This window comes from Sinohyriopsis cumingii, chromosome 4, assembly GCF_028554795.1.
Source record: "Sinohyriopsis cumingii isolate HCF-2022 chromosome 4, ASM2855479v2, whole genome shotgun sequence".
Lineage (NCBI taxonomy): Eukaryota > Metazoa > Mollusca > Bivalvia > Unionida > Unionidae > Sinohyriopsis > Sinohyriopsis cumingii.
The window spans coordinates 76,249,500-76,315,208 of record NC_142964.1 but is presented as its reverse complement, the minus strand read 5'-3'; the positions used below and the strand labels follow the sequence as shown (position 1 = coordinate 76,315,208).

The 65,709-nt window shown below is 37.8% G+C and overlaps 2 protein-coding genes across 3 annotated transcripts; one reads left to right on the top strand and one right to left on the bottom strand.

The window, feature by feature from the left end:
* Positions 1-23,876: 23,876 nt before the first annotated feature.
* LOC149801486 (frataxin, mitochondrial-like) lies at positions 23,877-43,052 on the top strand. The gene is made up of 5 exons (XM_089955646.1): positions 23,877-23,965; positions 27,314-27,444; positions 30,929-31,046; positions 36,568-36,665; positions 37,032-43,052. The coding sequence occupies exons 1-5, from the start codon at positions 23,879-23,881 to the stop codon at positions 37,186-37,188; spliced, it is 591 nt and encodes a 196-aa protein (XP_089811772.1). The 5' UTR covers positions 23,877-23,878; the 3' UTR covers positions 37,189-43,052.
* A 3,326-nt stretch (positions 43,053-46,378) lies between these two features.
* LOC149801485 (nucleotide triphosphate diphosphatase NUDT15-like) lies at positions 46,379-62,802 on the bottom strand. Of its 2 annotated transcripts, none has more exons than XM_089955648.1 (4): positions 62,488-62,794; positions 60,355-60,551; positions 53,581-53,700; positions 46,379-47,337 (listed from the first exon to the last, which is right to left on the bottom strand). In XM_089955648.1, the coding sequence occupies exons 1-3, from the start codon at positions 62,694-62,696 to the stop codon at positions 53,588-53,590; spliced, it is 519 nt and encodes a 172-aa protein (XP_089811774.1). In that variant the 5' UTR covers positions 62,697-62,794; the 3' UTR covers positions 46,379-47,337; positions 53,581-53,587. The 2 variants fall into 2 exon arrangements, with proteins under 2 accessions (XP_089811774.1, XP_089811775.1); XM_089955649.1 differs by lacking the exon at positions 46,379-47,337 and adding an exon at positions 47,385-47,460 and having other exon boundaries at positions 62,488-62,802.
* Between the last annotated feature and the right edge of the window lie 2,907 nt (positions 62,803-65,709).

Below are 65,709 nucleotides of genomic sequence, written 5' to 3'. Positions count from 1 at the left end.
TTATAAATTAATTATCATTCCTTATATATATAATGAAAATGGCAGTATGGGAAGAACAGTAATTTAAATGTATGCCTCAATGATTAAATGTTTCAGTGACAAGCGTAAATGAAAGGTTAAAACTACACCTACTAACCAACACGCCGTTTTACTGACCAACAGCCACTCACCTTGTGACTAACATTTACACACACTTGCAAGCCAATAAAAAGTGTAGGAATATATACACACTTTGTGCGCGCGCGCATACACACACCCAGACTTATATACTATCACACAGGAGTATGGCTGCTCACACAGTACATACACATATACTTTTACGCACAGAGGAAAGTGTGCTCACACACTATATGCATATACCTATATGATGAGTTTTCAGCTTTAGTTGTGAAAGACACATGCTACGAGTCCATGGTCCTAAATTAAGTAATAGAAAATAGCGAAAACTATCAAGTTTTCTAAAACTCAACAAATACTTATTTCCCTAGAAAATGCTCCGGCGTCCTAAGATGCGGAAGGTCGCAGGTTCGAACCTCCGCTGAGTCATACCAAAGACTTATACAAATAGTAATTACAGTTCCCTCGCTAGGCGCTCAGATTTAAGAGGTTAGTGTTAGCATCGGTTGACCTGGTATCAGGATAATGTGTCTGGGTGGACATCATGCTATATGTCTGTGGCATAATATCCCAGTACTAGACATCACAACAGATTGTCACATGGCAGACATCGTAGCGATATGCCTCAAATTGTTAAAATCGAAATTACACACATTTCCATAAAATACGATGTGAAATTTTAAAAGAACATACAGTATTTTTTTCTTTTAAATAGAGTCCTAAAATTTATAACATAAGTTCAAATGTATGAAGCTCTACTTTAATTCCAGAGGTATTCCAAATAAATTCCAATACTGAATGTGTTGATGTGTCTGTAGTCTCCAATGTGCTATTGTACCAATGGTCTGGAATGTAGAGATGTGTTAACAGTTTTTTTGATGTATCACAATAACATAATCCAAAATGTCCTTTTCTGAATTTACAAAATTCCAAATGAATATTTATGTTCAAGAATGTCATTGAGCATTTCGCAATTTCAATCAAATATATTTCCAGTGAATAAATCCATCCAAATTAAAAAAAATTGAACACAACAATAAGAGTTATTCTGATTCCGATGTTAATGCAAGAATGAATAATTTTTCAAGTAAACATTTTACAAACAGCTAATGCACAATAATAGAGGCATTCAAAGTTGTTAACAAGTTTAGGACTTTCCAAGTGATAAAAACCAATACCCTAAGTAGTAAATGGGGATACCCTAGCGACAATGGAAATTAGCATTACAAACACCCCTGGGACAATCTGGCGACAAGGGAAAATTAACATGGAGAAAAATCGTGGGACAATCTGGCGACAAGGGAAATTAACATGGGAATAAATCGTGGGTCACTCTAGCGACAAGGGGAATTTAACATGGAACTATAGTGTGGGTCTGTCTAGCGACAAGGGGAAATTAACATCGGAATAGAGTTTGGGTCTGTCTAGGGACAAGGGGAATTGAATATGGGATTTTTTTTTAAAATTTAAATTTAAATTTAAATTTAAAAAAAGGGTAGGCAATTGAAAGGCTATCTCTTTTCGAGAAATATGGCTGGCCCTGAAAAGGGCCTTTGGGTTTATGTTAATATTAATATTAACATAGATGGCATCTGTCACATCTTCTTCTTCTTCTTCTTAAACTCCTTCTAACTGCCGGTCCATACACAAGTACCCTCTTGAGACATCCTTGTCTTTCTATGTAAACTCTCCTCATCCATTGACTAGTATCTGTCCTATCAACAACAGTCCACTTGGACCTGACATACATGAGCATGTCCGTCCTAAACATCATGGAAGACACAAGGGTGGATGACTCAACTGTGGTCCACATCTTGAAGCGACGAGAATAGGTGAATCAATGCAGTGAACTGCGCTTATTTATAGGTACAGGAAGGATTGAAACGGATTGAATTCATTCACCAATCCGAACACGCGTTACAAAATTCAGTCAGCTCGCATCCAATCCGAAGAGAGCAGTCTGTGACGTCACGTGGTCTCTATAGATTCGTTAGCGCTTGTGTGCAGTCAATCTATGCGACAGTGATTCAACATGACGGAAACTCAGAAAACGATCCATTGGGGTGTACCAGCAGGGGAGACTGCCCAAGGGAACCCGGACTTACTTTCAGAAGAGGTACATTGGGATTTTGTGGATTTTCTTACCTCGCAAGAATTTATTCCCGAACCTTCGTTACCTTCTTCATTACCGCAAGTGGAGAATTTTAGACAGAGACAGAAAGAAGAATTGGAGAAATTTATGCAACGACAAAAGGAATCGGAACAAGCTTTTCTCCTACAGCAACAGCAACAGCAACAAGAAGAGGTAAGAAAAAAACAACAGCAACAACAGCAAGAAGAAGTAGCAGCAAAGAAACAAGAGGGTGAAAATCAGACGGCTACGGTACTGTTGGACATTTTAGCGGAGTTAAGAAGTCTGAAACAAATGTATCAGACTTCTTTATCACGACCGAAGAGAATACGACCTTCCCCAGCTAAACACGCCAACCCTGTGACTAAGCCTGTCGTACCACCCTTAGTGATTTCAACCCAATCATCAGAAGTAGGCCTTGGCCGTGGCAAAGGCTTAAGGCAGTTAAAGTTGATTGGTTAAACTCACCCCTACACCAAAATAAAAAGGCCCTTTTCAGGGCCACCCACATTTCTCGAAAAGAAATACAATTTCAATTTGCCAATAACTCAAAAATAAACCCCACCCATTTTACCCTTATAGTACGTGTCTGTGTATGAGTGCGTGAGTGTAGCTTCTTATTTTAAAATCAAAACTCAAAGACACTTACCTTATATCATTCATGTATTCTTTTATCCATTTTTTACAATCCAATTCACAACACAACACTTTAAATAAAAGTTCATTGACTTCTTCTTTCTCCTTGTTTAGTCTCTCTGTTTTTTGAATTTCTTCACCGTTTTTTCCTCATTTTCTTCCCTTCTTCTTTTTTCTCCTGTTTCTTTGCTTCTTTTAAATAGAATTGTCTTCTTTCTTCCTCTGAAGAATCCCTCTCTTCTTTCGAAGAATCCCTCTCTTCTTCCGAAGAATCCCTCTCTTCTTCTGAAGAATCCTTCTTTTCTTCTGACTCCTCTTGTTTCTTTTTTGGGCAATCTGGAGACCAATGTCCTTTTTCTTTACAATAATAACAGGTATCTTGACTTTTGTCTTTTTTAGCCCCTGTTTTTTTTTCTTTTTTGACGGTCTGGACACTCTGAAGACCAATGCCCTTTCTTCTGACAGATATAGCAAGTATCCTGACTCTTATCTCGAAAGGAAGGAGAGTAGTCTGTCGGCTGGTCTGAAGAGAATTTTCTAATGACCCCTCGCAAAGCTCTGACGAAACGTTCGATTTGGTTAGTCTCTTCCATCGTTCTCCTCGGTTTGAGAGTGAAATGAATAGTGAAAGGACAAGACACACCCTTTTTATATACGCTGGTTTGCCATGACTATAAATTAGTCTATGGTGTTTAAACTTTAGTCATTTGACGTTTTGCACTCAAGATGAAACGATCCTATTCATTCGAGAAGAAAGAAGAAGAAGAAAGTAAGAGGCAGAAACGTGATCTATCGCCTCGTACCAGGGCTGAAATCTTGGCACAAATTCATGCCAGTGATTTTGAAGAGGACATGAGTGAACCAGAATCCGAACCCTCTAAACCAAGTTCACCACCCTTAGTCAACCCTGAAAAGTAATATTCCATTCGAGAGACGGAAAAGCGCTCCTCTAGAAAATTTAGAACCACGGCTTACACCTACACGGTGAAGTTTAAAGATTTCAAGGCCGACGTACCCTTGGAGAAAGCAGAAGGGTTTATCACCGAGATGTGGGATTCTTTGCTCACCGCACTCAAGCGACAATGTCAACCCAAAGAAGACGATCGCTTGACACTATCCATAGATCACGACGGTTTGAAATCCCCTGTTTGGATCGAGTTTAGCAGACCCGCAGAACTAACCCCTTCCAAAATCATGGACAAGATTCAACACGTACAACAATCTAATGACCAGTTTGACATCACCGATGGTAAAGCCACACTGAAAATGGCCCACGTCTCTCTTCCTCAAGGGACAGGACGCAAAAAGATGTTATTGGTGGACAACCTTCGCAATACCAAAACAAGTCTCGTCCGAATTCACAACCCTCAAGACCAGATGTGTTTAGCCCGTGCCATCGTGGTGGGACGAACCTATGCCAACAAGAACGACACGGTAGAATGGAAAAGAACCTGGAAAACTATTCAACGATCCGATCGAGCCAAACAACGAAATGAAGCAGAACTCCTGTTACAACAAGCCGGACTGTCCAAAGACACACCCTGTGGCATTCCTGAGATGCAAAAATTGCAAGATGCCCTAGCTCCACGCTACACCTTGAAAGTGCACCCTCAAGAAATGCGTGGAACTCTGTTGTTTCGAGGCCAAGATTTTAAGGACGGAAAATACATTCATGTCTATTATCACGATGAACATTTCGATACTATTACCAGTATCACTGGATTCCTGGGATACGGTTATTATTGTGAGAAATGTGATTATGGTTATAACAATCGAGAGCAACACAAGTCTTGTGGATGGAAATGCCCAGGATGTTTGGCCTCTCCACCCTGTCTGAGCGAAGAACCAGTGCCTTGTTCAACTTGTCTGCGCACGTTCGTTTGTCAGCCCTGCCTGTTACCAGCAACATTTGAAAACACAAGGTTCACAGAAGAAATGTGCTTGTCAACTCCTGAGATTGTGCCCTACGTGTGGACAAGGCATACGTACCAATAGTACCAAGGCACACGTATGTCGAGGAAAGAAAAAATGTCACATTTGTCACCACATCGTCGACTTGGAACACGAATGTTACGTGCAAAAATACCAACCCCCACCAGAGAAAGAGGACGGTCACAAGAAGAAAGGCAATTTCATCTTTTTCGATTTCGAATGCATGCAAGAGACCGGCATTCACATTCCTAATTTCTGCGTGGCTCATCGAGCGTGCGAGAAGTGCATTCAAGAACCTATCTTCAGTCATTGCCCTCACTGCAGCAAGATTCCTGGAGGGCGTGAAAAAATCTTTCGGGGACCGAACACGTTAGCCGATTTTGCCCGATGGGTCTTAGACCCCATCGACAAGACGTGGAGCCAAGAGGACATCGAACGTTACGGAGATTGTCATCGTCATGCCACAGTGATGGCTCACAATTTCTCCGGATACGATGGACAGTTTCTTTTGAGGTACTATACGGAACAAGGCACCGAGCGTCCTAAAGTCACTTTGAACGGAGCTAAAATCATTTTCATGCAAGTGGGACAAGTACAGTTTAAAGATTCGATGAGCTATTTGGCCATGCCTTTGAGTCGAATGCCTAAAACGTTTGGAATGACAGAAATGGCTAAAGGGTACTTTCCACACTTTTTCAATAGGGAAGCCAATCAACATGCCGTTCTACCCCATTTGCCTGAGGCTCACTATTACGACCCGGACAACATGCGTACCGAACAACGAGAAGCTTTCTACGCTTGGTACCAGGCTCACGCCTCGGACCCTTTCGACTTTCAGGAAGAAATGCTAAAGTATTGTCGTTCCGACGTGGACATTTTACGGCGTTGCTGTGGAAAATTTCGAGAACTGTTCATGGAACACGGAGGGGTCGATCCTTTGAAAGAAGCTTGCACCATTGCCAAAGCGTGTTCCTTAGTGTACCGCCAACGATTCATGCCTGAAAACACCGTGGCTGTCATCAGTCCTCAAACGACCCACTATGTCAAGCGTCAATACTCGGTCAAAGCCCTACGTTGGTTACATTACTTGTGCGACAAAGAAGATAAACGGATTCAGCATGCCCGCAACGGAGGAGGCGAAAAGACCATCGGAACGTATTCGGTCGATGGCTGGGACTTAGAAAACCCCAAGATCGTGTACGAGTTTAACGGTTGCTTATTTCACGGATGTCCCGTCTGCTACCCTGACCGTGACACTAAAAATCAGTTTTTACAACGGACATGGAAGACCTGTACCAGGACACTTGTCAGCGACGCCTAAAGTTAGAACAGGAAGGATACCAAGTGGTGGAAATGTGGGAACACGAGTACGATCACCGTATGAAAACCGATCCCGAGTTTAAACGCCTCGTGGAAAGTTACCAGTTCATGGACCCGCTGAACCCGAGGGATAGTTTGTACGGAGGAAGGACCAATGCCACCTGTTTGCTGTACCAAGCCGACGAAGAGAAAGGAGAAGAAATCAAATACTTGGACTTGTGTTCGCTGTATCCCTACGTGTGCAAATATTGTCGCTTTCCTGTAGGGCACGCGCAAGTGCTGACGGAACACATCGACCTGAAAAACATTCGACAATACGAAGGCTTGATCAAGTGCAAAGTTTTGCCTCCCACGAACCTGTACCATCCCGTCTTACCTCACCATTGTCAAGGCAAACTGATGTTTCCCTTGTGCCGTACTTGTGCCGAAACGTGCAACCAGGACCAACCTTGCCATCACAGCCAGGAAGAACGGGCCTTGACGGGAACCTGGGTCAGCGTGGAATTGTTCAAAGCTCTGGACATGGGATACCAACTGTTAGAAGTGTACGAAATTTGCCACTTTCCCAAGACACAACAGTACCACAAGGGTGACCCCACTCAGAAAGGCATTTTCGCCGACTACGTGGATGCCTTTTTGAAACTGAAACAAGAAGCCAGCGGCTATCCTTCCTGGTGTCAAACTCCCGAAGACCAAATACAATTCAAAGAGAAATACTACGAACAAGAAGGCATCTCTTTAGACCACATCGAGAAAAACGAAGGCAGGCGATCGTTTGCCAAAGTGATGTTTAATTGCTTGTGGGGTAAAATGGCACAACGACCGTGTTTACCCAAGACGGAATATTTGACAGAACCTTCCCGCTACTTCCAGATGATTCACGACAAAACCAAATACATGAAACACGTGGACGTCGTTCGAGAGGATTTGATCTTGGTCAATTACGAAGAAGATCTGGACTTTGTACAAGACGACCCTTTTGGAAATGTCATCATTGCGGCTTACGTGACAGCCCATGCTCGCTTAAAATTGTACGAAGCTTTAGAACTGTTAGGGGAACGCGTCCTGTACTTTGACACGGACAGTTGCATTTACATCCATCACCCGATTCAACATCACCCTGACATCGAAGGAAACCGTTTAGGAGCCTGGACAGACGAGCATCCCGACGACAAGATTCTAAGTTTCGTCAGTGGCGGCCCCAAAAATTACGGCTACGAATACCGGGACAAACAAGGAGAAGTGCACACGACGTGCAAAGTGAAAGGACTGACTCTGAATCATCGTACCAGTCGAGTGGTCAACTTTGGGGTATTGAAAGAAGCCTTGCAATCGGGAGAGGATGGAAACTTTAAAGTGACCACCTATCAACCGAACAAGATTGTACGTTTACCCACTCACCACATCGTCAGTCGACCCTTGGAAAAAGTCTATCAAATCGTGTACCAGAAGCGAGTGAGACTTCCCAATCACTTTACGTTGCCGTACGGTCACGTCGGTATTGGTCTGTATATGAAAGGGAACCCTAGGCAAGATCGATAGTTCATTGTTCATTGAAGTAACTTACCATGTCGAAGAAGAAACCAGATTGGTTAGGAGTCAAATGTTGGACATCACCGAGACCAGGGTTTTGAGGCTTGGACACAAGAGGTGGCCCAGTATGCACGAGAGTTATTCAAGGAAAAAAGTTTCTTTTCAACCTGTGTTAGTGACGGTGCCAGAAGAACCCGTCACCCAGGACAGGACTGTCGTGGACAGGCCTGAAAGACCCTTTCGGGAGGACACTTGTGTGACCTTATCCCCTACTATAGAACTGGTTAGAACTTTACCCAAAACATGTGGCTGTTGTACAGACACTTGTTTTTATTCCACGTTCATGGTTATCATGTGCCTTTTATTCTTGTACTTAAACCTTTGGCTTTTATGTATTTTTGTCTTTCGTATTCATGTTTGAAAAAAACATTCAATAAACGTGTTCTGAAAAAGTATATAAACTCTTGTCTTGTTTGTTTTTCGTGTCACAAGTGACATTCCTCACACTATGGCTACCTCTGCTGTCTCTGCTCCCTCTTCCTCTACTGTCAAAGTCATCGACGAACACTTAGATCGTGCCAGTTGGGAGGCTTTGTATCTTCGCCATCCCTTTAACATGCTCATTGCTTGACCTAGCGGTTCAGGCAAAACCGAATTCGTCAAACGTTTGATCGAACATAAACATCATTTGATCGATCGGCCACCTCAACGGATCGTGTGGTGTTACAAAGAGTAGCAATCGGCGTACAACCTCTTGCGAGAAAGTCAAGGCGATTCCATCGTGTTTGTGGAAGGCATTCCTAAAGAAGACGACGGCATCGTCTCTGACTCCCGTCAAACCCATTTGGTCATTTTCAACGACATGTTAGGGGAAGACGAAGAAGAAATTAAATTGTGGTTCACGCGCAAAGGGCATCACCGTAATGCCAGTGTCGTTTACATCACCCAAAATTTGTTTCAACAAAGTAAAGCCCATCGCACCATCAGTCTCAATGCGCATTACGTGGTCTTGTTTAAAAGCCCTCGAGATAAATCGCAAGTGCAAGTCTTAGCCAAACAGTTAGGAACGCCTTGGCTGACTCAGGCGTACGACGATGCCATTCAAACGCCACACGCCTATTTACTCGTCGATTTGAAACCTACGACTCCCGAGGATTTGCGATTTCGTACCCACTTGTTTCACCACTGGTACCAAGACGGAGGGCCTGTCCTATACACGTCACCGTCCTCCACTTCATTTCACTCCCCATAAAAAAATCTATAAAAACCTCAGACCCTTTTTCGTCTGTCTCACACAGTGTGAACATGACGTCCCTTCAGTCGCATCTTCCCGTCAAATTGATTCGTGCCTTGTATGGCATCAGTCGAGAAAAAATCCACAAACACGAGCTCGTGTCTTAGAAGCTAGTCTCAAAGAAGTCTTACGATGGTTCACGGTGACGGCACGTCAATTACTCCAAGGAATCATTCAGATTCCTCATCAAACCAAACGCTTTTTCGATCGAAACAAAGTCGCTTTGGTCCAACTGGCCGATCCCCTCATCGACACTCAAACCAAAAAACAAATCATTTTGAAACCTGGAGGGAGCGGTACTCTAGGAGGGGTCATCATGCGCTCACTCTTAAGATGGGATCCTAATGCCCCCAAAGTTATCCCCAAGACAAAAGTCCAACGAAGCCCCAAGAAGAAAAAGACCAGGTCCCCAAGGAGAACTTCTCCAGTGGCGGGACCCTCCTCTGACCAGACACCACCCCGGAAAAAGAAAAGAAGCCCCCAGAAAAAGAAACAGAAAAAAAGTCCCCAGAAAAAGAAAAGTCCACAGAAGAAAACTAGTCGCAAGAGAGGCACTTCGGCCAGGACGCAACTTTACACTCGCAAACAACGACCTGCCACGGCAGTGGCTGTGTCTCCGGCATCCTCACGTTTGTCCACTTCTCCGTTGATGACACCAGGAACTGAAGAGTACTTGGAGACGTTGATCACACCAAGAACTTCTCCGTTGATGACCCCCAAAAAGAACTTCCCCAGTGGCAGGACCCTCCAATTTAGTGGCAGTGGCTGCTGCTCACAAAGTACCTTCTCCCAAAATCAAAGTCCAAGAGAGATCGGGCATGTTACAAAGTTTACTGGATTTGTCCAAGCAAGAACTGGCTCGATTTAGTCCGTTACGTACCCCTGCAAGACGTGTCATGCCTGTCCTCAAACGGATACGACGTAAAGACAATCAGCGTTCCAGTATAAAAAAGGCCTGTGACCAAGTAGGGGTATCAGTGAACTTGTAAAAGATGTCACCTCCAAGAAGCCACAAAAGAAAGAGACAAAGGCAGACGCGTCATCCGACAAAGCGCTTAGCCAAGCATCGACATTACCCTAAGAAAAGACACAGTCGTTCCAAGAAAAAGAGGCGTCAACAAAGGGGAGGATTCCTTGGCGATTTTGGGAAAAACATTGTCACCTTTATGACAAAGCGATAGTCCCAAAAAAAGATAAAAGGGTGTGCGTTAAGTCATCGACGTTAGTGTCTGTTTGGTGAATGTCCCGGAACCCACAAGCAAAGATGTCACCTTCCAGAAAACCCCAAGGAAAGAAAAGGAAAGGACTGCCACCACGTTTAGCCAAACATGGGGACATGTTATCTGTCCTGTCCAAAGCTTCTCCACCCCTACGAAAAAAACTCATTCAAACGGCCTCCAAAGAGGTCATCGATACCGTGTGCGAATGTTGTTTGAACGTTTTGAAAGGCACGATCCCTTTGTCCAAACACCAGAAACAATGCTTAGGCAAACATCGTCACGTTCTTCGGAAAATGGTTCAAAAGAAAATTCAAATTCGTCAAAAAAAGAAGATGTTGGTCCAACGTGGAGGCATTTTGCCTCTCTTGTTAGGCCCCATACTGAAAGGAGTCTTGGGAACCATGTTGGGAGGACTGGTGGGAGCAAGATAAAAAGGCCTTCGGAAGTCCCAAGATCTCAGAATTCACCCCTGACAACCCCATGGAAGGACGAAAACTAGCTTTAGTGCCTTACAAACGATGGATGGAATACCATCGGTGGCAAGAACAACGCACCCCGCATTTACCTCCCAATCCCCATTTGAGCGAGATGTCCCAGTTACAACACGAATTGCAGTCCTTGATGGATCGCCAAGATTTGTCCGAAACAGAAAAATCGCAAAAGTACGGTCAACTCTTGCAACGATTGCAACTCTTTCACCAGAAAGCTTTAGACGAAACAGCTCTACCCACTCTGAAAGATTTTAAGACCTTGATGAAAAGTCCAGCACCATCACCAGTACCAGTACCAGTACCACCAGTACCAGTGACCAAGACAGAAAAAGGAAAAGAAGGAGAAGAAGAAGGGTTTCAAACTCCACCAGAAAAAGTACGCAAGTTAACAACACCACCTACCTCCAGAATTGGATGGATTAAAAAGATGATGGCCACCCCTTCTTCATCACAAGAGAAAAAGAAAGTGAAGACAGAAGTGAAGACAGAAGTGAAACAAGAACCGATATCCCCCGCTCAGACATCCTCCTCCTCCTCTTCGACACCTATTGCCGGTCGCACACGCAAAGCATTGCAATCCAAGAAAATACCCCAAGAGAAAAAGAGTAGCCTCTTCCAAGAGTGGGTACCTTATTAACACACCAACCAACACAAAAAAATGGAAAAAGTCTTAGCCAGCATTTACTACGATCCCTCGCATCCTGCAGGTTACGCAGGAGTTCAAAAATTGTATCGTGCTGCCAAAACTCAACTGAAAAGTCTCCGTTTACCTCAAGTGCAACGATGGTTACAAGAACAAGCTACCTACACTTTACACAAACCCATTCGACGCAAGTTTGCCAGAAGTCGCACCCGAGTGGAAGGCATCGATCATCAATGGCAAGCCGATTTAGACGATGTCTCTCATTTGGCTAGCTACAATCGTGGCTACAAATATTTGTTTTGTGTCATCGACGTCTTTTCCAAATTTGCCTGGGTCGTGCCCTTAACTTCCAAATCCAGCAGCGAGTTAGTGCGAGCCCTGCAACGGGTGTTGAAACAAAGCGGTCGTCACCCTCTTCGATGGCAAACGGACAAAGGTACCGAATTTCTGAACCAAGCTTTCCAAAAAGAATTAAAGAAACGTGACATTCATTTTTTTACCACCGAGAATCCCGAAACCAAAGCCAGCATCGTGGGACGTTTTCAACGCACTTTGAAAGAACGCATGTGGAAATATTTTACGCATCACCACACTCTGAAGTACATCGACATCTTACCGCACCTGGTGCAAGCGTACAACCAATCTTACCATCGAAGCATCGGACGTGCCCCGCAAGACGTGACTCCCGACAACGAAGTGCTGGTGTTTGAGCGCCTGTTTTGTACGTCCCCGACGAGGGCTGTCCCCAAGAAAAGTGGAGTGTTGGCCGTAGGAGATTGGGTGCGCATTGGCAAAACCAAACGCACTTTCGACAAAGGTTACTTACCTAACTGGATGACCGAACTGTTTCGCGTCACTGGACGAGTGCATGGCCGTCATCCTGCCGTCTATAAATTGGAAGACATGAACGGAGAAGTGCTCAAAGGAACGTTTTATTTGCCCGAGTTACAACGTGTCACCAAAAAAGAAGACGACGTGTACGACATCGAAAGCATTCTCGAACGCAGAACCCGTAAAGTGGGCAAACGACGTGTCAAAGAAGTCAAAATACGTTGGAAAGGATATCCACCCAGTTTTGATTCTTGGATCGACGCTTCGCAAGTCATCGACTATAAAAAGAAGTGACCATCATGCCCTTTCACACAGACGCAGCTACGTCGACCACTCCTCCTTCACCTAGTTCTTCTGTGCAAGATTTACAAAAACAACCCTTGTGGGTGTGGTGTGGAGAACGTGTGCCTAAAACGCAAATCGTCTTTTTCTGCCAAATCTTCGTGGTGTATTGTGTCATCGGGGCAGCCATCGCCAATTTGAGTTTGCAACAAGGAGACAAACAATTGTGGACCATTTTATTGAGCAGTTGCATCGGTTACCTGCTTCCTAATCCCTCCCTGAAATTCACCTCGAACGGGAACCCCGGGAACCTTGTGTCCAGTGCCAGTGCCAGTCACCACTTCAATCACAACCAGAACCCCATTTTAGACGGAGACACGCCTCTGACGTCCAGTAACCCCTCGGACAGCCACAGAACTCTGGAATTATGAGTCACCAAAACCAATTTTACTTAACTTTACCCAGTGACAGTTCCATGGAGGTGTTTCCCAAGAACACGTTGTGCTGTTACACGGCCAAATTACCTCAAGCCATCCCCTTAGATCACGAAGCCCATTGGGAAGTGGCTTTAGTAGAAATGATTCACCCGACCCAAGTCCTCAATGTCCTTCCCAATCAAAATTTTTTTTGATGTGGAAGTTCATGACGAGCAAATGCAACAGTGGATGGATAGCAATGTCAAATATGACAAGAAAACCCGTACACAAAAGTACACCACCTATCACTTGTTCATTTCCCCAGGCTATTATTTTAGTGGTCAACATTTGGTCAGCACCATAGCCTCCAGGTTTAATGCCGTGTTTCTGAAAGCTTTGGAGCATGTTAACAAAAGTGTCACCATGGAGTACCACAAAACAGCTCGTCGCTTCTTGATGAAATTTGAACGGAGTAAAATCATGTCCATTTTATTTTGTCCTGAATTGTATGACATGTTGGGCGGAGACATGGACATCAGAAAGACCATGCTCAAGAAAAACGAATTACCCATCGTTTACGACAACGAGTCTTTTAGCAAGTTATTTCGTGCCCCGGTAGAACTGAACCAAGGACTGAATTTGATGTTTGTGTACTCCGATGTGGTGGAGTATAACGTGGTGGGACACACCTCCGTACCGTTACTGCGTGTCATTCCTTTCAAAGTGGATTCTGCCACGAACACTGACGAGGAAGGTGGAAACACTTACCACGTCCACCGCGAATTTGTACATCCTCACTATTTGCCTGTCAGTAAGTCGTATTTGGACACGGTCAACATTGCTATAAAAGGAGATCTGGGACAAAATATTCCATTCACCAAAGGAAAAGTCACGGTGAAACTCCATTTTCGAAAACGGTTCTCTCACGACTCGTAAGTCATGTATCCAGTGTACCGAGGGGTTGCTCGACAGCGAGGACACGGTTTAGGAGATATGTTAAAATCGGCCTTTCGTTCGGTGGCCCCAGTGTTGAAACCAATGGCGACACGCGTATTGCACGCCTTGAAAGATGCGGCACTGACGCAAGGCAAAGAATTTCTCCAAAATGTCATCATCGACAAACAAAACCCTAAAGAAGCCTTCATGAGGGTAGGCAAAAATGTCTTGCTGCAAACGGGCAAAGACATTTTAGGCCAACGAGAAACACCTATAAATGCCCTGCACGCTACCGAATCAGGCATTCAGCAAGGACAAGGCAGAAAGAGACGACGAAGAAAACACCCTTTCACCAGATTCAAGCGAGAAAGGCCAAGAAAAGAAGAACCGTTCGAGACTTAGACGTTTTCGATTATTGACAAAAGAGACAAAAAAATGATGCACCGAGAATCTTGCGCTTGTTCCAAGACGGAACTGGATCTGTTTGCCATGCCCCCCACGATGATGACGATGCAAGAATCCCAGTGGGTGGAATTTCACCCCGTCTCCTCACTGACCGATTCCGCTCCCATCGAGTTTGAAATCAAAGGACAGCCCGAAGATTACATCGATCTGAATAGCAGTTACTTGTACCTGAAAGTCAAAATTCTAGATAAGACTGGAGGTGCTATAGACGATGAAGCAGTAGCTCCCGTCAACAATTTCATGCATTCCTTGTTCAGTGGAGTGGACTTGTACTTGAATAACAAACTGGTCAGTAGCAGCATGGATACTTACCCTTATCGTGCCTACCTGGAAAATCTCTTGACGTACGGAATAGATGCCAAGAACACTCATCTCAATGCCTGTGTGGTATGGGAAGCTGACGAACCTACCAAGTTTGAAATATTGGAAACTGATGAAAAGAAAGACAACAATGATGGATTTGTAGAACGAAGTAAGAGAATCACGGGAGCCGACACAAGTTTAGAACTGATGGATCGTTTGCATTTGGACATGTGGTTGCAAGAAAAGTATTTGCTGAACGGGGTGGATGTCCGCCTGAGACTGAATCGTAGCAGTGCCGCTTTCCATTTGATGGCTGATAGTGACGGTTACAAAACCAAAATCCTAGAAGCCAGACTCTACGTACGCCGTGTGGAAGTGTTACCTAAAGTGGGAAACGACATCAGTCAGACGTTGAGCAGAACGACTGCCAAGTATCCCATACGACGCGTGGAAGTGAAAACCTTCACCATTCCCAAGGGACAGCGATCCATGATCGAAGAGCATCTGTTCCAAGGACAGTTACCCAAACGTTTGATCGTTGGTATCGTCGAGAATACAGCCTTCAACGGAGCTGCCGAAAAAAATCCTTTCTACTTTCAACACTTTGGCGTGTCGAAAATCGAAGTCAGTCGCGATGGCAAGACCATGTGTACCCGACCTTTCGAACCTGACTTTAAAAAGAAGAATTACTTGAGATCGTACTTGTCCTTGTACGAAGCCACCGGACAGTTAGGAACCAATACCAGTCACGGTATTACGTACGAGGATTATGCAGGAGGCTACGCTTTGTGGGCTTTCGATTTCACTCCAGACCAAGGCAGCGACGAGGGACATTTCCACCCTATAAAATCCGTCCAGATTCGTGTGGAAATTCAGTTTAAAGACCGAGACCCTGATGAAACGGTGAACGTCATCCTGTATGCAGAATTCGATAATACCATAGAAATCAACAGTTTGAGAGAAGTCATCCTAGATTGCTAGAAACCATGGAAGACTGTTATCCCTCTTTACCTAGTGGAGAAACTTTTAGTGTTGCATTGTTGTTAAAAAATGTTAGAGTTGTTGTTTAGTGTTAAGTGATTTTTGAATAAAAAATGTTGTGTTTTGAAAAAATTGTTTGATGTTATATTGTTGGATTATTGTTAAAAATGTTAGAGTTGTTGTTTAGTGTTAAGTGATTTTTGAATAAAAAATGTTGTGTTTTGAAAAAAATGCCTTTGTCTTTTGTTTAGCTATAAGAATGTTGGATTGATGCTCTTTCATTTCTTACTATCCCTCTCATGACACTCACTAAACGTTGCGACTCAAAAACCGTGTGGGGGATGTTTTCCTTCACGTTCGCGCTTTGACTTTAAGAACCGGGTTGTTTCCAGTCTAACCATCCATTGTCGACTCATCCTCCTAAGAAGATGTGCTCCAAACTAGCTAAACTCAACGAAGCCTACGTGAATTTGCATAGGGTCAGACACAGTCTGATACCGAAGCCAGAAGAAATAGAGAATGTGAGAATGTTAAAAATCACTGAAGACCTGATAGAAGAGCTCTTCAGAGAAGAAATGAACAGGGAAAAAGAAGAATGGACAGAGAAGTACAGACTTCAGAGACAGCAGCAACAACAACAACAAGAGCAGCAGCAGCAACCTGAAGCTGACAGAGGCTTTGTCGATTGTCGTATCGACACCAAAGAGTTCTTCTTCTCTTTCCGAAGAAGCAGACCTATCGCCAGAAAGTCTATCCTCAGAGGACATCGCATTCTTAGAAACTAAAAAGAATGCCATAGCAAACAAAAAAAACAGCCCTTTTCAGGGCTACCCAATACTCTAGAAAAGAAATAACAATCGATTTGCCAATGTGTGTAGGTAGAGTAGTGTGAAAATAAACACTAACTCTTTATTGATAGTGAGAGTGTATGTGTTTGTGTTTTTGTGTTTGTAAGTGGTTAAGTAAGTTGGTATGGATAGTAAATTAAAATGATGTCTTTTTTTTGGTGTTTGAGGTGTAAATTTGGGGTTAGATTGGATTGCTTTGCGTATGTGGATAGTCTATTGAAGTGATTTATAAAAAATTTTAAAATAGTGATGGGTAGCATAAAAAGTGAGTGAGTGTTTCTTTTAGGTCCGCGCGTTGTGGTTGTTTTTTGGTCATGATGTAGGTAAGATCAATTTTATGTTTTTAAGGGATGTTTTCCTTCACGTCCGCGCTTTCACTATAAATTGAAACTCGTTCGACAGTCCAGCTACCCTTGTTGATTGATCAACACCAAAAATGAACACGAGACTGGAGAAACTGTTAGAACTTCATGTGCATCTGGAATATGCCAGGCGCATATTAAATGAACTGGCCGCGGAAGCCATTGTGGAGGAGGGAAGGATAAGAGAGGAGGAGGAAAGAAGAAACAAAGAAGAGGAGGAGAGAAGATATAAAGAAGAAGAGGAAAGAAGATACAAAGAGGAGGAGAGAAGATACAAAGAAGAGGAGGAGGAGGAAAAGGAGAGAAGAAGAAGAAATTTCAAAATCCCAGAGAGCGAAAATTGGGATTCTGAAGCGACATATCCTGCCTCTGCTCTCTCCCAAAAAAAGGTAAAAAGTAACTGAGGGACAAGATGTGTATGTGGCGCCAGGCCTGGAAGGTGCCACCATTATCCAGGTGTCCATGAAGTTCCAAAAAAACAGCCCTTTTCAGGGCTACCCAATACTCTAGAAAAGAAATAACAATCGATTTGCCAATGTGTGTAGGTAGAGTAGTGTGAAAATAAACACTAACTCTTTATTGATAGTGAGAGTGTATGTGTTTGTGTTTTTGTGTTTGTAAGTGGTTAAGTAAGTTGGTATGGATAGTAAATTAAAATGATGTCTTTTTTTTGGTGTTTGAGGTGTAAATTTGGGGTTAGATTGGATTGCTTTGCGTATGTGGATAGTCTATTGAAGTGATTTATAAAAAATTTTAAAATAGTGATGGGTAGCATAAAAAGTGAGTGAGTGTTTCTTTTAGGTCCGCGCGTTGTGGTTGTTTTTTGGTCATGATGTAGGTAAGATCAATTTTATGTTTTTAAGGGATGTTTTCCTTCACGTCCGCGCTTTCACTATAAATTGAAACTCGTTCGACAGTCCAGCTACCCTTGTTGATTGATCAACACCAAAAATGAACACGAGACTGGAGAAACTGTTAGAACTTCATGTGCATCTGGAATATGCCAGGCGCATATTAAATGAACTGGCCGCGGAAGCCATTGTGGAGGAGGGAAGGATAAGAGAGGAGGAGGAAAGAAGAAACAAAGAAGAGGAGGAGAGAAGATATAAAGAAGAAGAGGAAAGAAGATACAAAGAGGAGGAGAGAAGATACAAAGAAGAGGAGGAGGAGGAAAAGGAGAGAAGAAGAAGAAATTTCAAAATCCCAGAGAGCGAAAATTGGGATTCTGAAGCGACATATCCTGCCTCTGCTCTCTCCCAAAAAAAGGTAAAAAGTAACTGAGGGACAAGATGTGTATGTGGCGCCAGGCCTGGAAGGTGCCACCATTATCCAGGTGTCCATGAAGTTCCAAAAAAACAGCCCTTTTCAGGGCTACCCAATACTCTAGAAAAGAAATAACGATCGATTTGCCAATGTGTGTAGGTAGAGTAGTGTGATTATAAACACTAACTCTTTTTTAAGATAGTGTGAGGGTATGTGTTTGTGTGTTGGTGCTTGTAAGAGCTAAGGTATGTTTGTGGGAATAGTAGATTATGGGTTTCTTTATTGTTTCTTAGCGTAGGTGAAGAGTATAGTTAGGGTTCTGTAAGCACTCACGTACGATTGTGTGGATAGTAGATTATGGATTTGTTTATTGTTCTTAGCGTATGTGGAGAGTATAGTTTGGGCTTTGTAACCGCTCACGTACGATTGTGTGGATAGTAGATTATGGATTTGTTTATTGTTTCTTAGCGTATGTGTTTGTGTGTTTGTGTTTGTGTGTTTGTGTTTGTACCCGCTCACGTACGATTGTGTGAATAGTAGATTATGGATTTGTTTATTGTTCTTAGCGTATGTGGAGAGTATAGTTTGGGTTTTGTAACCGCTCACGTACGATTGTGTGGATAGTAGATTATGGATTTGTTTATTGTTTCTTAGCGTATGTGTTTGTGTGTTTGTGTTTGTGTGTTTGTGTTTGTACCCGCTAACGTACGATTGTGTGAATAGTAGATTATGGATTTGTTTATTGTTTCTTAGCGTATGTGGAGAGTATAGTTTGGGTTTTGTAAGCGCTCACGTAAGATTGTGTGGATAGTAGATTATGGATTTTGTTTATTGTTTCTTAGCGTATGTGGAGAGTATAGTTTGGGTTTTGTAAGCGCTCACGTAAGATTGTGTGGATAGTAGATTATGGATTTTGTTTATTGTTTCTTAGCGTATGTGGAGAGTATAGTTTGGGTTTTTATTATATGAAATGAGAAAGTATAGTTTGGGTTTTATTATATGAAATGAAAAAGTAGGGGGATGTTTTCCTTCACGTCCGCGCGTTGTTTGGTCATGATCTAGGTAAGATCAATTTTACGTTTTAGGGGGATGTTTTCCTTCACGTACGCGCTTTAAGTATAAGAACCCACAGTATTGGTCGTTCAAAACATTCTGCAAAGAATAAAAAAAAAAGAAGATGGCTTCTAACCAAATGGACAAAATACAAACATTACAAGACGTTTTAGACAACTTAGGAATGATGGAGCAGATGTTAATAAGACTGGTTGAAGACCATTATTCCTATAGTCCCCATCGTGTAAAGATGGAAATTAATAACTTAAAAAAGGTAAAGGACAAGATTAGTGGTGTCATGAAAGAGATAAAGGAGGAGAAGGAGGATGAAGAGGAAAGAATAAGAATAAGCAAATGGAACGAAAAGATTGAAAAAGAAGAAGAAAATGAGAAGAGGAAGAAAGAAGAGGAGGAAGAGAAGAAGAAGAAAGAAGAGCAGGAGAAAAAGAAAGAGAAGAAGAGAAAGAGTGTTTGAGATAAAATAAGAACTTGGTGGAGAAAAAGAAGAAATTAGAAGCAGAAGAAGAAGAAAACCCAAAGGCCCTTTTCAGGGCCAGCCATATTTCTCGAAAAGAGATAGCCTTTCAATTGCCTACCCTTTTTTTAAATTTAAATTTAAATTTAAATTTAAAAAACAAATCCCATATTCAATTCCCCTTGTCCCTAGACAAACCCAAACTCTATTCCCATGTTAATTTCCCCTTGTCGCTAGACAGACCCACACTATAGTTCCATGTTAAATTCCCCTTGTCGCTAGAGTGACCCACGATTTATTCCCATGTTAATTTCCCTTGTCGCCAGATTGTCCCACGATTTTTCTCCATGTTAATTTTCCCTTGTCGCCAGATTGTCCCAGGGGTGTTTGTAATGCTAATTCCCATTGTCGCTAGGGTATCCCCATTTACTACTACCCTACATTCAGACAGAAGCAAAGTTGATTACTTCCTTTGATAATGATCTAAAAATTTAATCTATACTCAGAGTGAAATATTGGCTATATATTATGTTGTTTACAAAATAAATGTCACTGGTCAGGTATGCAATTAAGTTGATTTTGGACAGATGTCAAGTACAAAATACAAATAAACATAACAAATACTCATGGAGAAAAGTCAACAAATAATTTAAATTAAATATACCTAACACGTCCCCTCATAAAGAAAAAGAAAGATTTATACAATAAAGCTTTCTTTTAAATATTGGTCAAATTTTGATATATGAGTAAAATTACATAAGATGATGTCCTATAAACGACAAAAAATATATTATACATAAAGCAATATGATACTTCTATACACATGAAAGTGAATCTGAAATTTGATGATCTCTTCCCTTTATGTGCCTGAAAATATTGTATTACTGCAACATCGACGTTCACCTTAAAAATCTCTGATATGTTTGGTTTTCATTTTGCTACTAAACGTAAGGGAGTTGTGATCGCTGAGTACAATAATTAGAGAAGGGGCTGAACTATATACACTTAAAAGTTTTTCAGAGTCAATCAAACGATATACATTCCTTTCCAATTGTTGAACAATTTATGTGATACTTGCATAATTGTTCATGGAGAAAAAAGCACACTGGACGGTCTGTAGCATTCTTGTCTTCATAAACGAATACTCCACCAACTCCACTATCACATGCATCAACAAACATTTTAAATGATTGACTGAAATTTAGAGCTGAAAGAACTGGTCCAAATTTTAAGTAAGGCAAATAACTAATCAAAAGCTTCCTGACATTGTCTCATTCCACTGAAACTTTTTTTTCTTACTCAAAAACATTTGTCATTGATTCAACAATTGTGGAAACGTTGGATCAAAATCTCCGATAATATGCCCAGAAAATCGCATCAGCTCTTTATTGCTGATAGGCACAAGGAATTCAGAAGTAGTCTTTACCTTAACTTCCATAGGTTTAACTTGATCGTGTACCACAATATGTCCTAAAAATGTAATACAAGCATGGCAAAACTCTCTATTACTTAAATTAATTGTCATATTTGCATCCTTGAGTCTATTAAGCAAATTCCGAACGGTTTCCAATGATCTTTCCAGGTGACATTCGAGTTAAGCATCACAGTTATCTGGACCAGATGTAATCATGTTTATTAAACGTAGAAAAGTAAAAGGCGAATCTTTCATCCCGAACGGCATCACTTAATATTTTTTTTTAAATCTGGAGTTACGAATGCTGAAATTTTCATTGTCCTTTCCATGAGTGAAATTTGACAGAACCATTTCAGAAGGTCAAACGTTGTGACATATTTTACATTTCAAATTTTGTCAATGCAGTCATCGATTTTTTGCAAGGGAAGCGAATCTGTTTTGATCACACTGTTGTCTTTTCTATAGTCGGTGCACATACTGAATTATTATGTATCTTCGGCACCAAAATACATGTGAACTCCAGTCACTTCTGCTATGTTCTATGAATTCATTCTCCATAAAATACTGAATTTCTTTTCTCAAACAATTCTGTTGAGAGGATTCATCCAATATGGATGCTGCTTCATAGGCGCATAATCTACAATTTCACCATCATGTTAGAGTTTATTTGTTATTGTCGGAACATCTGAAAACAAGTATTTATATTCAATAGCTGCTTTACATCACTCTTTTCTTGTTGTTGTAAACAGGACTATTTATGAATTCCGAAGATTAGCAACACCAAAGTCACTACAGTACAATTTCATTCCATCGCTAACATTCTTAGTGTCGGACTGGTATAACTAAATTGACTGCATGATTATATTGACAGGGATATCTCTATCAACATACTCCATTAACACATGCATATGGCAAAGTTGTTTTTGTTTTCCAGGAGTGTTAATGGTAAAATTTAAGTCACTTACCTACTTTTCAGTTGTATAGGGACTACAATACTTAGCCTTAAGAGGATTGTTGAAGTATGCACAAGAGAGCCAGAATTCTATCACGAGGCTGAAAACTCCTTTCCTTTGTATTTTTGTTATACCTTAATTTCATTTTTGACTAAGTAGAGTGAACATTTGTTCTTGCTACTTCTCAAGCCTTTGACAACTTGTATTTGAAATCCGAAACATAGACAAGAAGATTAATTTGTGAGTCTTCAATTTAAAGAAATGTCTCTTTGAATAACTTCAATTGTCCACGGACAGTATTTCCAAAAGAAATTCAAACAGAATGAAATATGATGATTCTTGAACTGATTCCATAACAGCAAATAATAGTAAATGAAAACCCACAACCCAATGTTTACCGGTATCGAAGCAATATGACCGAATCATAATTTTAAATTTTTTAAAACTCTTTCTAAAGCCTCTTGACTTTTAGGGTGATAGGCAGAAGATTTATATTTATGGGTGCCTGGTTGATGTTGTTGTTGTTGTTCTAGGGTTTAACGCCATTTTTCAGCACAAGATAGGCTATACATAGCGGCCAGTGTAACTGGTGGAGGAAGAACCCTGGAAAACCCAGGGAAGAACCACCGACCCACGAGAAGCTACTGGCAGGCTTTCCCACGTACCCACGCTAGCCGAGCCTTGGACTCGAACGGGTGCCTGGTTGAGGCATAACTTGCATGAAATCCCAGACATCAAATTTGACCCTTGATCAGATTGAACAGATTTTGGAAGGCCAAATTGTGTCACAACAAGAAAAAAAAAAAGCCACCAAAAAGTAATAAAAAACAACAACAAGCAAATACAAAAAAAACAAACAACTTTATCAAAGCTTTTGTTATGGTTTTAGTATTTGTGAACACACGCATTATGATCAACTAGTATTGGTTGCCTGACATGGTCTTAGGTTAGTGACCGACTGAGTCTACCATTATTTTGCTAAATGATTCGTCAAATGCAAGACTCGGTTGCAGATGAGCCTTAGATATTTTCTGATTGGGTTTTCCTACCATTTGACAAGTGTGACAAGTGCCGGATTACCAAATAGGCAGAGTAGGCACCGGCCTAGGGGCCTCGCGACAACGGATCAAAATAATATTGATAAAATGATATTAGGAAATAATTTGCGAGGGGGGTGGGGGTGGGCAAGATTTCGACTGCCTAAGGACCTCCCCAGGGTTTAATCCAGCAATGGTAATTGCAAACAACACTTAATTTTCGGTCAAAATAATGATTCCATGTCATGTGATAGGTCTTATTGACCCCTAAATGACCAGCCAAAGGAGTTTTATGGGCTAGACTAAGAACTTCCTGTCATGCAATTTATGAACAACAATTTGATAGCTCACTGACCACTCGTCATAGAATCAGTCCACAGGAGTCTGACGTTTTATCAACAAAGTACGGGGAAATCTCTGACAACATGAAATCACCTTATCGGTAATATAAAAGTTCGCGGTACTTTATTGATAAACTGTCAGACTCGTGTGATCAGTCTATGGACAAGCTATAAGGAAAAGCTTCAAAGGAGCGGTGCTAATTGTGCTTCCCCTCTCAGGTTATCACACCACAGTGACCGTTTTCAGGGCCACCCAATTTTTTTTTTTTCGAAAAGAGAGATGATGCTCAAAATCATTAGCACTGTGTTTTATGATTTCGTATACTTATATCAATATCTGTTTCGAAACAAGTAAAACTTAAAACCCCATTGTAACCCTCATGTGGTGTGATAATGTGCGTGTGTGTGTGTGTGTGTGGGGGGGTCGAACAATACATTTAGATGAAGTCTGATATCTCCTTTTCAACTTTCTTCCTCATCAATGTACACATTGAACTAACTATAATCCTGGTCGGTTTTGGCTTTGCAATTTTTCGAGAAAGTGTAACTTTCGAGGATTTGAAATTGTTGCATTATACCAAGTTCTCGCCTAACATCAATAATGTTTTCCATAGTACGGAGAAGGTTTTGCAGCAACAGGTTTTATTCAAGAAATTTTTGTAGAATAGGAGCATACAAAATTAAAACAGTATGTGTGTTATTTTAGAAAGCATGATGTACAAAAATGAATCGCGTTTACTGACATTGCAGTCTTGAGCAGGTGTAGATTAGCTTAAGAAATTAACGGTTGAGGGTTCAGTTAGGAAGATATTCTGAAATTATTATTAAGATAAGATCTGATTTATTTAATGTCGGCATGATTTAAAACAATAATTCAACATTCGTATGAACAAGTCTTTTGACAACTAGGACAAACAATTTGCTTGTCACGCGTGAAATTCATGTAGTTAATTTCCTTGCAGTCAGTATTTTAATTTTGTTTTACACGTAGTTAACAATGTTGGTTCTATGAACAACAAATTTGATTTTTACCATCTTGTATAATAGCTTTGACTAATTACGTTTTAAACTGGTCTTGGTAAAAACCGCTAAGAACTGCCAGGAAGCACAAAAATGTAAGAGGCACTAAGATGAACTAAGAGCTAGAAATTGGGCATTAAGAACATTGTCAGGCATTATATTACTCAAAAAGACATAAGTGGTATTAAAATAAATAGATGAATATTGTAAGCACAGTCTGTAACGGATATAAAAATCTCGGGCTTGAATTCTCAAGAGACCTTTTTTTGAAAAGGCATATAGAAGAAAAGGGAACAATAACCTTGGTTTTCTATGCTGCAACCTCCAAATCAACAATGAGAAAGTTAAAAGCGCAGCATATTTATGGCTTTTATGATTGGGCCTTGAGTATTGCTAACCATGTGGAACCCACATAATAAAGACCTAATAAATAAGATAGAGATGGTTCGGAGGAGAGCTGCTAGATTCATGACAAACACATACCATAATACTAGCAGCATCAGTGCAATGTTGAATCATCTCCAGTGGGAATCAATCAAAGTCCAGGTGAACCAAGGCCCAGGTGACCATGTTGTACAAGAGTGTACAATCTTGTTGACATACCTATGGACAAATACTTGACCATGGCATATAGCTGAACTAGGCCAAACGATGGGAAGAAGATGGAATTAAAGTCAGCATCAACAAATTGTTTAAAGTTCAGCTTCCTTCTGTGTACAATAGAGACTTGGAACACATTACCATCAATAATTGCAGAAGTTCCTGACTTGGTATCATAAGCAGGAGCTTACCAAAATCACATTCTAATGAACTGGTCAGCTACAAGTAAGACCTAGTGATTCTCAGGGACATGCTGGTTGAGTTCCATTTATCACAACACTGCTGTGGTAGCTGAATTGGTCTGAGTATGAAGTGATGAAAATATAGACTGACACTCTTTTACTTATTTCTGCCTTTCCTAAAATTACTCTTTTTTTTTCCTGTCCTATCGCTAACTTCCTTCCTGTATTCTTGACTATGCACCACCCATTGCTTAATAGTCAAGTGTGCGTCAATGTATAGATAAATAAATCAATATACAGACAAAGGTAACGTATTTTGAGCATCGGGAAAGACAACTTTACTGGTCAGTGTAGAAGAATTATCAAATGTAAGTTAAACAAAGGATCCATTGTTGGTTCCCCCACCTCCAAAAAAATGGCACTGATCTGACATACAGTATGGTCACCATGGCAGTATTTTTGAAAATCATCTTATTGCCACTTCTTCTGAATGGATGGTCATATTGACGTGGGTTTGTGCCAAAAGACTTCTGATGATGTCTGGTTGGTCTTCAATTAAAAAAGTGCCATTCTTACAGCCAGTATAGCTGCCATGATAACATCTTGAAGCTCTTGTTAATACAAATCTCCCGACAAGATGGTTGTATGAAAATCGGATTTTGGACCACGAGACTTTTTTTGATTTTTTTTTCTTTTATACATGAAAATGTTGATGACTGGACAGCCGTTATGACCACCTTGGCAGCCAAGTTGTAAATTTTATTAATACCACTCCTAAATGGAAGGACAGTGTTTCAACAGAAGCCTTATATTTTAGCAGTTCCTAAATGACAATAGTGCTCTGATATCTAGTATGGCCACCATAGTGGCCCTCTTGTAAAATCTTGTTACCACTATTCCTTGTTAATTGACGAACATATGTCATCATGGGGCTTTCACCACAAGACTGCTAATGCTATGTGGTTCATCCTAAATGGCAGTGTTGCCAGTCTGGCATCCAATACTGTTGCTACAATGGTCATCATTAATTTCATTTGATCTCTACATGTCCTGAAGTGATAGTCATATGAATATGGAGTTTTCACCAGAAGGTTTCATATATTCTTCTAAATGAATATGGTGCTGATCTTACAACTAATATGGATACTGTTATGGCCAGTTTGAAAATCATGCATTGCTCAAGTATATCCGATATGGTTTCCACAAGCAGCAGTTTTACAATAAATGGTGACTTGATATTTTGTAGTTTTGAGTTAGTGTCCTATAATCATAACTTGATATTTTGTAGCTGTTTAGTGCTCATAGTTATGAGTTAGTATCTTGCCAGTAGCATTTAGTTTGCACATTGTCAATAACATTTAGTTTGCACATTGCCAATAACATTTAGTTTGAACATTGCCAATAACATTTAGTTTGAACATTACCAATATCAGTTTGCAGATTGTCAGTAGCATTTAGTTTGCACTTTGCCAAAGGCATTTTGTTTGTGCATAGCATTTAATGTCAACATTGCCAAAGGCATTTTGTTTGTGCATAGCATTTAATTTGCACATTGCCAATGGTATTTTGCACATTTCCAATTGCATTTAGTTTGTACCTTGCCAATATCATTTAGTTTGCACTTTGCCATTAGCATTTTGTTTACACATTGCCAATAGCATTTTGTTTGCACATTACCAATGACATTTAGTTTGTGCATTGCCAATGGCATTTAGTTTGAACATTGCCAATAACATTTAGTTTGCAGATTGCCAATAGCATTTAGTTTGTACCTTGCCAATAGCATTTAGTTTGCACATTGTCAAAAGCATTTAGTTCCACATTGCCAATAGGATCTATTTTGCACATTGCCAATTGCATTTAGTTTGCACATGCCAATAGCATTTTTGTTTGCACATTGCCAGTGGCATTTAGTTTGTACTTTGCCCTCCAGTTTTGAAGCCTTGGCTTCTGGTTTTCTTGAACACAAAACTTTGGACTTGATTGCTCTTTGCCAGAGTGAAACCGTTTTAAGATTTTATGTCATCCTCAAAACTATTTTTTTATTGCTGATTATGGCTGATTTATTCTTCAGGTATGGTCTGTTTACAAATAAACTGCTTCTTTTTTAGTTTGCATGGCATGGATGTTACATGTATTTTTATGCTGCTCCAGCTCAAAAATTTATTGATTCATTTACATTTCAATCAGTCAGTCAATCAGATGATTGACTAATTGATTGATTCTTATTTCAGGAGAGAAATATTTCAAGAGTGTCAAGATTATCCACTTGTCTGGAAGGCTGTCAGCAAAGAGTCCCATGCATCTCCACTTTACAGTACAGTAGCTACAGATTCTATTCATCAGTTTCACAGAACAGTACTGAGTAAGGAATTTTCTGTTTGTCTTGAATGTGAATGGTGAGGTACAGGTATTGTTTTCAGATTTTTTTCTGGCCATTATGGCATAATAGGTGTGATGTACTTTAATTTTGGATGCGCCCTTTGCTTTTAAGCATTCACACACAAAAAGTTCTTAATTCAATCAGCCATAATGTATGTATTGGGGCAATGTTTTTATTAGGTTCCATTATTAGCAATTTTCTTATGAAAATCTAGAATTTACCAATAAAAGTGTTAGGAGACTTTGACTTGAATGAAATGTGTAAAAATGTCAATGGATTAAGTAATATTCCGAGCAAAATCAAAGTTCTAATTTTTGTGCTTAGTGGAAACACACAGGGGGAAATGGCCAGAATGTTCCAAACTTATATAATTTGCTTTGTGAACAAAGCAAAGGAAGAAAGTTCTATTTATTTAAATTGTAACAGTTCCACAGTTCTTAAAAGAAACATACCTATTTACATAACATTCTGTATAAGTGAGTTGCAACTAGCAGATCCATATATTGTAGATGGTCACATTAATAAATGTTGAATATGGCTGATGAACTGTGGTTGCATATGGTCACAGTAATACCTGTTACATAGCTGCAAACCCTCACAATTTTGGCATGAATTTTATGACTTTTTCAGTGAGAACAAATGTTCACTCTACTTGGCGATTCACAGATTCATGCAACATTTAAAAAAATCATGAATTCCCCCAATTCTCAATTATTTTAAATCTTTAAATGGTTTTTCATTTTCAATTCATTATTCCATAAGTACAGATAAATAAATTATATCTTACCAATAAGATCATGTGATAGAGTTTCAAGATTGCTGAAGGATGCCTTGGCTTAACCCTGCTGCCATGAGTTTGTAGGTCATTGCTCTCATATGTCCTGTTGTTTTTAGCTGGACCAGTAAATATCACTTACAAACAATGATCAAATGCTAACATCCACTTTTGGAAGGACTACCTCGAGCAAGATAACAGGTGGAAATAACTGAAAATTTGTTACTTACTTGGAATTAATAGTTTCAAAAGACTGCACAGAAGTCCAGGTTTTAGCTATACAGGTTATAGGACATGAGATTTTGGGATGGTTTGTTGTCTGTCATCTGACATATCTGTTTGTTTATCGCTATTTCTTCTAAATGGACCATTGCCATGAAACTTTACAAACACATTCACTTTGAGTTTAGTTGATCCTCAGAGGCAATATTTATGTTCAGGCATTCATTATGGCTACCACAGTAGCCATCTTGAAATCCTTGTTATCACTTTTCCTCCTGAATGGATGGTTGTATCAGCATGGGATTTTCATTAGCAGACTTCTTATGTCTAGTTGGTGCTGAATGAAAATAATGCTGATCTGACATCCAAGGTGGGTGCCACAGCTGGCATGTTTAAAATCTTGTTACTGCAACTTCTCCTGAATGGATGATCTTATCAGCAATGACTTAAGGACATTTTGTGATGTCTAATTGGTCCTAACTGAAAACAGTGGCAATCTGATTTCCAAATTGGCTGCCATGGCAGACTTATTATGATGTTTGTTGGGTTCTAATTGAAAATGGTGATAATCTGATGTCCAGTATAGCTCTCCCAGCAGTCATCTTGAAATTCTTGTTATCAATACTTACCTTGAAAGGAGAGTCATATTGACATTGGGTTTTCACCAGATGACTTCTTATGGTGCCTACTTGGTCTTTAATGAAAATTTTTTCTGCATGGCCATCCAGTATAAATGCCACATGGGCCATCTTCAGAATCATGTGGATGGTCATTTGAATATGGAGGTTTCACTGAAAGACTTCTTACAGTGACAGTGTGTAGCTCTTTATAAATAAAATGGTGCTAATCTAATGTGCAGTGTGCCTGCAGCAGCAACCATCATGAACATTCTGTTATTGCTACTCCTAAATGGAACCACAGTGTTTTTTGTTTTTTTTACCAGGAGACTTATGATGTCAAGTTGGTCCTAAATGAAAATGGTGCCACCTGGATATTCATTATGACTACCACAATGGCCACCTTAAAAGTCTTGCTATAGCTACTCTTCTCGAAAGGATGGTAATATTAGCATGGGGTTTTCTCTAAAAGGCTACTTATGATGTCCTGTTGATCTTAAATAAAAATATTGCCAATCAGACCTACTATGTAGACACCATGGCAGCCAACTTAAATTTTTTTATTATTACTATTCCTTCTGATTAGAAAACCTCTCCGGTGGCCTAGTGGTTAGAGCATCTGCCTCGGATGCAGGAGGTCGTGGGTTCGATCCCTGGTTGAGTCATACCAAAGACTTACAAAAATGGTACCAACAGCTGCCTCGCTTGGCACTCAGCATTAAGAGGTTAGTGTTAGGACTGGCTGGCCTGGTGTCAGAATAATGTGACAGGGTGGGACATCATGCTACATGTCTGCGGCATGATGTCCCAATGCTAGACAGCACTATAAATTGCCACACTGTAGACATCCTAGCGATATGACCATCCTAGCGATATGACTGAAAAATGGTTAAAGCTACATTAAAAATCTAAGTCAAACACACACACCTTCTGAATGGAAAGTCCTATCAGCATGGGATTTTTAACAGAAGATTTCTTATGTGTTTAGTTGGTCTTAAATAAAAATTGTGCCATTCTAATATCCAATATAGGCACCACAGCAGCCATCTTACAAATATTATTGTTATTCCTCCTAGCTGGAAGGTTGTATCAATATGGTGTTTTCATCAGAAAACTTATTTTCATGTGCAGTTTGTGGTAAATGAAAATGGTGTTGGTCTGACATCCACTGTCACAACCTTATCAAAATGTTGATATTGACACTCTTCCTAAATGGAAGGTCATACTGAAATGGGGTTTTAACAGATGATGAATTGTAAAATCTAGTTGGTCCTGAATGAATGGAGCTTGTCTGATTTCACATAAATATGTCTGCTATAGTGAACATATTGAAAGTCTTGTCTCTGATACTTCGTAATGGGTGGTCATATCAACACTGTGTTTTCACCAGAAGTTTTCTAATGATGTCCAGTTTATCCTCAATGAAAATGGTGCCAGTCTTGCATTCAGTATTGGCTAATTTGAAAATCCTATCACTCAAGAATATCATAGACAGTGAAAAGGAAGAATTGTTTCTATCTATAATTCCTGGAAATGCTTTTCAGTCAGAAGAGCATCTTTGTCTTTGGGTCACTCTTTTTTCACTTGTCCTAAGCTATTGGACAAATACATGTCTTTGAGTCACTCTTTTTCACTTGTCCTAAGCTAGTGGACAAATCCGTGTCTTTGAGTCACTCTTTTTTCACTTGTCCTAAGCTTTGGACAAAAAATTTGCCTCGTATTAATCAGGTGATCCAACATCTAATAAACAAACCCAGTATGTTTGAAAATGGTTTTAGCAAACCATGGTTATTTTTATAAACAAAACAAGGTAACTGGTGGCAGTATCTGATTCTGCTGTTTTAATTTGCAGACTTAGTGAAAATCAATTTGAGGAGTTAGTTGAGGATACTCTAGATTCACTGGCTGTGTTGTTTGAAGACTTACCAGAGAGATTCAAGTGTCCACCAGAATATGATATTTCCCTTGGTGTAAGTAAAGGATTTGCTTTTAAATTATCATCCTGAATTTTGTTTTTATTGCTTTCTATAATTATCACAAACAATCAAAAATAGAGCATGTACTTATATTTGTCCATGCAACATTCAGGTATTGGTATCATACACTATTTTGAAATCTCATTTCATTATTTAACATTGGATATTGGACAATGCACAAAGAACCATGGAAACTAGATTTAGATTTTGTGTGCTCTTTTTTATAGCATATAGATGAGTCCAGATTTTGCTGGGTATAAATAAGAGGTTTTTTGGTTGAAGTGTCCATCAAGAAAATTGCATAATTAACAGTTGGTTTTTAAAAATGTTTTCATCATATTATGTTTTTTGCTTTGTTAGATCTTGTGCCATATTTGAAGTATTTTGATTTTGGTATCTAAGCTTGTGTTGTAATTTAGTGGCTCTATTAGCCACAAGACCAGTGATGCTTATATGATTGGGGTGGGTGGGAGGAGGTTGAGGGAAGATGTTGCCATATAGCTTTTTAATCATATTCAAACAATTTGAAGGGTGGTTATATAAACTGACATGAACTTGCCCTGTGTTTGGTCAATTGTGCCAGTCTGAAATTCAGTTTCTGCTATGGCAGGAATCTTGTCATTGCTATTACTCTTTAGTCACTGGTAGTGTTGCCAAGGACTTGGTATACACTAGAAGAGTTGCCAGTGGCATGGTATACACTGGTAGCATTGCCAAGGACTTAGTATACACTAGAAGAGTTGCCAATGGTGTGGTATACACTGGTAGCATTGCCACGGACTTCGTATACACTAGAAGAGTTGCCAATGGCTTGGTATACACTGGTAGTGTTGCCAAGGACTTGGTATACACTAGAAGAGTTGCCAAGGACTTGGTATACACTAGTAGAGTTGCCAATGGCTTGGTATGCACTGGTAGTGTTGCAAAGGGCTTGGTATACACTTTTAACATGGGCTACTCTTTAACCATGGTAGAGTTGCCAAGGGCTTGGCATACACAGTTGTCCTGTTAGTTTTGTGTAAAAATAGTGCCCTTCCAAAATTCAATGGGCCACCATGATTAAGATTGTTTCATTTGCTTTTGCTTTTGTTTACCCTTGATGGATTTTTATCATACTTTGGATGGCTTGTTATGAAGTTAAGATAATTTGTTCTACACTTTACCAGTATGACCTTGAAGTCAGGCTCACAGCTATGGAAACTATTGTTAAAGTTTTGCTTAAAGTTTTTTATTACCTTATATTTCCTAATCCTATTATTTTCTCCATACTTTAGATGAATCATATGAAGCTAAGATAATTTATTCAGTGACATGCTTACTTACCCTTTTGACATTTGGGTCAAAGACACATCATATAACATGTTTAAAGGTTTTGGTTTAATCCCATTAATGAATTTTGTTCATACTTGGTGTGGTATACACTAGTAGAGTTGCCAATGGCTTGGTATGCACTGGTAGTGTTGCAAAGGGCTCGATATACACTAGTAGAGTTACCAATGGCTTGGTATACACTGGAAGAGTTGCCAAGGGCTTGGTATACACTTTTAATATGGGCTACTCTTTAACCATGGTAGAATTGCCAAGGGCTTGGCATACACAGTTGCCCTGTTAGTTTTACGTAAAAATAGTGCCCTCGAAAAATCAGTGGGCCACCATGATTAAGATTGTTTCATTTGCTTTTGCTTTTTAAACCCCTTGATGGATTTTTGTCATACTTTGGATGGCTTGTTATGAAGTTAAGATAATTTGTTCTACACTTTACCAGTATGACCTTGAAGTCAGGCTCACAGCTATGGAAACTATTGTTAAAGTTTTGCTTAAAGTTTTTTATTACCTTATATTTCCTAATCCTATTGTTTTCTTCATACTTTAGATGAATCATATGAAGCTAAGATAATTTATTCAGTGACATGCTTACTTACCCTTTTGACATTTGGGTCAAGGACACATCACATAACAATGTTTAAAGGTTTTGGTTTAATCCCATTAATGAATTTTGTTCATACTTGGTGTGGTATACACTAGTAGAGTTGCCAATGGCTTGGTATGCACTGGTAGTGTTGCAAAGGGCTCGATATACACTAGTAGAGTTACCAATGGCTTGGTATACACTGGAAGAGTTGCCAAGGGCTTGGTATACACTTTTAACATGGGCTACTCTTTAACCGTGGTAGAATTGCCAAGGGCTTGGCATACACAGTTGTCCTGTTAGTTTTACGTAAAAATAGTGCTCTTCGAAAATTCAGTAGGCCACCATGATTAAGATTGTTTCATTTGCTTTTGCTTTTTAAACCCCATGATGGATTTTTATCATACTTTGGATGGCTTGTTATGAATTAAGATAATTTGTTCTACACTTTACCAGTATGACCTTGAAGTCAGGCTCACAGCTATGGAAACTATTGTTAAAGTTTTGCTTAAAGTTTTTTATTACCTTATATTTCCTAATCCCATTATTTTCTCCATACTTTAGATGAATCATATGAAGCTAAGATAATTTATTCAGTGATATGCTTACTTACCCCTTTGACATTTGGGTCAAGGACACATCACATAACATGTTTAAAGGTTTTGGTTTAATCCCGTTGATGAATTTTGTTCATACTTGGAATAAATCATTATGAAGTTAACTTGGTTCATTCTGTGACCTGTTCACCTAATCTAATGACCTTGTGGTTAATCACACATTTTATAGCAATGCTTTGATTGTGGGTTTGCTATGCAGTGATAAGTTTTACCAAGCTATCACAAATGGTGAATGAAGAAATAAACACATTATTGGATAGTCATTCAACACACTTAATAAAGCTGTTCAACATTGTAAATAAAAAACTTTAAAATAGTTAAATTTAAAAAAATCTAGCAAACAATATTTTGCCAGAAGTGTATACATACCAAAATTATGATTTAGGTATCTTTTTCAATAAATTTAGTAGCAACCATTTCATAACGGTATTAAGAGCATGTCAGTAGATTTGGGTCAGTGCAGTGCAGTGTAGTTAGAAGTACATTAATCAGCATAACAGACAACATAAAGCCTGATCTTGGGGCACATTATACAGTAGCATGTCCAGGTCTGTTACCTGTTCTTTTGACAACTTCCGAGTCAAGATTTAATGTTCATGGTTCCCATGCTACTGGGAAAAAATCAGGAGAAAAATTAATTTTTTTCCTGACCGTGAAAAGTCCTTGAATTTTGCAAATATTGACGAAAGTCGTGGCAAAATCCTGGGAATTTTCCTCCACAACTTAACGCCTGAAACAATTACATAATAGAGTCATAACTGAACTGATCTTGAGTTAAATTTATCAAGTTCTAACCAGAATATTAGGAGGTTGCAGTATGGATCATTTGGGTGCTTGACATAAATATATTTGTTGAGACAATTCAAATGCTCAGTGGATTAGATTCATCTAGTAGACTTTTTGTTTCATGGACAGCTCGATATCCGTATTTTTTTTAATTGGAAGTTATGAAAACCAGTCTAGCAGCACAGGAGGCCAACATGGTGGCGTTAAAGCATAGCCACTTAGCAGATTGGCTAGCAAACTAAAACACTGTTAAATTGAGTTATACATGTACCTGCATGAAACCGATATGAAAATTATTTATTTTCTCAGAAATGGCAATAGTATTAAAATCTTTATGTCTTTAATCTGCTGGAAGACGATGAATCTAATGCGTTAATGAAATTTGAGCTGGTACTAGCAATTTCTATAGCATGTCACTCGAGCACACAGAATCTCACAACCATCATTGTCAAATGTTGTAGAATTTTTAAAAAATTAAAGTCGTAAACTGGTTGTAATAATACAAAAATGAAAGAGCACAATATTCTCTATATTTATTCCGAGACCAACTTCGGAGTTTTGTTGTATTGCGTGACTACCACGTTGACATGTGCTTTCTCACGTAGGGAGCATGCGAAGCACTGACCCAGACTACTCTGCTTGATGGCCAATTTTCGTTTAGTTGTTCTCAAAATAAACATGTTGAGAATTATATGTTCTTTCTGGTTTTTATGAAAGGTATCAGATTTTCATTTAATATAATTGAAATTTTGCACAACAACATTAAAAGGAGTTTGTTGTTGATATCACGTGTCTATTGGACTTCCAATGTCGTTGTTTGAGATTTGTGAAGTAATGTGACTATTAATGCAAATGGCGAGTACCGGGTCAGGTTTCATCTGTGCTGAGTTTCATCTAGCCTGTCAGCAGAATAAAGACATAACATTTATAATACTTGCCATTTTTGAGAAAATAAATAATTTTCCTATTGATTTCATGCAGGTATAAGTCGATATAACCTAGTTTAAATTTGCTAGGCCCACTGGTAAACTATCTTACGGTGGCGGCAGATTCCAATTTTTTTATATGTAATTGCTCTGAACCCACATTCCATCCAAAACGTCCAAATGTGAAAAATGGGGTTGGGATATTCGGCGGAAACCTGGATTGAAAAATTTTGAATCTCTGAGCTGAACTTTGGTGCAAAACTATTACACAGGTACATGTAGCTTGAAGCATTGGTTCAGATCTTAAATGGAACGCAGGAGAAATGGGAAATTGTCATCCCTTTTATTATATATTAAGAAATGATAAGAGCTCATGTATCAGTACATGTTTGGGGACTGGTTTATTGAACTACAAGAAGACAAGTTGATTTTACAGAAAATTCAAATCAACCCTTTTGTAAATGTCTTTAAATGATGGAATTTTTAAACAAATCATCTTAAGGAGTTTAGTTTGGTTGAAAAATCTTGTCTGAGATTTTATTGGCACACATAATTTCAGGGTTAAACCTTTTTCGTAACAAGATATGATTCTAAAACTTTGCATTTATTAGGGTTTTTTCATACTGTAATAGGAAATGTTTACTTTGTATAACATGCACATATATTGCTCTAGAATTCTTTGGAATTAAAGGTTTGAAAGGAAACAAAATAATTTATGCTCATCATGTTGTTTCCATGTAGCAGGTCAGCAAAGTAAAGTTAGAATTTGTATTCTGTACATTTAAATGGCTTTAAATGCCAACTTATGGGAATATACATAGTCAAATTTGTTTCGTGTGACTCATCTTGTGGTTTTGAACATGATCATCTTTTCTGACATACGTTTTGGAGAGTCTTGAAAGAGAAACATCTTCAGATTTGGAAAATGCATGTTTTAGAATCCAAAATGTTCTTGAATTCTTTTCAGTAATGGTCATATGTTAAACTTGAAAAAATTAATTTCATCCTGGGAAAAGACCTGGAAATTTAGATTTAGAAAAGCATGGGAACCATGAATGTTCTGTAATCGGAAAAAAATGTCATGAAATTTATCTCCCTCATTCAAGTATTCTTGATTCAATGCTACATGATGATTTTCATAAAATCGTACTAGGGTTTACAGGACTTGTGGAGTTTAGTCATGTTATATACCAGGTCCAGTAGATTTGTATTGTTAGGAGTTATCTGTAATATGATAATGATAGAGAATCAACAATTACATTGCCGCTGCATTTCAGAATGGGGTCTTGACAGTGAAAATTAGCCAAACATGGGGAACGTATGTCATCAACAAACAGACTCCAAACAAACAAATTTGGCTCTCTTCCCCATTCAGGTGAGTAAGTCATGATCTGTTTAAAAAACATCTGTATTGTAGTTTGTACTGAATTAAATGTATTTTGGAGAGGTTGATTTGTTTTAGTTTTTTTGAAGCGAAATTGTATGTTCTTGCTGAAAGTTATGCATATCATTTTAGATTTAGGAAGAGTGCCAGTTGTCAGATTACCAAAAGAGAGATAATGTATACACCATGTCCTTCTCATAAAAAGTATCAATAAGCTTTAGACCGACGTGTTCTTTTTTTCAACAAGGAAACAAATAGCTGAATGTATATCCAGATTATTATATCACTGATCTTGTACATTTTCAGAATGTCAGTAAAGACAAAAACTTGTGAGGTAAATAATTATTCTATTTTCAGTGGTCCCAAAAGGTACGACTTTATTAGAGGGAAGTGGATTTACAAGCACGATGGAAGAGTGTTACATGACCTTCTTCAGGATGAGATTTCCAAAGCATTAGGACAGCCAGTGGATTTTTCCAAGTGTTCTTATAGTGGTGATGGCAGCAACAGCTGACATGATACAGATGCTTAAATGATTTATTGTTATTATTCCAAGTATTACAGTCTTTGTCATCTAAATTGTAAATTAAGTCAGAGATAAAAAAAAATGTAGATCAAGAGATATATTTAATTCTAATTCTATGCTTATTTGTAAGTTTTCTACATTTTTTCTTTTTAAGTCACTCTTGTAACAAGGTAATTAATCCCCAAAATTTCAATCTCACATAATGTGCATAAAATTTATAATTATTTACAAACTTGCAAAATTTAAACACACTTTTGTTTAAGAAGATTTAATTAGACAAAATTTAGTAAAGCCAAAATTTCCCCAAATAATATGTTTTAAGCATAAGACAGATCCAGTTATGTTAATTTCAATCTATTTGCATATTTCTGTTGTAATTATTTAATTCGGTCCTTGTTTGATGTACTTCACAGAGCCCTGCAGTAAGGCACATTGTCTCTCTGCACATCTCAACAATTTGATTTCAGCAACATATTTTTGTCAGGGATAATGGATGTCCACCATATTTGATATGCAGATTGATGTTAACAAGCTCTTAGTTGTATTGGTTTACAGTGTACAGTGCTCATTTAGAGGAGTTATGGCCCTTGATTACCCACCCTCCAAAGGTTTGGCATTGCTGCTCCAATCTGCAAAGATTGTTGGATTTCAACCAACTTTGGTTTGCAGCTTTATAGTAATGAAATCTTGTTTGAGAGTGATTGTTTCACACTTTCATTTAGTGGAGTTAGGACCCCTTATTGTGTGTCCCAATTTTAGTGTCCACTCCATAACTTTACAAAGTTATTTCAGTTTTAACAACATAGTGATGCCAGATATTGATAATACCTCAGATGGGTTTGATTACAAGTGTTTGCATCATCAGTTAGAGAAGTTATCACCAGTGATTGCCCAGCCTTGGTTTTTTTTTAATTTTTAGGAAGTTTATTTAGTGTAAATTTAGCAAGGATTGTTGGACTTTTTCCTCAGCCAAAGTTGATATGCAGTTTTTAATTTATTTTATGGATTTTGACTCTTCATTTCAAGGAAATGCGTACCCCTGTGATTGTTCATCCTCCTGAACTTTGGTTTCTGCAACAGAGCTTCACCAAGGACTGTTGAATTTCCAGCAACATTTGGTAATTGAGTAGTGCATTCAGAGAGTAATTATTCTGTCTACTAATAATGAGAATTTAAATAAATGTCATAGTTCCACAGAGATTTTAAAATACAGTTCTTACTATTAGATATTCTTGTCATCATTGAGAATACATACTTTCTCATTACTTCATCAAAACTGAATACTTAAAAACATGTTGGAACCACTGTTCCATCTTGGAAGGCTTAATAGAAAAAAAAGGCTATTATTATCACCAATTACTAGTTTTCTTTTCATACAATCGAGTCTTGGATTCAGTCAACATGGGTATGTGAGAAAGCTTGCCAGTAGCTTCTCGTAGGTCGGTGGTTCTTTCCGGAGGTTTTCCCGGGTTCTTCCTGCATCATTAATACTGGCTGCCATTTATAGCCTATCGTGTGCTGAAAAATGGCGTTAAACCCTACAACAACAACAATAATAACAACAACAAAAAATAGATTCACTAAAGTTGGTCCACAGAGGAGCACAGTGCAGTGTGCAGCAGTAAGATTTGAATAATCTAATTTTGATATTCAATGAACAATTCCTAAATTTACATAGAAGCATGTTTGTTCAAGTACACATAAATCTCTAATGTCTCATCACATCTTCATCATCTGACCAATTTTAAATATGACCCAAATATGTAAAACTGTTGACATGTGTAAGACCATGGCCATTAAGGTGTACAGGGGGAGGAGATGGTAATTTAAAAGAAGTTGATTGAAAGACCATGCATACTGATATTTGTGTATTATAGATGATATTCTCAAATGTTTATTGTTCACATATCTTTAATAATTTCCATAAACCTGTGATAACAAAACTAAAATTGTTAAGAAATGACACATTTGATGGCAGATGTAACCCCACATGAAACTGACCCAGCTTACGATTTAACTCTTCTATGTATATATTAAAAAACAAAGGAAGTGGGGACACCTCCCTACCTCACCCCGTTGGTTACATGGAAAGGGTTGGATATTACACTTCAGCACAAGTAGTACAACTGTTTCCCATACCAGTTAACTAAAGTATGTACTGTGTAAATGGGTATTAGACCTTCATGGTCATTTTGAGTCTGTTTTTTTAACTATTTGGCATATTTATTTAACTATTTGGCATATGTAGTCACAAAACAAATTGCATGTTTGGAATTTTGATCTGATATTGCTAGTACAGCACTTATCTCACTTGGTCACCATAGGAACCATCTTGCTTCAACAATAACTATGTGTGAAATATATATTTGGCTTACACTGTACTTACTGTGATAAAATGCTTCATTTGCTCATTGAAATTTATTTTCTGATACTGTTCTTTTAGCCTTCCTAGCAGTGGTTTGGCATAATTTTGCAATTCATATGCAAGTACCGTATTTACCGTATGTTTTCGGACACCGTTTTTTTTGTTGTTGTGGAAATATAATATTTAAATGCCTTGTAAGTTTTTGGACATTGGTCTGCTATAATTTTTTCGCCAATTTATGTTTTCGGACACAATCTAGGAAGATCTACTGCATCGTTTTATTGTAAAATTCACAGCGTGTTTACCATTAATTTAACTGATACAAAAATCGCTTCATTTGGTAGCCAATTATTTATTGTGATCATGAACTTCCATGAAGTAATATAATTTAAATTTTTTAATCGTATGTATATATTTATGTATGTATGTATGCAGATAGATAAACATTGTTATATTAAGCCATACACAATAAGTATTAATGTCAAAGAATGAAAAGAAATATGATTTAATGCTGTAATATATTTAAATATATTATTCAGTATCAAGTAGCTTGTCCATAGCCTTTTGTAGGTCCTCGGGCAAAAAGTCCTCAAATTCTGTATCACTATCATTATCCATATTGTTTAATTGTTTGTCATTTCTGATCAGGGCGTTTTCACTTCCACTCAGATTGACACTGATGCCACACATCTTGAAAGATTTCATTATCATTGTGCGCTTTTCCTTCAATGTGTCCATGGCATTTACAACCCAGTCCAAAACAGTCTGTTTGCTGGCTGTCTTGATCTGTCCGTTGCTGCTTTCATTAGATGATATTAATGCATTCGTAGCATCCCTGATGTATTCTGTCCAGCTGCAGCGGATGTAGCTCTTAACAGGTTTATAGATGCTCACATCAGGAGGTTGCAATTTGGATGTGCAGCCTGTTATTATTGCTGGCACAACATTTCAACGCCGCAACTGTTTCTTCACGTCGTCAGTGATGTGAGCCCAGAACGAGTCCATAACTAATAGTGATCGCTCTCTTCTGGTGAATGGCAAATAAATTTCTTCAATCCATTGCAGCATTAGCGTTTCGTCCATCCATGCTTTCTTTTGAACTGCGATAATCCACCCTTTTGGTGCCTTCAGATCTAGCTGTCTCTTTCCCTTGAAAATAATCATTGGGGGTAATATGTCGCCAGAACCTACAATGGCTAAAACGACAGTAATGTGTCTCTTCTCCGCTCCAGTTGTATGAATCAGAACGCTTTTCGTTCCTTCTTTGTCCACTGTTTTCCCTGGCACAAGATCAAAGGACATCAGTGTCTTGTCCATGTTAATAATAAACTTATTGTCAAACTCGTCCTCCTCACGTCTATCCATCACAAACTTGTGGAACGAAGCAATCTTTTCTTCCAAATCCTTGGGTAAATGTTGGGCGAGAGAGGTCCTGCTTCTGAGCACAAAGCCATGTCTTTTCATGAAACTCTCTCCCCATGAATGACTGGCATGGAATTTGCTCTCTGGAAATTCTGTTGAGACAAGCTCCTTGGCATATATACATATTCCCTCAACACTGACTGGAATTTGTAAGTCACGCTGCGTGAGCACCCACTGAGTTATCTTATCATCCATAGCTTGTCCATATGAAATGGTCGTCCACACTTAGGCAAATATCCATTCAAGTTCAGATCAGCAGAAAAGTAAATTTTCATCCAGGTACTCACCGTGGATTTTGGAATCTTGAATTTTTCTGCTGTAGGTCTAATTCCCAGACATTTTGCATTGTTAACAATATCCTGCTTTTGCTTTAATGTATAATGTTTATAGTGACCACGTACAGAACCGGGTGGAGCACTTTCAGGTTCAAGATAATCAGACTCATCATCTAGAGCAGTTTTCTTCATAGGCGGTTCTTTTTGTGATGTATCCTTAGAATCATTGATTTGAGGTCACTTCTGTGGATGGCCTACTGGCCTCTTTGGAGAAGATTTTGGCAATGGAGAGTCCCTCCATGAACTAGGCAGTGCCTCCTTGCTTGTTGCATAACGTATGATAAACTTATCAATCAAAATTATTACAGTACTAACAATATTATGTTTTACAATGACAGCTATCCAGTATATAAACTTTTGATAGTGGTGGGTATTTTATTTATACTTTATATTTTAATAGCTTGATTGGTTGTCAGTGTAGACATTGTTACACATGAAACCACTTAAAACAGTTGTGACAGTTATGGCTTTGATTAGAAACCATGACCCCTGCTTTATATTTTTAAACAATACATCGGAGAGTCGGTATGGATTAGTAAAATTCATTGGCAAAACAAACCCCCTTATCCCTGAGGCATTATATACCAAGGTTTAAACATAGTTATTGTTCTGTTGGTAGTAAACCTCTTTGAAGATGATAAATATTGATTGTGGGTGCTAAATGTTTGGTACATTGTGTGCACTTTTAATGAAAGCCAGATGGCTGCATTTTATTTCTGAACACACCTGTCAAAGAAATCCCACAAGTTATATTATTAACAATTATCACCTAGACACCTTGAAATCTCCGACATACATCAGAACAATCTGTGAGCAGTCGATTGCTTCGAGTCAGCAAGCTCTACTCATTTTGAAGCTACCCTTGGCTAGGTGGGGGGAAAAAAAGAGAGAACCACAACAAATAGATCACCTTAATTTTTTTTTTTAAATACCAACATATTAATCACGCCGACTCATATATTGCAACTTGTTGTTGTTATTTTTACCCTTCCTAGGCATGCGTACAACACTCACCCCATATGGAGCCTCTCACCCTTGGTGCTCTAAGATTAGCCATCATACATGTACTGGTATTTCTACTCTCAATACTAAAATGTTTCTGTCATAAATATCTTAAAAATTATAATTCCAAAATCTTTTTTTTTAGTTTGCATTAATATCCTAATTACACAGAAATTAATCTTGCACGCATTTGTAATGTAGATTTTAAAGATCACTGATTAGCAGAGGGTTAAATTGGATTGCAAGATTAGTAATAATGTCGGTTCTTTTGGAAAATACCGGTACGCACACAATCGTGGCTCTAATACATGTATGGCTGTGTTGTCTGGTGGATGGACATGTGTCACATAGACAAAATAGGCAAGTAATGCCTATTTTTCATTCATTATCCTTTCCATGGTGCTTGACAAAATACTTGTTTTACTTCATGGCAGCACGTCGTCATGTGAGCTAACGGTAACTTCGTTACAGACGTGGGGGGGGGGAATAAATCTATCTTCATCTGTATGTTTTTGGACACCTAATTAAAGAATTTTATATGTATTATGATGACAAAAAAGTAATTTTTTGTTGCAGTCTGAAAACATACGGTAAATACGGTACATTGAATCATCACATATAAATGAGAACGTTTTATGAGAGATGTGCATCATTAGTGCTTCATAAAATTATTTTGAGATGAATGCATGAATGTTTGAACAAAAACTTTGAATAAAGAATAAATGTATGTCAGTTGTTGGTATTTGTCCTTCTTAAACTTTGCAAAAGACTTAAAAGTAAATTGATCATCTTTTACATAAAGGATATCTACAGTTTTTGAGTAGTCAAGGAAATATTTAATGAATGAAGTGCAAACATTATTTAACGTGAATGATGATTTTCTTTTTATTATATATTTTTGTAAGTTGGAACCTTAATTTGCATGAATTTGTTTCTCCATTCTGTGTAAATGCAATTAACAGCAGTATTAATATACAATCAAATGAAGTTCCAAAGTTGACAAAAATTTTACAACACAACATATTACAATTTTTTTACATTGTATGTATCATAGTTTTCTCAAATTAACGATGGTATTCATGCAACAATGAAGAGACTTATTTTCATTAAAGAAATTTTTTGTATGGATTGATACAGTTAATATTGCTGGGGTCGGGTACTGTATAAACATGATGGAATGGTCCAGCAGACTTCAGAGTGTAACATCGTTAAACAATAGAATTTAGTTTCAGGGATTCTGATTTCTATTATTGTTTACTTCTGCATTCAGATGTGAATTTTTGTGTGTTTGCAAGCTTGCAGTGCCTGATTCCTCCATCATTTTCAAACATGATTATAGTTGTGATGACAGCAACAGCTGCACAGTTGTATTACCAGACGTAATCAAGAGGTTTTTCTTTATAATGTATGAGATTATCGAATAGCAGCAGGTCTTGTAAGCTCCGTCACTGACAATTTGCATGCTATATATGGAAAACTAATTATCAAAGGTAATACTTGAAGCCTACCTTATTTCAGTCGTATTTTGAAATTATATGTAGAAAAGGCAGAGTAACAAGCCAAATTAAAATATAGACAATTTAAAGGAAGAGTACAATTTTTGTTTCTTTTCTCATCACAATTTGTCAATTTGCGATCCAGTTTTTCAAAACCATATAGCCATAGCATAAAAGTTAATATAAATTAAATAAATAAAAATCTAATATTGAAATTCATAAGTCATGACATTTATTTGATTGTAATACCTCAGTCAGAACAAGTAGACTGTGGCATTAATGGACTTAAAATCCTAATGCACCATTATAGAACAGATAGTATATCATATTAATCAGTAAAGCAAGAAAGTGAAACTTTGATGGAACTTGTGTTAGTGAAAAATCTTATTTTGGAGCAGATGTATCCAAGAATCAATACCTACCCTAAAGGCAATACCTGTGAGCTGTGGAATTATGTACATAACAACCATAAAGAACAGTTTTCAAACTTGCTCCAGCTGGCTAAGCTAGCTATTCAGGCTGTAGACTGAAAGGGGGTATCTCAGCGCAGAACTACATTCATACCTGGATAAGGAACAGATAATGCTCAGATACAATCATCAGATTAATGCTGCCAAAGATTTTGAGTTCACAGAGTGGAGCAGGAAGAAAGAGATGGATATTGAAGTGTTGGGTAAATATTGAACAATTGCTGTTTCCTCCTCTGTATTCATTTGGTTCTACTCCCTAATTATATTTTTGATAAGGGGGAGCTCCCCCCTTTAGATAAATTCCTTGCAGCATCTGTAAATATGTACTGGAGGGTCAGCAGTCTTGACACATTGTGACTACTTTTCATTGGCAGATGGAGTAGTCTCTCAAGACAGGTTTTCCTGTATAGGATTCAATATTAACAAGTGAAATATTTTATTATAGGTGGCCGAGTGGTCTAAAGCGCTCTCCGTCACGGATCACTGCCATCTCACCTCTGTCTGTGTAGGTTCGAGTCTCAGGCTCAGCCAATGTGGATATGTGAGAAAGCTTGCCGGTAGCATCTCATGGGTCGGTGGTTCTTTCCGGGGTTTTTCCCGGGTTCTTCCTCCACCATTAATACTGGTTGCCATGTATAGCCTATCTTGTACTGAAAAATGGCGTTAAACCCTAAAACAACAACAACAACTTTATTATAGAATAGACAGATCTTAAATCTAAAGATTTTCTGCAAGAAAAGTTTCAAGACGTATACAGCAGTCATAATAAAAACATGTAAGGTAGACAAGAATACAGTCATTTTGTACAGATGTGTTAAAAATAATAATTATAATAATAAAGGAAAACGGAAAAATAACAAATTACATTGCTTTGAAGTGCCTACTGTGATGCATTTAATGTCTCTGTTTTATACTGTGATGTAATGTCTCCAAGATGCTTGATGTTATGATGCAACTTAAGTTATAATGGAATTAGAGTTTCTAAGATACTTGATGTTATGATGGAATAAGTCTCCATGATGCTTAATATTCTGATAAAATTAAAGTTGATGAGATATACTGATGTTATGATGAAATTAAAGTCATTGAGATGCTTGATATTGTAATACAATTAGTCTTTTGTACTTAATTTTTTTATCTTTTGAGTGTGTGTGTGTGTCATTTGGATTTTTAATGTATGCATGGCCCTGTTAATTACTTTGGCAATATAAGCCATGGACTCCCATGTATAACTGCCCAATTAAGGTGAAAGTTTGCTAGTGAGACTGAATGTCAAGGAAGCTGCTACCTTACTTTTCACTAATGTGGTGGTGTACAACCTTTATAATCCTTGACTGTGCACCAATCGATGACTAATGCCCCAATGGCTTGAGGAAATGTGGACCTGGTATCTCTTCTCATATTCTCTGAATCTGCATCATTCTTGCCTCTCCATTCTACACCCACAAGGATGTAATGAAGCAGGTCACACAAGAACTGCTGCCTGTACTGATTTTCAGGCTGAATCAGACATGCCACAATAGAGACTGAGGCAGTTTTTGGCAAAATGAGAAGAGGTTGAACTCAGCTCAGCTGCAACCATATCAACCTCAGTCAAATTTCAGGTAGCATCAAGTCCCTCTATTCTCTAGTCAGTTTAGTAAAGGGGATAGGAAGCAAAGTTTCTCCTTCCCTAAGGCTCCCATCAGTTGTTGCTGATTTGCCACTTGGATATCCCCAGACAACCTGTGGCATTGACCCTGATCTGCCAGCTGAATATGTGATGTCAGATCTCAACAACAGAATTTGTATTATCAGATCTGTACTGAACTGTCTGCAGTTGAATACACACTATTACTGTGCAACATAACAATAGATAATTGATATACAAGCAACACAGCTTTTCTTGCTGTTATTATTTTATATTTGTGGGAAATATATTTATATTTTGGAAATTTTAATGTATGTTCCCTTGTCTTATTACAAAGTTTAAGCCCCTAGTAGTAACACTTAAATGATATTCCCTGGTCATAGAGATGAGCCTTGGCATCATTTATTAAACTTGGGTTATATTCTCTGGTCATAATATTCAGCGAGTCAAGAAATTTAAAGGTGAAGGCTGAAAGTTATCTTTATTTCTCAGTCACAGAATAAGTGCATAAGAGACATATATATAATGCATGTCCTCACTGGCTTAAATTTCATGCATGTGTATTTCATTGTCATTATTCAGCTTAAATGCCAAGTACAACAAAAATAGAAAATAATAAGAAAGTGTTCACATAAAACAATAATGTTGATCTCTTCAACAAGTAAAAAATGAGGGTAGAATGTGAATAAACAATCAACAATAAGCACCAATGATACCATGTTGGAACCCAAGGTCAGAATAACAAAGCCCACAACTAATGAGAAACATTCACACACAAACTAATAGAAAAACAAGCATAAAAAATACTGACTGCAATATATAGCAAATACATTCATACAGACCTTATAGCTGGATGGGTTGAAATAATAAAGAGATAATTGTACAATGTTTATTGTACCAAGTAAGAAGGGGAGGTAATGGGATTTTATCCCTTTTTTTTAAAAACGGTATATAGATGGGAATGACATCATGTTCAGGCACTAATAATAATGATTTACATGTGGCTGCTGGCTTTAGATGAAGGAGAGTTAGTTGGAAGTGTTATGGTTGATTTTCGAAAAGCATCTTATCTTGTTTATCTTGAAATTCTCCTAGAAAAATTCAAATTCTACCAATGTAGTGGGGACCCCAAAGTGGGTGAGTGGTCTAAAGTGTTCACTTTATGGATCACTGCCTTCTCACCTCTGTCTGCTGAGAAAGCTTGCCAGTAATTTCTTGTGGGTCGGTGGCTCTTCCCATGATTTTCCAGGGTTCTTCCTCCACCAGTTATACTGGCTTCCGTGTATAGCCTATCTTGTACTGAAAACTGGCATTAAACCCTACAACAACAACAACCATTGTAGTGATACAGCTCACAGATGGTTTACTTCATACTTGAATGACATATTTCAGAAAGTTACTTTATATGGACATGTATCTGAAAATAAAAGAAAGATCTACACTCAGACCACTTAAGTTTATTTTCATAATTGATCTTCCCCAAAATTAACTGATTTATATGCTGATGATGCAGCTTTCTCTGATGAATACAGGTGCAAAACTGAAAATAAAGGCTTCATTATTAATAACACAGCAAAAATGAGTAAAATTAAAGACAGATGACTTGAGCTTTTTCTATAATAATGAAAAACTAAAAGTGGTTTCCAAGAGCAATTTCTTGGTATTCTTGTTGACAATAATTTACTTTGGTCAGATCATGTCTCATGACAAAGACGACAAATTCCTATATTTGGCTATTAAGAAAAATAAAGTATTTCATTCCAAAACAGTACTGTGTTACTTTTTACAAGAACTAAATGGCCCCATTCTGACAATTGTAATATTTTGTGGGCAAATAATAATGGTGTTAATAGGAAGAAAATATCTGAGTTGCAAAGATGAGCCTGTAGAATAATACTAGATAGGCAAGCTGGAAGCTTTAGAGAGACAATGGATACTTTAAACATCCTACCATTTCAAGAATGACTTAACGTGGAAAGCCAAAATGATGTGTAAAGTTTCTGTCAAATCTGCCACCATTTACTTGAGAAACAATTTTATATGCAGGTAAACCAACACCGAAACCTAAGATCAATAACAGTCAAAACTTCCTAATTCCAAAACCAAAGAAAGAATTTGTTGAACATGGTTTTCAATATGGAACAGTGTCCAAAAAGAAACTGAAGAATCTTCTAGCCTATCAGCTTTTCACCATGGATATGCTAAATGAATGAAATCTTAGTCTTAACTAACTCTATATGGCCAATCCACCTTTTCCAGCTTTATTTTTGTATACAGGTATTGTTATGACTCTATGGTCTTAAACAGAGTAACTGAAAAGAGTGAAAACCAGCAAGTTTGATAAAATTCAACAAATAATTTATTTCCAAAGAATTGAAAGTGAAAATTTAAAAAGATCTTACAATCATGTGAATTAAATCCCAAAGAGTCCTTAAGTCTGAATGTATAGTTTCAATTGAATTTCAGTGGTATTCCAAATAAGTTCCAATATTGAATTTGTTGATGTGTCTGTAGTCTCAAATGTGCTAATGTGTCAGTGGCCTGGAGTGTGATGATGTGCCAACAGTCTCGTGATGTATACAATTATATAATCAAAAAATGACCTTGTCTGAATTCACTATAATTCCACATTAATGTTCCAGTCCATAAATATTACTGATGAGCACTTTGTATTTCCAATGAATCAATAAATCCAGCAAATGAAAAAAAAAACAACATAACAATAAGACTGATAATGCTACATGATGTTCAGGCAAGAGTGAGTAATATCTAAAGTAAACGTCCTATACAAAGCTGAGATATAATAATAGAACCATGATGAAGGTTAGTCTCCTTTATACAACATTCAAAGTTGTCCACAAGTTTAGGAATATCCAGGTAGAATTCTTATGTCCGAAGACTCAAAACCAAATAAACATTTTTACCTCAATTGATAATGAGCTGAATCTGTAATCCACATTAATAGTGAAAATTTTAGCTATGTATTATGATGATTACAGACTAAAAATATGCATAACATAACATCTAACATAATATAAATAACATACAGTCATTAAAGAAAAGCCAACAAATAATACAAATTCAATATACATAACAGTATATGTTGGTATGGGATATGCAAGAGTTTAACTTTGATTAGTGAACACTGAGAGTAACTTCATCTTCAACTTACATGTATAGTTAACTAGTCTGGGTCTGTCATATCTATGTAAATTACTAAATATACGTGAACAAATATGTGTGAGATGGATAGTCATTGACTGAAATCTGTATATATACGTACATTATCTCTAATGGCCTCAAGGTAGATTAGTATTATTTTGTAGCTAAATGAGTCACCCTCATTAAATAAAGTCTTTATTATTATTATTATTGTCTCTCCAGGATTGCTGGTTTTGAGAAGTTTCCAAATGTTAACGTGATCAGGGAATGTATTTGCAGGAGAAATACATATAACTGTTTAGAAATTAGCTGCAGATTCTTGAACATCATCAAACAGATCTTTTTCATAAAATTTAAAGATTTTCATTTTTGCTCATCACTACTAAGTACAATAGACCAATTTTATAATATACCCATGTATTTTCATTCCACACATTCAGATTCTAACTACTTAGTGCTAAAACCACATTTGTGTTTTGAACTGAGTCAGGGGAAAGAATTATTTTGATATGGTATACAAATAAGCCTTGGCCTGATGGCCTTGATCTATCCCTATGCCATATCAAACTTGTTCTATTCACTAACAAAGAATAAAACATTAGGGTTCATACAGAATTCTGAATGATAAATTCAAAGACTTTCCCCAAACTTTCAAAGACCACAAACATAGATTTCCAAGACCTATTTTCGCTAACATTTCGTATACAAGTTATGTTATATGAGAAAACAATGAATGCGAAATACTACAATATTGTTTAATGATGAAATTCAAACTATAATTAATCAAACGAAAGAAACCAGGAAAACTTTACTACATCCAAATCTAACAACCTTGGACAATTTTATTTGTGATTATGCAAAGAAATGAAAATGTTCGGGTTTATTTCAATTTTCAAAGATCTTTAAAGACTGCAGGGTAATTTACTTGATTTTCCCAAACTTTCAAGGTCTTGAAAATGCTATCTTATTTTTTCCCATTTTGTTGAAGACCTTCAAAGACCGCAAGAACCCTGAACATATCTGCAGTTTTTTGTGTATATGTATGTATGTATGTATGTATGTATGTATGTAAGTATGTATATGTGCATGTATGTATGTATGTATGTATGTATGTATGTATCTATGTGTCTATGTAATTTAACAGGATGTCAACATAATACTTGCTGTACAGCTGTATTGTGCCCAAAAAAATAAAAGTAAACATGTAAAGATAAAAAAGACACAAACTAAGTAAAACTTTAGTTAGGGCCTTCAGTGTGGTGTAGTTAGCCACACATCAAATTTAAAATTTTGTATCAAATGAACTCTTAGAGAAAACCGAGTACCCTGAGATATTTTTTTTAAACTGCCTTCCATGGATACCATGTAATTTTAAATGGAAAAATTTTAGAAAAGGGGCCAACATTTCAACATCAAGATCACTTTAGTCTGAATTTATTTTCTGTATAATAATTATTATTTACAATGGCTACTGGAAGCTTCTAGAGATGAGCTTTATCATAATTTATTAAACTAAGATTATATTCCCTGGTCATACAAATGAACAATTTCATCATTTATTATAGTAAGTGTTATGGTTATCGGTATAATTTATTAATTTATAATATAGTTTTATTTATGTTGTGAAGGTTAATGCCATTTAATTTATTTATTCTTTAATTCTGTGGCTGGCCATTAATAAAAAAATAGTGCATGTACTTTCCCCAAGGTTGATGCTAAAGTCAAGTCAGTAACTATTTCAGTCAAGTAAACCACATTTCAGTTTGAATGGAGGTAAAAAAAAAACATGACATGAAACTAAGAGTGTATTTGTCCTGTAGAGCCATCATGGATGACCTAGTTGTTGATTGGCTCAATAATTTGAGAAGGTCAGAATATGACTGTTAAGTTATTTCACAATCTAGAGAATTAAATGTTTGAAAATCTTTTTAGTAGTTCAGATTGTATTGTCCTGTTGCATATTTAGAGATTATATAAGAGAATTAAAGCACCATGCTTGGGTTCTTGAGTTTATATGCCATTGTTGTAACAGAGAGAGGAAATTGTATTCATTTATGATTGTTTGTTGGACTAGCAGAGTGAAAACACATTTGTTCTGAAAAAGTCAGCACCTTGAGGATTATGGGAAATTATTCAAGGACTTGTGCACTTAAATAACACTGTTGGAGTACGTGAAACTTTCATGTACTTTAGTGATATTCTACTTTCACGGGATTATCTTGAAGTGAAACCTTTCAGACTTATAACTGTGATATTTAAGTGGCGTTAGCATGTTAGCACATAAACACATTATAACCTTCATTCAGAATACCTTTGGATAGTTTCCCATTTGATATGAAACTGATAGTTCAGTTAGGATATCTTTCTAGGAATTCATACACTGTAAGTTATTTTTAACTCTTTTACTTTGTTTGATTTTATTTTATATTTTTGGGAAATATATTTATATTTTAGAAATTTTAATGTATGTTCCCTTGTCTTGTTACAAAGTATAAGCCCCTAATAGAAACACTAAAATGATATTCCCTGGTCATAGAGATGAGCCTTGGCATCATTTATTAAACTTGGGTTATATTCTCTGGTCATAATATTCAGTGGGTCAAGAAATGTAAAGATGAAGGCTGAAAGATATCTTTATTTCTCAGTCACAGAATTACATAATTCTAACTTACAGAAACTTTCACTCACGTTTTGGCAACAAATCTAATTTTACACCTCCATGTCCTGGCTAGTAATTCATGTATCAATCCAATCACTTTCATTGTGAAATGCCAAATGAATGTGATTCATAAGCTGTCAAACTGAGCAAGGAAAAGGAATGTCTGGTACAGCAGGTAAGCACATTGTCAACACTGAATCGCATACAATAAAATCCACACAAATTGGGTATCCGACAAAAAATCTACAGGAACTGATTTTCAGATGTTGACCATTCCAATTTTAGTGGAATCATTCCTACTTTTAACCTCATATTATACAATTACAATTATATACTTCTGTCTGATTCTGATTTTCAGATCAGATGTAATTTGATGTAGGTGAACTTCAAATTGATTACAGGTGTATCTAGATCACATAAATGCCTTTAATGTATAATTGTAATCATCTATAAAATCATACATACGCAATTGTTTCACAAACATAATTCAATATTGTCAGCTTTGTGCCCTGATTCACCTGGGAAGGTTCAAGAACTAAATCAAACCAAAAGCAGCCCATGATAATTATACCTTAAAGAAAAAAATATGTGCCACATACATGCTAAAGGGAAGAGTTAATTTGATTTCTTTTCCACAATGTACTGTATATTGCTATATTCGTAAATTCCTCACTGCTGAAAGTAGTAATTATCCTTATGTACGACACTGTTTAGTCAACTCCATGAAGTAGCAATTACCCATACCTATGACACTGTTTAGACCATTCCATGAAAGTAGTAATTATCCATACCTATGACACTGTTTAGTCGACTCCATGAAGTAGTAATTATCTAGACCTATGACACTGTTTAGACCATTCCATGAAAGTAGTAATTACCCATACCTATGACACTGTTTAGTCAATTCCATGAAGCAGTAATTATCTTAACCTATGACACTGTTTAGACCATTCCATGAAAGTAGTAATTATCCATACCTATGACACTGTTTAGACCATTCAATGAAAGTAGTAATTATCCATGACACTGCTTACTTCATTCTGGTTATGTTACATGTCTGGTTAGTTTGCATTTAATTTTGGATATAATATATTTTCACATGAAAAAGTGCACATTTAGAAGTATCTCTACGTATCATGAATAAAATACTGAATCATTTTAAGCTGTCTTACTGTAGTGAAAAGCGGTAGGTTTTCAGAGTAGGTGGCATCAATCTGACAGCCTTATTTTTTTCTCAACTGACATCAGTATGTCACATGGTGGAAATGATGATTGTAGGAAATATGCGTCAACCAAAACCTACTCTAAATAAGTGAGATTTATTAATTAAAACAAAAATAAATTTTTAAGTACCAGTGTACATAGGTTTTCCCATTTTTAAAAGCTGTCATTCCTATTTTACATAGCATGGGGTTGCATCTTCTGGAATTTTTATATATACAGATTTTACATTCCTAAAAAAAGCTAATATTTGGGTTCACCTTAACGAGACAGGTATAATTTACAGATTGTATGATGTATGCAAACAATGATGACTAAAATCAGCCTTACTGCATCTATATACATAGGTTCTTTTTAAGCCACAGCAATTTACACCTGAGTTGTTATTAGGTTGCCTTTATATCAAAAGTTAGAAAACTGTAAATCTCAAAACAAGAAACATTTTACCATAAAATCCTTTTTTGTGTGAAAAATTAACCTTCTGAGAGTAAGACTGTGAATGACTAAAACTTTAAATTTTCACCTCGATGTAAAATGATATTGTGTTTAGAATTGAAACTTTTGATGTTTTTATCTCTCTCTGTTTATGAAATGCACATTCCAAAACCAAGTACGTACATCAAGATTAGTTGACTTTACTTGATGTAAATGGATTGTACCCTTGCTCTCTAACAACTCTCAATGGACAGAAAAGTTTTTCTGGAGGTGGAAATTCATTCCAGTTGCACCAGATCCAGTCTGAAAAGAAAACACAAGATTTCTTGTTTAAGAACTGAGTGTTTGGAATGAATTCTATTTACTGAAGAAAAATTAGCAAGTAAAGTACCCAATGAAACAGATACAATTGAATACTCCGGACAGGTTTTTTATTCACTGAAATTTTCTCATGGAAATTCTACAAAGATTCCTTCATACGAATGTATTTAATACAAAAGTTAAATGCAAACTGTTTCTGAATGTTGTTATCAACATGCTGTTCAAGTAAGCATGGATAATCAGGGATCGTCCTGGGCTTCGCCAATGTCGCAAATTGCGATTTTTTTTCCTTATTGGCGACAAAAATATCCCATCTGGCGATTTTTTTGGCGACATACTTTTTGGTTATTTAATTTGTACATACAATCATGGATTTGGACTGAATCAATTTAAAGCCAGAACAAAAGGAAGCCATAAACTTGACTAAGCAATGCATTGGAATCAATCTCTTACACAAACGATCCTTTGTTCTTATTGACAACCCTATCTTTACAGTGCATTGTTACATCATAATCTGCTTATGCTGACATCTTTGTAGCGCAGATGTGGTCGTCCAGTTGGTCGTGCACCTTCTGCTAACTCCCCATATAACAGGTCCTTGGGAATGCGACCTGGGTCCATTCTCTTGACATGGCTGAGCCAGCGAAGGCACCTCTCGCCGAGTATGGAGAACATGCTGTTCATGTTGGCACGTTCTAGAACCTCTGTGTTGGGTACTTTGTCCTGCCACTGGATGTGCAGAATGCGCCGCAGACATCTCAGGTGGAAGCTGTTGAGTTTCCTCTCGTGTCTTGCATAGGTGGTCCATGTTTCGCTGCTGTAGAGAAGTGAGCTGAGCACGCACGCTTGGTAGACACGCAGTCTGGTCTTTTCTGTGAGGTTGGGGTTGTTCCAGACCCTCTGGTTAAGTCTGGCCATCACTGCTGCTGCCTTGGCAATCCTGCCGCCCACCTCAGAATCAATGGAGAGTGAGCTGGAGATGTTAGACCCGAGGTATGTGAAGTTCTCGACAACTTCCAAATTGTACCCATCGATGGAGACAGAGGGAGGGGAGCCTGTGTCCTGTGCCATGACATTCGTTTTCTTCAAACTGATGGTCAGTCCAAATTCCTTACATGCATGGGAGAGGCAGCATACCAGCTGCTGGAGTCCATCTTCTGTGTGTGATGTCAAGGCTGCATCATCGGCAAAGAGCAATTCACGGATGAGTACCTCTGTGACTTTAGTCTTAGCACGGAGACCGTCGATGTTGAACAGCTTGCCGTCAGCCCTGGTATGGATGTACACTCCCTCACTGCAGTCCTTGAATGCGTACTGGTGGTGCCGCTGTCAGCCAGTCGGGTCTCCTGGAGGCAGGCAATGTCGATGTTCAGTCGGGAGAGTTCTCTGTCAATGACGGCAGTCTTCCGTGCATCGTCAATCTGCTGTAGGTCAGTGGTCAATCCAGGACACATGGTCCTGATGTTCCAGGTTGCAAAACGAAGAGTTGGAGTCTGTTTATTTCTTCTTTTAGTCTTTCCTGGTGCAGAGTTTTGTGGCCCACTTGTCGAGATGGTTCTCTAAGCTCCATGCACCCAGTGAAGCAGGCAGGCTATGGCGGGCAGCACCTTACTGACTGGGGGCTGCCCAGCTTGAGGCGGGCGGTAGCTGTCCAGTGAGACCTGATGATCTCTCCCACCGTCAGAAGTAACCCCTGGTGCCAAGCTCTACGCCAATCGAGCTTTGACTTAGAACCGGTAAACTGCTACTTCTCGTGTTGTGCCAATGCCGTACGACGATGCTGGAATGTCCTCTCCATTGGAGCTATGAAGCCTGGGCAGGGTGGTATGGAGAATCAGCTGTTGCCCATGCAGCAGATCCCCCCTCTCCACGCAGCTGGTGTGCCCAAGGGAACGACGAATGCCGATACAGCTTGGCACCAATGGCATCGCAGGAGTTGCTGGATGTTTGCAAGAAGGATATGAAGACAGCAAACATCAATGTCAACGACTGGGAGAGCTGTGCAAACAACCGTTCCAGCTGGCATCTAGCTGTCAGGCAGGGAGTTCAAAACGCAGAGGGAAAGAGAAGAATAAAGCAAGCTGAAAAGAGAGCTAAAAAGAAGGATAAGCAAAAGCGTACTTTGGAGCTATGCCATCGTCTCCCGTAGACGGACGGATGCCAAGGCTGACATCTGGGCTGAGTACTGTATGCTGCGATACAGTCAATCTTATATATACGGTCCAATATTGCCAGGTGTTGACTTGTGTAAGTTTCATTCGTGGGAATGGAGATCCTATTTTTCTTGTCGAGAAAATTTATACAGCATTCAGTGATCATTCTTGGGATTTAGGAAGCAATTCGCTACAAGCTTTGTGAAGCTAGCCATAAAAGGGGTGGGGGCTGCTGAGAGACTACTGGTGTCACCTGTCAGCACTGAGGACTGTGAACGTGGATTCAGTAAGATGAACCTCATAAAAACTGACATCAGAAATAAGCTCTGCATCTCATCTCTCGAGAATTTAATGAGAATCAGCATGTACAGATGTGAAAAATTAGACTTTGAAACTGCATTCAACAAGTGGGCAGCCCTAAAATCGCGACGGATCTTCATGTAACACTTTGTAACATTTTGTTAATGCTTGTTGTAATTAAAGTATTAACTAATCCATCTTTTGTAATTTTCATTGCCTGTTACATTAATAGACTAAATTAACACTTGGAAAAATGTACACTACTTTTTTTGGCGACACTTTTTGAAAATTGGCGACAAAATATTGAGGTTGGCGATTATTTTGGCGACAGCTTTTTAAAAGCCAGGACCATCCCTGGATAATGTTGTCTCACCCATCTGGATAATTATGTGCATGAATAATATACCATTTTTCCTACACCATTTTAAGATGGAAACTTCAAAACTTTAGGACAAGATTAATGAGGTCTGTAGGGGTGCATGATAGTTTTGGAATTTGGACTCATCTACAGGCCACAGTGTCTGGAGGATGAATGGTTTTGGAATTTGGACTCATCTACAGGCTACAGTGTCTGGAGGATGAATGGTTTTGGAATTTGGACTCATCTACAGGCTACAGTGTCTGGAGGATGAATGGTTTTGAAATTTGGACTCATCTACAGGCTACAGTGTCTGGAGGATGAATGGTTTTGAAATTTGGACTCATCTACAGGCTACAGTGTCTGGAGGATGAATGGTTTTGAAATTTGGACTCATCAACAGGCTACAGTGTCTGGAGGATGAATGGTTTTGGAATTTGGACTCATCTACAGGCTACAGTGTCTGGAGGATGAATGGTTTTGAAATTTGGACTCATCTACAGGCTACAGTGTCTGGAGGATGAATGGTTTTGAAATTTGGATTCATTTCCAGGCAACAGTGTCCATTATCCACAGAGTAAAAATCCAATTTTTTTTTTATTTATCAGTAAGTAAGAGAAAGAGAGGTACAGTGAAACCATACATATCATGCTTTGTTAAAATTTGAATCCGGATCATAAAAGGTCATCGCATGGCTCCCAATGTTTTACAATAATTTCATTCATTTCCTAAAGTAATGCAGTGTTTTAGTGCCATTAAAATAATTTAATTTGATTTAATAATTTGATAAGGTATGCTGTATGCCTGAAGAAAACAATGTTATATCATTTATGATGTGTCAGCAGTCAATCACTGTACTTTTATCGTAACAAGCAGATAATTGTAAATCTAATTATAACCATGCCATCAACAGAAAAGCCATTAAATCTCTGTGTTTGTTTTCAATGCATCCTGTATAAAATGTTTGCTCAGGCAAACACCATCTTCTGACATATGGTTGGTGGTGGATAACCAAAGTCTGTAAATTATATTTGATTTCAAAATTCAACAGTTTTCTCCTGTGATATGCTTTCTTTCCCTTTGTTGCTCCTATCAGGTGTGTACCCGGAACTTAATTATGCTTCCTATATTATCAGTGAAATGTACTTGTCATTTTCTTCTTCCCTGAAATGTTATTACCTTTCCACTTTATTATGCTTCCTATATTATCAGTGAAATGTACTTGTCATTTTCTTCTTCCCTGAAATGTTATTACCTTTCCACTTTATTATGCTTCCTATATTATCAATGAAATGTACTTGTCATTTTCTTCTTCCCTGAAATGTTATCACCTTTCCACTTTATTATGCTTCCTATATTATCAATGAAATGTACTTGTCATTTTCTTCTTCCCTGAAATGTTATTACCTTTCCACTTTATTATGCTTCCTATATTATCAATGAAATGTACTTGTCATTTTCTTCTTCCCTGAAATGTTATTACCTTTCCACGTGATATGAAAAAGAAATATTAAATGCTACATAAAATGATTTTAATCACAAATTTATGTTATTCTTAAAATAGAAATATAGACTGACATGTTAGTAAATACATAATGGGTCCTTGTCGTGAAATGGGTCCCGTTTTTCTAAAAGGTCCTGTTTTTCCAAAAGGACCCGTTTTTCTAAAAGGACCCATTTTAAACATTGATTATTAAAATGTATATCAAATGCTATGCAGAATGAGTTATTATACAAATTAATTTCATTTGTGAAATAAAAATATTGTTTAATACTTTTAGTAAAAATGCACCGGGTCCTCTTTGCAGATGGTAAGTCCTTTTCATGAAAAGGACCCATTTTGCAAAAAGTACTCAGTTTTAACACTTTATATTAAAAAATATATTCAAATTGCAAATTGAGTTATGACACAAAATAATTTATTTTTTGAAATAGAAATATTGATTGAAACTGTTAGTAAAAACATCATCAGTCCTTGAAACATAAAGTCCTTTTTGCTTATTATTAATCTCATCCTGCAGCTTTTGCCTAAATGTATCTTCACATCTCTGGCTGAACAATCTAAAAAATGTATATTCATCATTTTTGCCCTGAGCACACCAAATATTCCTGAATCCTAATGTAAATTGTAGCATTGTTTAGGATATCTGTCTTCTGGCATTTTTAGAATTCTCAGCCAATACTATCTTCGCTAGCCAAGGTTCCAATATGATAACCCTATCTACATCTTGGTGTACAGAACAGATATACTGGTGCTTTGTCCTAGTGACATCTACTGGATTTCATGAGTAGTTTCCCTTAGTATGTAATGCCAACTAACCAGCAGCATGGTGCGTTGTACATTGGCCACAAATAGTGCTAGCCAAGGTTCCAATATGATAACCCTATCCACATCTTGGCATATAGAACAGATATACTAGTGCTTTGTCCTAGTGACATCTACTGGATTTCATGAGTAGTTTCCCTTAGTATGTAATGCCAACTAACCAACAGCATGGTGTGTTGCACATTGGCCACAAATAATGTGGACAATTAACTTAAAAAGGATCCTTTGGAAGCTTAACATCAAAAGTATGACTATGTACCAGAGGGAAGACATTACAGGTGTATATGAGCGAAAGGTATGTGTGCAAACACGAACAGGCATTTTAAAATTGCTTATTTATCAGTCCATTCAAGCTGTGTGCTCCCCTTTTCTCAGTTATGTAGAAACAGCATTCAAATTTGAGCATTTAATTTTGAATGGATGCAGTGGCTTGCTTCTGCATCCAATGAAATTTGCAGATCCAAAGCACAGAAATATGTGCTTGATACGCCATGGTGTAGATAGGGTTATCATATCGGAACCTTGGCTGGCAAAGATGAGCCAATTACTTCAAAATATGTTTATTTCTTATACTCTTCATACTAATTCTTCCTAATTCATTATATACAAATGCATTTGGAGTAGACCTAGATGTACCAAGAATATATTTACAAAATGACAAACGAGTTTTTTCATTAATAATAATAATAATAATGCTTCAAATCAGATAACCACTGTGTGACGAGTTTATTTTTAATAATGTTAATACTATAGATTCAATTTTAGATATATACAGACATGTGCATATAATTTTCTGTTGACTTGGCATTCAAGTTGATGCATCCATAAGTGCACATCTGTAACAGGGTATTGCTCACCAGAAATTGGGATTGTAAATTCATGCACAGTTTCTAATTTCAACATGCAGAAGACCTCTTCATGGTAGCCTAGTTTCAGTGGCAGTAAAAACAGTTATCAAACAGGCCTATAGCACTCTGTTACTATCATGTAATGTGGCTGAAATTTCTTTGGATATTGTACTGGTGGAAACTGTACATGATCTCAGCACACAGCTGACTAAAATGACTGCTCCCTTGTGCTAAAAAGTCAGCCTGATAAAGTACAAATCTTTTGCAGTTATTAACATATGGAAAATGAATTTAGCCAGACTAGACAATACCAGCTTTTTAAAGTCAATGAATAAATTACCAAATATAAACAAGTTTTTAAAAAAAGTTATCGGCTATTCTTTTTAACAATTTACCAGTAGTCTATATACTCTATAACCCATACTGCATCCATCAATCATAAACGAAAAGAAAGGAAATTAAAGGTTCTTTGAACAATACTAAACCTATACGAAGTCTTTTTTAAATAGCCAGTATAACCAGTGAGGACACCTGGAGAAATTCTTTATTTAAAATTCTAACCCAATGAAAAAATGAAACTGCAGAGCGCCACCAAAGGATAGACAGATGGACATACAGGATGAACAGCTACAGAATGGGACAACAATTTACCTTCACATTTGTCTGGTTCCCTGTTAATAGGCTCCCTCCTGACCTCTACGTCAACCTCTCCCTGTACATACAGTTCAACATAGTGGTACCTTTCTTTCTCTACCACTGCATTAACCACTGTGGCAAACTGAACATTGTTTAGCTGTAACCCAGTCTCTTCCTGGGTCTCCCTCCTTCCACACTCCTCCCAAGATTCCCTAAAAAATGCAAATTATTAGTATGTGATACTTCTATAATACCTACAAATCTTTTGTTAGCAGTGTCTAAATCTGAATATCAACATTATATTTTACATCATATTTATTCATTTTCTGTCTCTCTGATCAAATGGGAAATAAACTGGTTCAGCATAATGGTAGCTAATTGCAGAACTTGTGAGTACATGTACATGTATTTAATTTTAAATTTCTCTTCACTATTAGCAGTATTAGAGCTGGGTAGATGGGGTAGTTGCCCCAGTTATCAGAAGTCCTGATGAACAAAAACCATGGGCACCATAGGTCATGGGTTGCCAAAACCCCTATGGGCCATCATCATTGCCCTGGGCATCATTACTCTTAGTATGCCACTGACTTACAGGGCTATCAGTTGGCAGATAAAAATATATATGCACATTTATGAACATCTTGAAAAGGAAAGTGAATCTCTGCTGTGAATTTTAGTAATAACTAAAGAGTTATCATCATGGTTCAGATGTATAGCCAACATCAAGAGAGTGCAAACAGTTAATGTAAAGCCAACATCAAGAGAGTGCAAACAATTAAAGTACAGCCATCGTCAAGAGAGTGCAAACAATTAATGTACATCCAACATCAAGAGAGTGCAAACATTCAATGTATAGCCAACATCAAGAGAGTGCAAACAATTAATGTATAGCCAACATCAAGAGAGTGCAAACAATCAATGTTTGACTGAGGCATATAATCTCTGCACAGATCAGCAGGTGTTTCAATCAGCAATGAACTCCATTCTGAAGGTTGTTGTTGTTGTTATTGTTGTGGGTTTTTTTCAGCACACGATAGGCTATACATGGCGGCCAGTATTAATGGTGTAGGAAGAACCCGAGAAAACCTCGGAAAGAACCACCGACCCTCGAGAAGCTACTGGCAAGCTTTCTCACATACCCACATTGGCTGAATCTTAGACTCGAACTGCTGCAGACAGAGGTGAGATGGCAGTGATCCGTAATGAAGAGCGCTTTAGACCACTCGGCCACTCGGGGCCCCCCATTCTGAAGGTGTTTCGATGGTAGCATAATCACTTCAAACACAATATCAGCCCTACACTGTATATAAGTCATGGGAATGACTCAGTGTTGCCTAATTGTGACATTATGCCTATGTCAGGCACTGCTTACTTGTGGTAAACTGTTGTTCATTGTATATACAGTACCTATAACTTGAAAAAATGTCATACTTTTCTTCAACATACATATCTCATATACTTATTAACATAACTTCAGAATCTTCAACCTTTGTGATATTATAGATATATATAGGAATTAGTGAATCAGGTCAGGTTTTTTATATGGTTTTGATTTAACATTTCAAGGATATGAAATTAATGACTACTGCTTTTGAAAAATTAGAGTTTGTTGATGTAATTAAGCAGCTATAACATAAAAATAAAATGATTATATAAAAACAAAATTCCTAATACAGTTCATTAGAACATAAATGGCAATATGATGACATAACATATCGTGAATATGTTGTCAGATAACACTTGTTAGATAATTTTTCATGAATATTCTGTTAAATTTCAAATGTTAAATAGTTAGATTCATATATTTCTTTCAACAAACAGAAAACTTTGCATTTTTGTAACCTGTCAGAAAATCTGTACTTTCATAACCTATCAAATGATGGAGAAATGATATGAAGACAAAGGTAACGAGATCCTATTCCCCATGTGGGTCTACAGAAGGAATATTGTTTAATCTCTCCAAAATTCTTATCTTAACTGATATTTCCCCAACATTAAAAAATGTATTGATTGGTTTATCTACATGTTGTATTACTGTTCAAGTTTTTACTTTATTTATTTAGTCATTGACTTAACAACTGTTGAGCTCACAAGTGAATCAATTTGCAGTAATTTTTACACAGACAACAAGTGCATACGACTAAATACCCAAATTCTAGATGTCCGCCAGGCAAACCATATAGCTTTGACCCGGGAGAAGGGCCTTTTCTCACTCCAATCATTACACAATTTGGATGATCTGGACTTGTAACGAAAACTCCTACTCCAACCTTGGGCCGCTCACGCCTCATGGTGGCAGACATTTTAAAAATAGAATGTTTTGAGACCTGGATAACCTCAAGTGGTGAATGGAACATACCCGAGAAACCAGTTTGAAACAGTTTGGCATTACCGTCAACAACCGAACTGAAAGTGGGGAAATCCGGATCGTCTATTTATAGCATTAGGAACCTCTATACCATCAAGTAGCTCCCCGCCTTTATTTATTTATTTTGTAAACACGACTGGTAGCCACCAGTCTGCTATAAATAAAGGCGGATAACAACTTGTTGGTCTATAGGCAAGGCATAAAAAAGTAGGATTGAAATCCCGTCATAAATATCCCGGTTTACCTATATAAAACTTATGACCCAGTCTAACCATTATCTTGACGACATGTTACCCGTACAAAACATATGACCCAATATTACCATTGTACAGACCCCGTGTTACCTTCACAGATCTTATGACCCAACATTACCATTATCTTGACGTGTCACCAAAGACCCCCTCCCCCCCCCCCGAATCTGCATGTGTTGTAAAATTGCTGTAACCTATATAAGAAAAGTTTTGATCCCCACTGAAAAAAATTGAAATGACGTCCCTGCTATTACTATTTCTTTAATCTGTTAATCAACCTGAGCCAGCGCGTTGATATTTGCATAAATCAAGTCCCCCCCGGGGGTGGGGGGCCTTGAGTGGCCGAGTGGTCTAAAGTGCTCTCCGTTACGGATCACTGCCATTTCACCTCTGTCTGCGTGGGTTCGAGTCTAGGATTCGGCCAATGTGGGTATGTGAGAAAGCTTGCCAGTAGCTTCTCGTGGGTCGGTGGTTCTTCCCTGGGTTTTCCAGAGTTCTTCCTGCACCATTAATAATTTAATACTGGCCGCCATGCATAGCCTATCGTGTGCTGAAAAATGGCGTTAAACCCAACTACAACAACAACAACCCAAAAAAGTCCCTGCGTGTTACCCGTAGAAACCCTATGACCCAATATTACCACTGAATAGACCCGGTGTTAGCGTTACAGAGCCGGATCGGCGGGGAGGTGGGGGGAGGGAGGGGGCAATTCCAGGGTGTCATCCCCTTCCCCCACAATATAAAAATACACAAAGACAAGCGTAGTCGCTTGCCACTTGAAATTTGACCATCGTTTTATTCTTGCGCATGTTGGATATTATGCACAATTTGAGTAAACATACACATAGACTTTTGCCTTGTGCTCATTCGAGGAAAATCTTGGCCCTTTTGAAACTGGAAGCCTACCCCCCCCCCCCCCGCCAACACTTGACCTGATCCGGGCCTGCATTATAACCGTATTATCCAATACTGCCATTATACAGACCCGTTTTGAGTGTGTGAAAACTGAAACTGCCTTCAAAGATGTGCTTAGGGCAGATGCATTACTAATATATATATATATATATATATATATATATATATATATATATATATATATATATATATATATATATATATATATATATATATATATATGTTCTCCCCCCCCCCCCCACAATGCCAGTGTTAGACTTGAAAGGCCAGCATCTAAGACTCATTGAGATTTGACCGTGGCATCGCAACGCTGTCCTGAGAAAATAAACATTTGAGCTACCAACTATAACCGCTTGATAGGATTTCATGTCAAATAGTCATTTTCAAAGGGAAGTTGATATGCAACGTAGTTCAGAGATTATTGGCTGTCCAAAATCTGACGATAGAAATTATGATCTTTGGAAAAATTTAGGAACAGCTGCGTACGATTTGTCAGAGCAAATTAAGGCGCACAATTTGGAAGTAATGTGAATTTAAAGTGATGACCTTAGTCGAAATTCTTTAGTACGAAAATTCCTGAGAGAAATGTGGTTCCGAGGAAGCCTAGAAAGAATAATGCTTTTCTCGTTAGACAAGAAAAGAGGACCAGGTGGCTGTCTTGTAAGAAAAGACATGTTTTAGTGCTAGGACGCACAATTTCTGAAAGAGAACATCATTAAGGTACGCAATTTTAATTTTTCAGTTAATTTTCTATGTTTGTTTGTTTTATGCAAATGTGTTTGATATGACTTGGATCCATATTATGCATCGTTTGTCCAATTTCATGGAAATCTGTTGATGCTAGAGTTGTTATGTAATTTATCTCTTTAATTTTACAGTTACTAGTTCATTGATAGAATTGACGGATTCCATGCGATTCAAATTTTCATATGGGTAGGACTTCAAAGGGGTATTTGAAATAATTTCCTTTGTCTGTTAGGACGATACTGATTATCGTGAGTTAACGATAATCGCATGTTTATATCTGATTTTATAATATTTAAATAATCTTTTAGGTCAGGGATTGCTGTGAGTCAGATTTTGTGAATTTTGTGCAGTAGTAATCGAGCATGTGGTAGCGTAGGTAAAGAGATACGATAATGATAGATACACAGCTCACGTGTTAATTTATGGTCAGTCGCTGTGAAGCAAGATAAGTAGTTATGCTTCTGAGTAACGAAAGTGAGGAAATTTTATGTACGTATAGGAAGTGATACGTATAGAGATTTAGGAATAATTTTGTCCTTTAAGGAAACAGCTTTCTAGGAGAAACGGGACAGTCCGAAGAAGGAAGTCCGGAAAGAGATTACGTGTTCAGAATAAAAGACTAGGAAGTCCAGAAAGAGATGAAGCGTTCATAATAGGAAGACTAGAGAGAATAGGAAGATGTGTGATACACGGGTCAAGAGAGGAAGGTGACGCAATCAGTCGTGGATATTGCGCTCTTTTTACCACTCGTTATTATGATGAAATAAATCCAAATCAGACACTGTTATTAAATTCTGATGACATAACTTAGACGGATTTGTTGTTGTCGCTATTAGTTGTTATTATTTACATTTTGCTATTTTTCTTGTCTAAGGGGGCTCGTATTGCATTATTTCTTCCCAGTAGTCTTGCTCAGTTCTCTGTTGATGTTCTCTCTATCCACACACACCAGGCCATAAAATCTAGGAAGGTCATCCCCTAGATAACGCCAGCCAAATCCAATTATCCACCCCTCTTGCTAAGAGGACGACGTTACAAAGTGGGGTCGATCGTCCGGGATATTTTGAACGGTGTGAATGACAGAGTCTG

What these genes read in the sequence shown, in the direction of transcription:
- LOC149801485 (XM_089955649.1), bottom strand. Translation starts at nt 62,696, where the DNA reads ATGTTCCATTCACCACTTGAGGTTATCCAGGTCTCAAAACATTCTATT. An exon ending in GGCGGACATCTAGAATTTGG is followed by an intron (nt 60,552 to 62,487) that starts GTATTTAGTCGT and finishes TGCATTTTTTAG; the next exon opens with GGAATCTTGGGAGGAGTGTG. An exon ending in GGAACCAGACAAATGTGAAG is followed by an intron (nt 53,701 to 60,354) that starts GTAAATTGTTGT and finishes TTTTCTTTTCAG; the next exon opens with ACTGGATCTGGTGCAACTGG.
- LOC149801486 (XM_089955646.1), top strand. Translation starts at nt 23,879, where the DNA reads ATGTTTTCCATAGTACGGAGAAGGTTTTGCAGCAACAGGTTTTATTCA. An exon ending in GAGCATACAAAATTAAAACA is followed by an intron (nt 23,966 to 27,313) that starts GTATGTGTGTTA and finishes TTCTTATTTCAG; the next exon opens with GAGAGAAATATTTCAAGAGT. An exon ending in TGGCTCTCTTCCCCATTCAG is followed by an intron (nt 36,666 to 37,031) that starts GTGAGTAAGTCA and finishes TTCTATTTTCAG; the next exon opens with TGGTCCCAAAAGGTACGACT.